We start from the raw sequence: 72,089 nt of genomic DNA on the forward strand, positions 1-72,089 counted from the left end.
AGTTAGGACTCCGAGTGTCGAGGGTGGTGAAAAGAACACTTTGGTCACAAGAGAAGAGTTTATTCCAACTCACGTGTACAATTCTTTGGTATGTCGAATCGCAGCGCGTCCTCACAATAGATTAGATGTAATTACTTGTCGTCCTCGGTTCGGAATACGGCCCCGAGGAGTTAATCAGGCGCGCTTATATTACCCGAAAGTAGGTTTTGTTTTTCGGTTAATGTGTCGCCTGTATGCAATCGGTTTTGCATCGTCTGCGTTTTACGATGTCGAATGTGTCGCGATGTCTTAACGCGTGTATGCAATCGGTTGCGTTTTTGATTTCGAGGCGCGCGCTATATCTTGTCAAATGCTGATTCTGCGTTCTTTTTTGTGGGTTTTTAGGTCGTGGTTGGGTCATAGTGTTTACGGTTACAACACCGCAACTGAACGGCTTTAGGCCCATCCTTGGTGAAGCAGATCGCCATTTCACCACGGGAGCTCGCTCCCAACTCCCGTGGAGGCCCGACGCTGGATGACGATGAGGGAGTTGCCGGGAATACAACTCCTCTCACCGGCCACTGCGGTATCCGACCCCGCTGTGACGGTAACCTTCTTCTCTTTCTGTGTGTCCGCTATGTTTGTAAAGAAAGAATTGGCTTTTTTCTCTGGGGATCCCACCCATAGGACGGTTGGGTACCAACCCTAAAGAGCCCGTCCTGCCCTCATTCATACATCCACACACGCACGCATGCCGCCTTTCCAAACAAGGAAAGGCCTTGTACCAAGAAAAATCTTGGTACTGGTCGCTCTTAGCACCCAGTACGACTGTGTACTGGGTGAGCCCTCTCACCACGACAAGATGGCGACCAACGAGAGGGACATTGTATAATCTGTCGACCAGATTTTCAGCATTGTCTAACGTTGCTAAGCATGTATGTATTTGTTTTTCAAAATAGAAAATATTTACAATAATATATTTACATTTTTCAGAATAAATATTTGTATTATTAATGTTTTGCATACGTATATACGAAATGTAATATACTCGTACATCGTTAACTTTGTCTTCGATTTTGTTATTAAATGATAATTGTTTTGGTTCGAAAGTTTTTATCATTTTCTAAACCTACATAGTAAATAAAAATAAATAATTTTGAAATCTTTTTATTTACGGGGACACCAATTATTTAAAATAAAAATTTTCAACTATTTTAGCCATTGTTTAACGAAAATTTGAGAAAACCAAAGTGTACATGGCTATAACTAAAAAAATAGGGCATAAATGTGATAGTTAACAATTTAACACATTTTTGGAAACTTCGAACCTTCCAACCTTCGAAGATTCCTTCGTTCCTTCGAAGTTTCGAAGCTTCGATCCTTCGAAAATTCGTACCTTCGAAGATTCCTTCGTTCCTTTGAAATCATTCGAACCTTCGAAGCTTCGAAGTTATCAAACTTCGAACAAAATTAATAGTCCTACTTGTAAGTGCGGATTTTTATCATGCATTAGAAAATGCATTCCGCAAAATTTGTGAATATGCTGTGCAATTGTGCGAACCGAGAAATTATGTTGGATTAGCTTTTCATTCATCGGATTTATCGCATTGGCCGACTAGTTTATCGTTTCGTCTGGTTCGCGACTTAACGATATTTGGCATCTTGTGGGGGAATTTGCTAGCGCAGAATGTCGGAAGAATATTGGTATCGCACAGCATTTTAATATACGCGTTTTTAACGTTGCTGTAGCTATAGTTAGCGATGGTATTGAATTAACATCCAAAGACGTTGCGAAGCGCTCGATTTTAGTAATTCGTAATAATGATAATTTATGTTTATCACGCTCTCTCGTAACAGCGAGAATTTATTGTGAACGCGGTAACTTGCGGGGAAGTTGCATGAAAAGTGGATTTCCGTTAACTTACCAGCACTCTGCGTTACAACGCGAGTTAGCTTAGTTATAGTTAACAAGAAATGCCGGTGTCGCGATACCTGATAAGGGTTGTGGAATTCGTGAAATCGACCTCTTACAGTGTCATTTATCTTACGAGAATATCGCGATTGTCGTTTACGATTTTAATACTTTCACTCGCGGCGGCAAACCACTAATAAAACAAAACTTATAAATATAATGTATTATGAGGGTTCGCGTCATTATAACCTGATTTTGAATTTAAAAGCTGCCTCGAGATATCGTAGTTATTGCGAACCGTGTTCTAAAGACTATCAAAATAGTCACCCATGCTCAAGTAAGTGTACGCGTTGTTTCGCTGTGCCGTGTAATCAGTCCGCGATGCAGAAATAATTAAATGCGTTGCGTGTAATTATATTTTTCACGGAGTCACGGAGTGCTTTGAACGTCATTGTGACGGTAAAATCGTACAATGATAAATTACGCACTAATATTTGTAGTGTCGTACAATTTTACGAAACCTACGGTCTCATCGTGAAGTCAGATGAACACAAATGCGGCGTTTCTTTTTGCAAATTTTGCTGCACTCAAATGGATAATAATCATTTGTGTCATATGCAACCTCTTCGTGATAATGGTACTTTTAGCTTTGAATCATTACCATCGACGTTGAGGACATCAATAACAATAGAGAACGATCATTCAATTTATCAACAAAGAGACGAAACGCGCATACACTCGCGGAAAGGGTGTCACGTCCGACCGCTATTTTTCATTTTCTTATGTTTCTCATACAAATATTATAATTCTAAGTCCCTTAAGCGCTGTTTGAAAAGCGCGCCAGCGACGGCCATGGTGCCTAACTCCGCCTAGTGCCTTAACGCAGTGATGCAAGATTTCACGCGCGACAGCCACTTCGCGACAGCCATCTTGCAGTGGAGGGGGTAGGTCGGCAGCGCAGAGCGCACCGAAAAGATGAGAATCCTTGTCCTTCGAACCAGTGATGCAAGATTTCACGCGCGACAGCCACTTCGCGACAGCCATCTTGCAGTGGAGGGGGTAGGTCGGCAGCACAGAGCGCACCGAAAAGATGAGAACCCTTGTCCTTCGAACATATGTAGAAGAGGACAGGTATATATCTTTTGTCCTTTATTTTATTTTGATAGAATAGAGCTACGAATTTCGAGCGAATCCGGAATACTGGCGATAGCGAGTAGGCGATGCGACCCAATATGCAAAAAGAAAATATAAAATATAATATAAAAAATATATTTAATATTATAAAATAATATTAATAAAATTAATATATTTTAAACATAAATTAAGTAACTTATATTTAAAATTTTAATTAAAAATAATTATTAATTAATAATAATTATAATTAATAATTATAAGTATATTTTATATATAAAAATCCACTCTTGGCCATTATATACGCCTTTCTATTAAAAAAGATTTTTTATCTTTAAAGAAATAATTGTAATAAAATAATATTTTAATTTATAAATATTGTTTAAGATTTTATTCTTTTTATTCCCTATTTATTTTGTACTAATGTACGACGTACATTGTTGCTCAACGGAAACCGCGAGAAGGTGGTGGTTTCTTCCGTCAAAAAATTTAAAATATTGTATATTGGGAAATGTCATTATTAAAAAAATATTAAAATTATAAAATAATAAAAATAAATAATTAAGTAATTAAAATAAAAAAAAATTAATAAAAAAATTAATAAAATAAATAAAAAAGAAATAAAAAGTCAATTATATATAATTAATTAATAAAAAGTGAATTGCATCCCAATATACTTCGTCATATAAATATATTATGTGTATGTGTGTGTGTATATATATACATATATGTTTACATTGTATGCATATATATATATATATATATATATTATATATTATATACATATATGCATATAATTGTATACGTATATATATATATGTATTTATTTATATATATATATTTATTATATATTTATATACACAATTTTCTTACATGCTTATAAGCATGACGTCTTTTAAATAAAATGTATTATTAGTAAGACGAGGGACCAGGTATATCGGCAACATCAGCGTCTGCAGCATGTAGCTTTAAAATATTTTTATTTTTTTACAGCAGTAGCATATAATTTGTCCGCCGACATAAGAAACAAATGTTTTTCATTAACTTGCATGTTTATAGCTGTTTCTCCCCTCGTCTTTAATGCAGATTTAAATACACAAATAGCATTAACAGAAGCCGACGAAAATTTATTACGTTTTTTTGTTTTTACATTATTTAAAAGAGAAAACATTCTCTCCGGATCGGCATTAGAATTTGGAAGCGATCTAATAGTATTTATAACATTTTTTAAATTAGGATATTTAGCATTATTATTGGTGTCTCGACGTTGTAAAATTTCTTTCCAAGCATTATCAAAATTTAATTTAGTGAGGCTTTGTTTTTCTTCCATTGTAAAATCTGATGCTAATGCAATCCATTCTTTTTTTAAAGCATCTTCATCAAAACCGCTAATAGTTTTAATGACGAAAGAAACGTTATTGAATGATGTTTCTCTATTATAAAATAAGCTTACAAATGGTTGATAAACTATTAATTGTGATAAAAATGTGTCATTTATTGGTAATCTTTTACGAATTTCTTCTGCAGCAGTCACATAAAATGTTAAACAATTTTCTCGAATAATTTTAACAATGTCTACGTGACCTTCCAGTAGTAATTCGTTAAGATATTCCTCACATTCTGAACCCAAAGTAACTTCATTAAGATCTTTTTGATTCTCCTTTAGAGAGAATGCAATATTTTCAGAAAATGATTGTAAATGCTCTTCTTTTAAAAAATTTTTGCAGATTTGGAAAATAAATTTTTTGGATTTTGGTTGTAATAAATGAATTCTGGTTTCTAATGCTTGAAAAAATGCATTAAATGCATTAAAGAAATTTAAAGTATATTTTAAAAAAAGAAAATAAGCTTTTAGTTCTACGTTGTTCATCATAGACTGTAGATATTCTCCAGAATTTTTTTTTTCCCTTACAACCATTTCGGTAAGAAAATATTTAATTGTATCCCAAGATTCAAGAAGTCGTTCGACACATAAATAATGAGACAGCCAGCGTGTATCACATAATTTTAATATTTTGCGATTTGTTTCTTGGAAACATTCACAAAATTCTCTGAAAATTGCTGTACGTTTTGGGCTGCTGTTCAAATAATTAGAAATTTTTTTAATAAATTCATTGCAATACGCAGGTATTTTATTACATGCAGTATGCGCTGCTAATGCAGCGGAGTGGCAAGGGCATGTTAAAGTTAGTAAACGTGGACATAGTTCTTCCAACTTTTTTTTGAACGATAAATATTTCCCTGTCATAACAGATGCGTTATCGCACAATAAGGCAACAATATTTGGAAATGGTATCTGCAGTTTCCACATTTCACATTTAAATGCCTGAAACAACTTTTCTGCGCTTGAATCTTTGGCATCAATATCGATTAATTTGACTAATTGCGAGCGAACATCTAATGTCTCCGAATCAACGTATCGGACAAAAAAAGTCATCCATTTATTATTAGATATGTCTGATGTTTCGTCAATAAAAACTGAAAACTTTGTATTTTGAATTTTATTGACGACACGATCCGTCTCAATCGGACACAAAACGTTTGTAATAATGCTTTTACATTTCGTTCGAATCATGCTCATGCTTTTCAATACGTCAGGATCTTCTCCTATTTGTTGAAAAAATGTAAGAATCTCTGTTGCATTTTGATGAGAAATGTTTTTATCAGCAATTAATGCTGCATATCTGATTTCCGCGGATTTTTTACGCTCATTAAATGGCAAAAGAGATTTATTTTGCATATTTAAATCTTCTAAATTTCATTGATTTTTTTCTAGATATTTTTTATATATATTTATATGTGTTTTGGATTCTGCATGACGATGGATTTGCGATAAACTACTAGCGATAGATTTATCGCAAATCAAACAAAAAAATAAACTTTCATCATGTGGCACTTCACGCAACCAAAGTTTAAATTCTTCAATATCTAACCATTCTTTTTTAAATATTGATTTACGCGATTTTTTTATTGGTATCTCAACATTATCATTACTATTATTATCAGATGATAATGTATTCTTTTAATATTATTTTGTTGATACGCGGAGTCAGCATGTCTTAATATGTATGTTGAATTGCACGAAAAAGTTTTATTGCATATACTGCAATAAAATAAAGACTACTATCAGATAATACTTTACATATCCAAGATTTGTATCGGTCGTCTGTAAGCCAAGCTTCTGCAAAACTTCGCTTACACGGGGCTTCGTCAATTCAACACACATTTTTCGTTACTTTATACTATTTGTTAAAGCGAAATATATATACTGATCAAGAGCTAATTGCTCGAAAACGAGAAATGTTTATAGTAAAACGGTCTACAGCTGACTCGACGAATTTCGAAGACATAAATGTCAAAAACCTGTCGCTAGATTGTTATTGTGTCAAACAGCTGATTGGAGAGCTGCTTGACAAGACGAGACGCGCGGTAAAACGATCAACACGCGCAAAAAAGGTAAACACGGCTCGTCGGGAAGCCGAATATAATGATTGAAATACATTTCCCAATATACAATATTTTAAATTTTTTGACGGAAGAAACCACCACCTTCTCGCGGTTTCCGTTGAGCAACAATATGTACGTCATACATTAGTACAAAATAAATAGGGAATAAAAAGAATAAAATCTTAAACAATATTTATAAATTAAAATATTATTTTATTACAATTATTTTTTTAAAGATAAAAAATCTTTTTTAATAGAAAGGCTTTTATATATTGGTCAAGAGTGGATTTTTATATATAAAATATACTTATAATTATTAATTATAATTATTATTAATTAATAATTATTTTTAATTAAAATTTTAAATATAAGTTACTTAATTTATGTTTAAAATATATTAATTTTATTAATATTATTTTATAATATTAAATATATTTTTTATATTATATTTTATATTTTCTTTTTGCATATTGGGTCGCATCGCCTACTCGCTATCGCCAGTATTCCGGATTCGCTCGAAATTCGTAGCTCTATTCTATCAAAAGAAAATAAAGGACAAAAGATATACCTGTCCTCTTCTACATATGTTCGAAGTTCGAACATATGTAGAAGAGGACAGGTATATCTTTTGTCCTTTATTTTCTTTTGATAGAATAGAGCGAATTCGGAATACTGGCGATAGCGAGTAGGCGATGCGACCCAATATGCAAAAGGAAAATATAAAATATAAAAAATATATTTAATATTATAAAATAATATTAATAAAATTAATATATGTAGAATCGGAGGATCTATATTTTAAGACCTTTTTTTGACTTTTATTATTTCCAGATTTGTCGTTGTAGCTACATTTTGTTCTATTGTCTTTTAACATATGAACTCGTATCAAAAAAAAAAAAGAAAAGAGAGAACGCCAACTACTAAGGGAAATTTACGACGTCCGCGTTTTTCATGCCTGGCCGTCATACAGAGGACTGACCGTCATATGGAGAACGCGAAGGGTTCGGTCTAGCCTGCGTAGACAATGCATATAATTGTATACGTATATATTTATTTATATATATATATTTATTATATATTTATATACACAATTTTCTTACATGCTTATAAGCATGACGTCTTTTAAATAAAATGTATTATTAATAAGACGAGGGACCAGGTATGTCGGCAACATCAGCGTCTGCAGCATGTAGCTTTAAAATATTTTTTTATTTTTTTTACAGTAGTAGCATATAATTTGTCCGCCGACATAAGAAACAAATGTTTTTCATTAACTTGCATGTTTATAGCTGTTTCTCCCCTCGTCTTTAATGCAGATTTAAATACACAAATAGCATTAACAGAAGCCGACGAAAATTTATTACGTTTTTTTGTTTTTACATTATTTAAAAGAGAAAACATTCTCTCCGGATCGGCATTAGAATTTGGAAGCGATCTAATAGTATTTATAACATTTTTTAAATTAGGATATTTAGCATTATTATTGGTGTCTCGACGTTGTAAAATTTCTTTCCAAGCATTATCAAAATTTAATTTAGTGAGGCTTTGTTTTTCTTCCATTGTAAAATCTAATGCTAATGCAATCCATTCTTTTTTTAAAGCATCTTCATCAAAACCGCTAATAGTTTTAATGACGAAAGAAACGTTATTGAATGATGTTTCTCTATTATAAAATAAGCTTACAAATGGTTGAAAAACTATTAATTGTGATAAAAATGTGTCATTTATTGGTAATCTTTTACGAATTTCTTCTGCAGCAGTCACATAAAATGTTAAACAATTTTCTCGAATAATTTTAACAATGTCTACGTGACCTTCCAGTAGTAATTCGTTAAGATATTCCTCACATTCTGAACCCAAAGTAACTTCATTAAGATCTTTTTGATTCTCCTTTAGAGAGAATGCAATATTTTCAGAAAATGGTTGTAAATGCTCTTCTTTTAAAAAATTTTTGCAGATTTGGAAAAAAAATTTTTTGGATTTTGGTTGTAATAAATGAATTCTGGTTTCTAATGCTTGAAAAAATGCATTAAATGCATTAAAGAAATTTAAAGTATATTTTAAAAAAAGAAAATAACCTTTTTTTCTACGTTGTTCATCATAGACAGTAGATATTCTCCAGAATTTTTTTTTTCCCTTACAACCATTTCGGTAAGAAAATATTTAATTGTATCCCAAGATTCAAAAAGTCGTTCGACACATAAATAATGAGACAGCCAGCGTGTATCACATAATTTTAATATTTTGCGATTTGTTTTTTGGAAACATTCACAAAATTCTCTGAAAATTGCTGTACGTTTTGGGCTGCTGTTCAAATAATTAGAAATTTTTTTTATAAATTCATTGCAATACGCAGGTATTTTATTACATGCAGTATGCGCTGCTAATGCAGCGGAGTGGCAAGGGCATGTTAAAGTTAGTAAACGTGGACATAGTTCTTCCAACTTTTTTTTGAACAATAAGTATTTCCCTATTATAACAGATGCGTTATCGCACGATAAGGCAACAATATTTGGAAATGGTATCTGCAGTTTCCACATTTCACATTTAAATGCCTGAAACAACTTTTCTGCGCTTGAATCTTTGGCATCAATATCGATTAATTTGACTAATTGCGAGCGAACATCTAATGTCTCCGAATCAACGTATCGGACAAAAAAGTCATCCATTTATTATTAGATATGTCTGATGTTTCGTCAATAAAAACTGATAACTTTGTATTTTGAATTTTATTGACGACACGATCCGTCTCAATCGGACACAAAACGTTTGTAATAATGCTTTTACATTTCGTTCGACTCATGCTCATGCTTTTCAATACGTCAGGATCTTCTCCTATTTGTTGAAAAAATGTAAGAATCTCTGTTGCATTTTGACGAGAAATGTTTTTATCAGCAATTAATGCTGCATATCTGATTTCCGCGGATTTTTTCGCTCATTAAATGGCAAAAGAGATTTATTTTGCATATTTAAATCTTCTAAATTTGATTGATTTTTTTCTAGATATTTTTTATATATATTTATATGTGTTTTGGATTCTGCATGACGATGGATTTGCGATAAACTACTAGCGATAGATTTATCGCAAATCAAACAAAAAAATAAACTTTCGTCATGTGGCACTTCACGCAACCAAAGTTTAAATTCTTCAATATCTAACCATTCTTTTTTAAATATTGATTTACGCGATTTTTTTATTGGTATCTCAACATTATCTTTACTATTATTATCAGATGATAATGTATTCTTTTTAATATTATTTTGATGATACGCAGAGTCAGCATGTCTTAATATGTATGTTGAATTGCACGAAAAAGTTTTACATATTGCATATACTGCTGTTACGTCCTGGCCTGCACGAAGGAAAGGCCGCTCGAAGGTCGTAACAGCGTTTTCCCGAAATCGGAGTGATTTCGGGTCGAACGGACTGTCTGGCCCTTTTGCAGATCAACGACTGGATAGTCGCTTTTACCTGGCTTATTTCAGGGGTCCGTTCGTCGGTCCTTTTCGATAAGGGAATTAAATCCCTTTTACGCGGGATAGGACCTTGTGCGATCTCGGGGGATATATGAAGGAACGCAGGGGTTTAAATAAGACTTTAAATTCGCGTAATGTAAATAATTATCATTCAAAAATTATTATTCAAAAAAAATAAAATCTTAATAATATTCGGAGAATTAGACATTTGAATTTGTGGACATGTATAAACAATTATATATGAGTGTGTGTGTAACGTTGATGTGCTATGAGGCGGTTGAGGATTCGCGTTGGCTTTTGATCGTCCCGTTTCAATCGGAGAGCGCGTTTCAATGCTCGACGGGCAGCGATTTCCACTACTTATTAAGTTTAGTCGCGATTCCGGGGATTTATTCACTTCCGTGATCGTAGAAGAATGAAAGTACGCACTGTTGGCTGTATATTATTTGGTGAGCGGGTTGGCAGCTATAGGTTGATCCTCAGGATCGATGGTTCCTTCGAGTGGTGTGGGCGAAGGTGTAGGTTGACTGGTAGCTGGTTGTTGAGCCCCGATGGTCACAATGTATGTTTAATGCGAGGATCCAGAAGTGTGTAACTGCCACGACGTAGGCGGAATTAATAGAGAGCGTTCTTGGAAGATTCGCTGCTTTTATACTATTCGTCAGTAGTAATACTATGCCGGTTCTAACCCATGGGGCTCCGAGGGGGGTGCGGGGCGCGGGGGTTCTCCGTGGCGAGGGGTATGACGTCACGCGGGGCGGGGGTATCTCGTAGGCGCGGGGGCTGACGTCACGCGGGTGGAGGGGGATGTTTCGACAAAGGAGGGGGAGTTTTCTGAGTGCAATATTTGTAGATGGTATCTTTACGACTTTTTTATGAGGGTTCTTAGACATTTTCCCCAAAAAGGTATAGAACAAGCGCCGATGATTGACAATTTTATACCCTCGTTAATATAATTTTATTATGGAAGCGCCGATGTCCGGCTGCTCGAACTTGTCAACGGAGCGTTCTAGAGTTCATTAAAACTATGTTTTTCATTTTATGGACATTTTATCATTAGGAAAGGAATGAAGATTTTAGGGCCGACGCTGCGACGAATATGTCTAAACGTGATTTAATAGGCCTCTACCTATTTGCGTTGACGTTCGGCAGCTTGTACCCTCGCGGAAAATCACCCATAAAAACGAGAGCGAAACATTTTTTCTTAATATTTTTAAGGAATAATGCAACGTATCGGCGCCAACGTTCGGCTGCTTTGTACCCTAGCAGAAAATCGGTCGTAAACAGATAGCGAAACATTTTTCTTAATATTTTTTAAGGAAGAATGCAACGTATCGGCGCCAACGTTCGGCAGCTTGTGTCCTTACTCCTCTATCCATAAAACCGATATCTCGGGAAACTATCTTTTGAGATACGCCAAATGTTAGAAAAGGAGATAGAATTAGGTGAAATATATATAAGGAGGATGAGAGCGCATCAAACCATAGTACGATTTGAAAGCGCATAGATGCAGCGGTGAAAAAAGTTTAGTGGTTACTTTCTTGTATTAGAAGTGTTAGTGGTATAATAGTGAATAAAAGAAATAATGGAAAACATCGAGCAGAACGAACGCGACTTGTTGGAGCGGTCCCGCCAAGTCACCACCTTGGGCGAATATTTTGAATGGGCGCTGCGCTGCGAGGAATTTATCAATTTGCTCGAAGAAAACAGCCGTAACAAGCGTCCGCGACTCTCGATTGGAAATAGACAATCTTTGGTGGCTAGAATCGCGCGACTCGAGGGTGCAAAGACTCGATTGCAGAGACAGTTTATACCCAGTGGTGGTAATTACAGTGGCGATAATAACACGGGAAGACTCGTTTGGCGAGAGATCGATACCGCGTTCGAAAATCGGATACTGACAGGTGCGGTGATTAACGCAGACTATATCGAACCGCGACAATTTTTGGAAGACGCTAGTAGTGTAGTACTCGAGCAAGTGCAAGATGTTATAAAAATACACAACTGTGCAAAAGTAAATACTGTGTTCAACGGTGAGTTTGTGACAGGTGATAAGCGCGCCAACAAAAGCATTAACACGCGAAATTATGAACTCTTTCGCACGTCTGATTTACACGAGTGGTATGAGCGGCATGTCATCGAATCCACATTGGCGTCTCTCGAAGAGTTTCAGGAACGTGATAGCGGATGGGCATTGTCACGAATCCTCGATCTTACGGTCAACGTCAACAAGTATAATTCAATGCGCGCGGGGTGTTATCTAAACTTGTCGCGAGAAATTGTGACAAAGAGAGCGGTGGTGAACGTGCGATCAACGGACAATGCATGTTTCGCATGGTCAGTGGTGGCCGCTCTGCATCCAGTTGCAAAATATAGTGAGAGAACATCGTCATATCCGCACTATACGACAGTGCTAAATTTACAAAACATTGAGTTTCCGATGACGTTAAACCAAATAAAAAAATTTGAACATATAAATAACATCTCAATCAACGTCTACGGCATCGAGAGGAAGAAGGAATTATCTATTCTTCCGATACAGCTCACTGATCGGAAGAGAGAAAAACATGTAAATATGCTGTATGTGGAGGAGGACGACAACGTTGGACATTTCGCGTATATAAAAAATCTATCCCGGCTTGTCAGCACGCAACTGAGCAAACATGACCACAAGAAATATATCTGCGATCGGTATGTATATTTATTGCAAATTATATAATAATTGTAAATAAAATTGTAAATAAAATTGTAATTTTTTTTTCTTTTACAGATGCTTGCACTTCTTTAATTTGAGCGAAAAATTGGAGGCTCACATTGCGGACTGTCGAGAAATGAACGACTGCGCTATCCGATTACCAAGCGATAAAGACAAGTGGCTCGACTTCGACAACTACAACAGAAAGGAGCGACTTCCCTTCGTGGTGTACGCCGACTTGGAGTGTGTGCTGAAGAAGACGCCGGAACATGCGTCATACTCCCAACATCACGAGGTATTTAGCGTTGGGTATTACGTGCAATGTTCGTACGACAACTCACTATCCGCGTATAATTCTCGCCGTAGTATCGATTGCGTTTCATGGTTCGCCGAAGAACTTAAAAATTTAGCGCATCGCGTAAAGGGTATTTTGTCTGATAATGTCCACATGACAAAATTAACGCAAGATGAATGGGAAAAATTTCATAGCGTCACGCAATGTCACATTTGCGAAAAACCGTTTGCGCCGGATGATACACGCGTACGCGATCATTGTCATCTGACCGGGCGATACAGGGGTCCCGCGCACTCAAACTGTAATCTAAACTACAAAGACTCTTATGTCATTCCTATAGTTTTCCATAATCTATCCGGCTATGACGCACATTTTATCATAAAAGAAATAGCTACCGCGTATGAAGGACGCGTAGATGTGCTTCCAATAACAAAAGAAAAATACATTTCATTTACGAAGACTGTCAATAGTACCGACGACGATAAAGATCGGAAAGCTTGCATGAAATTACGATTCATCGATTCATACAAATTTCTCAATGCTAGTCTTGACAAATTGGCATCTTTTTTGAATAAAGATAAGTTAAAAATTTTGCGTTCCAATTTTTCCGCATTATCCGCTAACAATTTTGAATTATTAACGCGAAAAGGTGTCTTTCCGTACGAGTACATTGACTGCGTGGACAGGCTGCAGGACACGCGTTTACCACCACGCGAATCGTTTTACAGTTCTTTAACCAGTGACACTGTATCCGAGAGCGACTACGCACACGCCGTCAACGTGTGGCAGCAGTTCTCCATTCAAACCTTGGGTGAATACAGCGATTTGTACTTAAAAACTGATGTCTTGTTGTTGGCAGATATATTTGAAAACTTTCGCGACACTTGCATCGCGAGTTACGGACTCGACCCTACGTATTATTATACTCTTCCTGGGTATACATGGGACGCCATGTTAAAACATACACGCGTAAATTTCGAACTGCTTACCGATATCGATATGGTTATGTTTATTGAACGGGGTATACGCGGCGGTCTAAGTCAATGTTCAGGAAGATACGCGCATGCTAATAACAAGTACATGCAGTCGTATGATCCATCGAAACCATCATCATATTTAATGTATTTAGATGTAAATAATTTGTATGGATGGGCAATGTGTCAACCACTGCCTTATGCCGATTTTCGATGGGTCGACGATGTATCTAACTTTGACATCTCGTCAATAGCGCTCGATTCACCTACAGGCTATATCCTCGAAGTAGATTTAGAGTATCCACAACATCTTCACGACACGCACACTGACCTACCGTTTTGCCCGACACGTGACAAACCGCCCGGCAAGCGGGAAGATAAGCTTCTCGCAACGTTATATGATAAGAAGCGTTACGTCATACACTACCGCAACCTGCAGCAGTGCACGCGTCACGGCCTTCGCGTTACAAAAATACATCGCGTATTACAATTCACTCAATCCGCATGGCTCCGCGATTACATTGAACTAAATACAAAATTTAGAACACAAGCGAAAAATGATTTTGAGAAAAATTTGTACAAATTGATGAACAACGCGGTATTTGGCAAAACGATGGAAAATGTGCGTAATCATGTAGATGTAAAATTATTGACAAAGTGGGACGGACGATACGGAGCAGAGGCGATGATAGCGAAACCAAATTTCCATAGCAGTAGCGTCTTTTCAGAAAATTTAATTGCCGTAGAATTACGTAAACTAGAAGTAAAATTTAACAAACCAATCTATGTTGGTATGTGTATACTCGACATATCGAAAGTGTGTCTGTACGAATTTCATCACGAGTACATGTCACCGCTCTATCGTGACAGATGTCGGGTAATGTACACCGATACAGATAGTTTAATATATCATATTAAATGCGAAGACGTGTATGAAAATATGAAACGCGATATCGCTAGATTCGATACGAGCGATTATCCAATTGACAACGCGTACAGTATACCGCTTGTGAATAAAAAGGTGCCAGGTCTAATGAAGGATGAAAATAATGGCGCGATAATGACTGAATTTGTAGGACTTAGAGCAAAAATGTACGCTTTGCGAGTAGATGGTAAGAAAGATACAAAAAAGGTTAAAGGTGTCAAAAGTAACGTTGTCGCGAGAACGATAACATTCGACGATTATACGCGGTGCCTGAACGACGAGATTGAAATGACACGTAGTCAGTCATGTATTAGGTCGAAATTGCATGAAGTATACACCATCTGCGAGACAAAAATTGCTCTAAGTCCATACGACGATAAGCGGTATATCATACCTGATTCGACCGACACATTACCATGGGGACATTATCAGATACCCTTATAAAATATAATGTAATATAATGTATGTACGATATGTTATGTAACATATGTGTATGTATTTCATATATTGGAACGGAAAGGATGTATTAATAAAGATTTTGTATTTCACATATTTCATGTATATTGTAATATTTCAAATACTTTTATTTGTTGTACACATTATATATTTTTTAATTTTTGAGTAATTAATAAATACAATTTGTATGAATTAAATTGCATTGTCCTTATGTATCCAAGAGTTGTGCGAATTGTCAAATCCCAGCCATTTTACGTAAACCTCGTCATTTTACGTAAACACCCCTCCTGCGCAGTACTTTCTCTACGAGATATACGTCCGGATAATTCGCGCTATGCAACTCGTGCTCGTAAAACGCTCCAGCGACAGATGTTTTGCGATAGTCCTCGAGTAGATAGGTTACGGGATTAGTATGCTGCACTTTAACAATTTTAAACACTTCGGTTGTCCAATTTGGTGTGTAACCCTTCTCAAAAAGTTTCTTGTACTTGCTAACGCGTACCGGGTCACCTACTTTGAACTTTGCCGGAGCGGCAATCTTTATGTTACTATATACCGTTTTTAAAAGTTTATCAGCGATCGCGGGGGTGACGTCGACGGGTCGCATGCCGATCGTTCGATGCTTGCACGCGTTGTAATCCGATATGAGTTCCGCCAACGCGTCGATCCACTTGTAAGTTCCGTTCAGCGTAAACATCTTCCACATGTCGTTCTTCAGCGTGCGATTGAATCGCTCCACAACCGATGCCTTCAATACCGAATATGTAGAATAGTGATTGATGTTATGTTTCCGTATAAGCCGTTGCACGTCGGCGTTATAAAATTCTTTCCCCATATCGGTTTGCATGTTTCTCGGGCATCTCTTGCTATCTCGAATTATCTCGGCGATAGCGTCAGCCGTCTCGCTTCCACCTTTACTCTTGAGTGGTATGGCCCACGCGTACTTGCTCAACACATCGATGACGGTGAGTATGTAGTGGTAACCTCTGTTGAAACGGACGCATCTCGACGATGTCAGCTTGCCACAGGTCATCGTATCCCCGCACTATGACGTGTCTTCGGGGAAAATTTTTCCTTGCCGGCGCGTGCAGTTCGTTCACCAACTGCCGTTTCTCCAAACTATGTTGTTTCATCGCTTCGTCGGTTTTTCTCGATCGCCGTTTGTCGCTCGTTTTATGATTCATTTTCGTTTGTCGTTCTTCAATAGCCGTTCGTAGCCGTTCCTGACCCGTTCTTGAGCCGTTCGTAGCCGTTCCTAACCCGTTCTTGAGCCGTTCCTGACCCGTTCGTAGCCGTTCCTGACCCGTTCGTAGCCGTTCCTGACCCGTTCGTAGCCGTTCCTGACCCGTTCGTAGCCGTTCTTGACCCGTTCGTAGCCGTTCCTGACCCGTTCGTAGCCGTTCTTGACCCGTTCGTAGCCGTTCCTGACCCGTTCTTGAGCCGTTCCTGACCCGTTCTTGAGCCGTTCTTGAGCCGTTCTTGTGTTGTTTACTTCCGTTCTTGACCCATTCGAAAATCGTTCTTGATTCGTTCGCTGCCTTGTTCATAGTCGTTTCTAACCCGTTCGTAGCCTTTCCTGACCCGTTCACAGCCGTTACTGACCCGTTCGCAGCCCTGCTTGAGTTGTTTGTAGCCTTGCATGTAGCCTTTAAAGACTTGTTCGTAGCCTCGTTCGCAGCCCTGCTTGAGTTGTTGGTAGCCTCGTTCGCTGTTGCTAGGCCGTTCATAGCCTCGTTCGCAGCTGTTGCTAGGCCGTTCACTACCACTCATTGTAGTTAGATAGTAGTTCGATAATCCTTCGTAGCTGTTCGATAATTGTTCGTAGCCGTTCGATAACCCTTCGTAGATGTTCGATAACCGCTCGATAGCCGCTCCTAACCCGTTCACTGCTGCTCATTCAGGTTGATAGCCGTTTCTGAGTTAGCGTTAGCCGCGCGTTGAAGTTCGTTTATCACAATCTGTATTGCCCGCACATCCTTCTCGAACGAAGTCAGCTTCTCATCTGATTCTTTCTGTTGATTCATCAATCTTTTAACGCAGGATTCCACATACAGTTTGTTGACGGCATCGGTGTCAGCCTCAGGTTGCGCTACACGACGAATCTTCCTCGACCTTGCGTCATAGTCCGTAACGACGCGACACAGAGCGTTTTCGTGCACATAACTTTTCACCAATCTATCCCAAGAACCGCTTGTGCCGGTTGCATCATTTCTTGGTTCGAATAATCCAAATTTGTTGATAGGCATTTTTTTCCACCGATGAGTGACGCTGATCGACTGATTAGATTTGTCGAGACACCATTCAATTTATAATAATGCCTGCTTCGCGAAGTTCCTCGATGATCGACAGGATCTCATTGTCGTGAGCGTTGTGGCCAGCTCGGCGCGAAGCGTCCAGCAATCGTACCCGATCCACTAGCTCGTTGGGGTCATCCCAGTGTATGTAATCGATCTTATTGTCGGTTAGCGCCATCGCGTGAGGCATGAATATTCCCTTTCCAGATTTTTTCTTTTCAATCGATATCAATGGTGCGATTATATGTTTGTACTTGTATCCCCTGTTGCTTCGTAATTGGCCTTGTGTGTCATAATTGCGTTTATGCGCGTTCGTCGCCAATAATATACTCTTGTATTTACGCATATCATCCTCCGTGTAAATGTCATCATCGGGAATTCTCTTGAAGATCAATTCGTATAATCCTGGTGTACCAATGTACCTCACTTCATCTATAATTATAGAGTCATATTTGTCAATGTCGAATCGTTTGTTACCGAGACGCATTTCATCCTTGTCGAAATAGACACCGTACACGTGATCGATTTTCCTTTCTTTGTCGCCACCGAGGAGAGTGCTCATGTATTCTTGTCCCAGTGATCCCAAGTGCTTTCGCAACATTTCTTGACCTTCCAGCGTTTGTAATGTGTTTCGAACAAACGATGTTTCGAGCGTGCTGCCCGAGGTTTCGAAAACATTTTCGTTTGCGAGTGTTTCGGGTATCATAGGTTGTATGATTCTCGTTGTCGCGAACGGTGTAGAGCTTATCATCGGTTCATCCAATAAAGCATTCGATGTACGCGGTGTCGATGAGCGATTCGGGTTTGACCGTTTCCTCTTTTTCGGTGTCGCATCATCCTTCTCCTCTTCCTCCTCTTCCTCCTCCTCCTCCTTGTACCGCTTGATGGGTAAGATTTTAATCTTTGCGGTACTTTCCGGCTCGTTTTTCACCGCGATCGAGTTGTCGACAATCTTTTGTAGCGGCTCAATAATAGGTCTAAAATGGGTCTTGACCGCGATATCGTCATCGATCTTACCGGTCTTCAAAGCGCGATGTTTCTTGCGGATTGCTTCACTCGTTTTCGCAATCTCCTTCGCTATCTTTTCACGTTCGCGAATATTATCGTTCTCAGCCATGTCGGTAGAGTGTCGAACGCTCGTGTTTCACCTCTCTCGACAGAACATCGGCAACGACTAATTGTTTTGCGGTATCGCGAACACGTTAAATCCGTTTCTGTATCGGCCGTTCGTAAGCGAGCTATCCTTATCTATCACTAGAAATCCATACTTTTGCTGCCAACAAGTACGACATAATTCACTGAAATCCTCGTATGACATGTCAGTATTCACGTGATCATTGTACACATGTTTCAAGTTGGTACCGTCCTGTTTAAACAAGATTAGCAGGTTTGCGTTGTCGCGTATAAGATGTTTCGGTATTCTTGCGTATGTCTGACAGAGATAGAAGCAGTCGACGTTCGAGTGGCGTCCCATTGAAAAGTATTCTCTTATCGTATTTTGTTTGTCACACGCCACGTCATCGAAAACGAAAATCGAGTTTGGACATGCTTCGCTCGGTGGAATGACGTCACTGTTATTGGAGAATGTAAAATAGCCGATTTCATCGATCGACGTCAACAAATTCTCCAGATACTGATATTTTGGCTGTTGCAGTGACTTTGAGTACACGTACACGTTTTCAAAGCGGACGCCGTGCGGGCTTTCTATCAAACTAATCAACACGTTAGTTTTACCGCAATTCGAGGGGCCGCAAACGATCGCGCGTATAGTAGTCGGCAGTATCGTACCGTGTCTACGCATCTCCGCGTTGTCCCCCATCGATCGTAATCTGGCGTCGTAATTCGTCACGCGTATCGCGAAAGGTTGTCGCACGAATCTCATTTTCCCACTCCCCGATTGAATCGAACGCTTGCTTATTTATAGCTGCGCGGAACCACGAATCGCTCAGTAACGAAAAAATGTTTGTCTTGCTATCAAGTCCTTACGATATTTGTAATTTGAGCGCCGAACAGCTACAATTTGTGTCGAAAACAGTTTTATTGCGAATGTGTGGCAATTACGTCCACTGCGTGTGGGACAAGCTTCCGGAACATATAAAGGCGGATTTGGAGGTTCAAACTTATCGCCGCTGTTTCGAACATTACAATCGACCGTGGCAGCAGACGCACATCGACGGTCCAGCGCCGATGATAAAGGATTGCAGCGAATGTCAACGAAAATAGGTAGAGGCCTATTAAATCTCGCGATAAACGCACTTCCGATCGAATTCCATATCCCCGGCTATCAGTTTTGCGGTCCGGGCACGCGACTACAAAAGCGATTAGCCAGAGGCGATCGAGGTATCAACCCATTGGACGCAGCGTGCCGTGAACACGATATAGCGTACTCTCGAAGCAACGATCTCATCGAGAGACACGCGGCAGATAGGATACTCGCCAAGGAAGCGCAAACTCGCATCGTTGCGAGAGATTCGACTCTCGGTGAGAGAGCCGCCGCCACAGCTGTCTGGGCAGCGATGAAAGCCAAGACGAAGTTCGGTATGGGCCTGAAGACGACAAAGACGAAGACGAAGAAAAAGATGGCGAAGAAGCGAATACTTCCGGTAGCGAAACGTGGGGGTGTATTGCCGATTCTACCAATGTTGGGCGCGCTCGGATCTCTGGTCGGTGGAGCGGCTGGTGTAGCAAAGATGGTGAACGACGGAAAAGCCGCACAACGTCAGTTGCAAGAGATGCTACGTCACAATCGCGCCATGGAAGGTCACGGATTGTATCTCGCTCCATACAAACGCGGACGAGGAGTTTCAACGAGAAAAAAGGGGAAAAAAAAACGTCAAAGAGACGCTAAAAATGCCACAGGGCGTAACTACCAACATACAATTGCTACAACTGGCAAAACGTATGCACATTTCGTATTTTAGAGGTGTTTTCATGCGTGATTCATTACCGATCGGTGGTATATATCGAAACGAGAGCGGCATCGTAAATTTGGATAACGCTAAAGGATCGGGTACTCATTGGGTAGCGTATGCAAAGAGGGGGAATCGCGCTATATATTTTGACAGTTTCGGCAATCTTCGACCGCCGAATGAATTGGTGCGATATTTAAATGTGACAAAGATACAATACAATTACGCACCTGTTCAAACTTACAATCAAAGCATCTGTGGACAATTGTGCTTACAGTTTCTCCGAGCGGTCGATGCATGTGAATTTAAAGACTGACATCGCGCTATTTAACTCAGTATTCGTTAAACAGTTTTGCCGATATGTCTATGACATTCACACTGACCGGGAAGAGTAGTGTTCTCGCGGCAAACTACTTTCCCATCGTAGATTTGAGCGACGATGAATACGAGCTAGGTCTAGCGGATTTTGAGACTTATCACACGATATCGAACGTGAATTCCTCGAATAATAAATTTTACTTTGGCAAAGATGACGCGGAAATTACGATTCCCGAGGGATCGTACGAGCTGCAAACGATACATGAGTTTTTGAAACATGCAATTTTACGAAAACGTCCGCGACACGCTGTTCATGACGATGATAAAAAACACGCTGACACCACGCATATTCGGACGAATGACGACGGTGACTTTGAAGATGGAGAATATCCAATAGTGCTCCGCGCTAATTATAATACGATGAGGAGCGAGATCAAATGCGCCTACAGAATGAATTTTAGCAAGCCTAACAACATTGGATCGCTGCTGGGATTCTCGAACCGTATACTGCAGCCGCGAAAATGGTATAAGTCGGACATGCCGATTAATATTATCAACGTGAACATTATCCGCGTAGAATGTAATGTGACCGCGGGCGCGTACAGCAACGGCAAACTCGTTCATACGATACATGAATTTTCACCGAGGGTACCACCAGGATATAAGATATCGGAAACACCTGCGCACATCATTTACTTGCCGATCATCGTGCGGAGCATTACGGATTTAATGTTACGCGTTGTCGACCAGGACAGACGATTGCTCGATTTTCGAGGAGAAGAGATCACCATTAGATTGCACGTACGACGACGACAGCGATAACGTACGTGTGTGGCGTATGAGATGCTCGTGTTGAACAGATCGAAAGATACGAGAGATAACACAATCTTTACGGAGCCAGCAACAACAACAACAACGTCGACATTCACTAATATCCAATCATCCGGTTGCAGTAAGAAAAAGAAACTGAACGCATCAAACGTTGCGTTTTTACAATCTTTGGGATTCGCGGTGCGAAACATCTGAACAATGACCGACATCCTCAACATTGGAGACGAGCCAATCTTCGACGATCGCATCGTCAAGATCGAGACTCACACGTACAACCCGTTCGCTAACACAACATTCGGACACAGTGATGAGATAAGAATACCCATACAACAACAGGATCTGTATACGTTGCCGTATGAAAGTTTCCTATACATCGAGGGAGAACTAAAGATAAATAAACCAGCCGAAGGATCTGCTGTGATACTGGGAAATAATTGTGTCGCATTCATGTTCGATGAGATTCGATACGAACTCGATGGCGTGGAGATTGATCGCAATAGAAACGTGGGAATAACAAGTTTGCTCAAAAACTATGTAACGATATCATCCGATAGAAGCGTGATTATGAGAAACGCCGGCTGGACTGATCCGACTACTGCGAATGGAAACTTCAATTTTTGCGTACCGCTCTACATGTTATTGGGATTTTGCGAGGATTACAGACGAGTGGTGATGAACGCTCGTCATGAGTTAATCTTAATACGATCGCGCAACGACAACAATTGTCTGATTGGAGATTCGACGCTGGAGCCTGTGATCAACATATTCAAGATACAATGGCGAATGCCGCATGTGTTGTTGAGCGAGATTAAGAAGCTGTCGATGCTGCGCGCTCTGGAAAGCGGACATTACCTCAGCATGGGTTTTCGCTCGTGGGATCTGTATGAGTATCCGCTATTGCAGCGTACAACCAAGCATTCATGGGCCATTAAGACAGCGACTCAGCTGGAGAAGCCACGATATGTTATCTTCGCTCTGCAGACAGGTCGGAAAAACATCATATCTGAGGATATGAGTCGATTCGACGATTGCAAGATGACCAATGTGAAACTCTATCTGAACTCGGAATGTTATCCGTACGACGATATGAATCTGGATTTCGATAAAAACAGATGGTCGATTCTGTACGATACATATGCGCGTTTCTGCAAGAATTATTATGGATACGAGTATCTCGAGCCGAGTCTCACCGTCTCAATGTTTCTACGTAACGGTCCGTTCGTGATCATCGATTGTTCTCGACAAAACGAATCGGTCAAGAGCGCAACCGTGGATGTGAGATTGGAATTCGAGTGTAAGGAGAATGTGCCGAATACCACTGCGTACTGTCTCATCATACATGATCGCGTGATCCAGTACAACCCGTTGACCAACGTTGTGCGCAAAATCACCTAAACACACCAACAATTTAAAGAGAGGGGGAAGCATAGCAGAATATAAATCAAAGTGTTATGAGATAGTTGCCATTCTTCTTTTTAACTGATACATCGAAGAGAGAGAGAGAGATCTCGTCATGTCCGTACCAACGTTTGTGGATCTACAGGGATTTATCCTCAATAAACAATTCATTGTAAAGGAAGCGGCAATCCTGAGAAGAGGATTTATTTTGTCACATTATTTTTTCGCATGTCCTGTACCATGGAGTGTACTCATAAAATCGGAGAGACACCAAGCCTCATGGTTGACTCGAAATCATCATGGATTGCAATGGGAAGATGGAAACGTTCCATACAGCATGGCTCAGCGTTTGATTACAACAGCTATCATTGGTGGACCACATGAAGAAGAAGAAGAATCCATTCTCGTATATGTAAAAGGACTTGAGAAGTGAGAATGGTTAGCCGATATATTGGATGATGCGGGAAACGGTTTCATTATTGAGACCTTGGATGCTGATTACGACGATATCGAGTCTCTAAATAATCTAGATGTTAAAAACACTATGCGATGTGGAAAACATGTTAAGAATTGCGCATTACAAAATGTATTCAAAATATTTAACTGGTGGTCGCAACGCCAGAAAGAATTGCAAGATTTGGAAAAATAAAATATTTAAACATTAATGTGTTTTATCTCTTATTCCCCTTCCCCAATCCTTTCCTCACAAATCGTTTCTAAGAATTCTTTTTATCCGAGTGCCGTTTCCCCTTCTCCTAAATTTCATAGCGCCAATAGTATTCTAGAATCTCCCACCACATTTACCCCACTACTTTTAAAAATAAGCGTCACGTATATTCTTAATTTTATACGATCAGTGTAGCGTTAACCGTTCATACTGGTGGTTCACTTTTAAAATCTGGAAATATGTACTACGCTAAAAGAAGCAGTGGCTCCGGCAGACCTATGAATAATTACGTCCCGAGTCGTGATGACACTCCATCGTTTGAGAATAAATGTGACGAGTAAGTTTAACTTCTTTCTATCTTTATATTTTTTTTTTTTTTTACAAATTGTATTATTTTCAAACTAATTTCATTTTTACAGCATTTCATTGGAGCGTCGTGCGGTTCGTATACTAGGCAGACGATACGCATTGACAGCTACGGAATTTAAATTCCTCGAAATTGGTATCAAAGTGGATCCACCGAGTTACGTGGAAATCGCCATAGGAGATCATCGAGGAAAGGAACTGATACTATCTCTCGAAGCGTGGAAAGGACTCTACGAGCAACGTCACAATATTCAGAATCTGCTTCGAAACGATTTTAAAGATGCCTACAGTTTTATAAGCGTTGGACCGGTAACAGTGCGAGTTCGTACGATTAACGATGCCAAGTTAATAAGTCTTGAATCTTCAAATGTATGCATGATGATGATCGAATCGACGTTACACCGTATGTTCGATCTCGATCCTTGCATTGATGTAACTTTTGACCGATTGGTTAAAATTACCAATACAGTCGATATCAAGTTTACGCAATTTTCAAATATCGCGTCCAATGTAACGAATCCTAAAGAAGTGTCAAATGTAATACGCGCTAGCGACGCCTTCAACAAGCATCAGCTCATCGATTGCGAGCTGGCAGCTTTAGTTTTTAGTCCATAATATGTAAGAAAAAAATATTTAAAAGAAGAATAAAGAGTTTTTAAATCTAAATTATGATGTAATTTCTTTGCATGCATTTCCATTCTCCATCTTTCTCCCACCCATAACCAGTCCCAGCTCTCATACGTAGCTCGTTGCACGGTCTTTGTGGGGGATGACGTCATGCGGGGAAGGGGGAACGTGACGCTAGAGACTGAGAGGCTAGGGATCGCGAGACTAGGGACTGAGAGGCTAGGGATCGCGAGGCTAGGGACCGAGAGGCTAGGGACTGCGAGAGAGGTAGCGCTTAGGAGAGAAAGAGAGAGCGCGAGGTGAACGCGAGAGAAAGAGAGGGTGTGAGGCGAACGTGAAGGAGAGATATGTTGCGGCGAGGAGAGAGAGAGAGAGAGAGAGAGAGAGAGAGAGAGAGAGAGATGACGCGAGGTTAGGGACTGCTAGAGATAGCGCTTAGGAGAGAAAGAGAGAGCGCGAGGTGAACGCGAGAGACAGAGATAGCGAGAGGCGCATGCGAGAGATGACGCAGTGAAGGAAAAGAAGAGGAATTTTTAAAATGAATATATTAATTTAATATTAATTATTTTTAATTATGAATAAATGTGTATTATACATTTGTGTGTGTGTGTGTGTGTGTGTGTGTGTGTGTGTGTGTTTAAAAGAATATAAATGGATATAAATGTATATAAATGTGAATATATAAATGTGAATATAAAATGGATATAAAATTTTAAAAAATATATATAAATGAATATAAAGATAAGAATATAAAGATGAAAATATAAAGATGAAAATATAAATGAATATCATAATATATAAAAATTGTCGGTGATGGAGGTGGCTATGGTAAAGCCGACGATTGTGGATGCGAGGCGGTGAAGCAGCTGAATGCTAGGTGCTGTGAGAAGCGGAGGCGACGGCTGGGCGGGGACTCCTGCATAACAGAAAATTTTTATTAATTATTTTAATAATTTATAATTAAAAAGAAATACTTACTAGTTCCAATTTTCCACCACAGGTTCTGGTGGATATGGCTCTAGGCCAAACAGTTCCCGAAGAGCATACATGTTCTCCCATAGCCAACTGTTATTGGCATCCATTTCCCGCGCCTCTGCAGTTTCGCACCACATTTCTGCAAACATTTGTCGATGTTCCCACCTCAGCATTCTCACCCACTCTCGTTCAGTTAAACCTTGCTCCACCACATGTTGCGACCGTAAATTTTGCACAATGTTATAGATCATCTGAAAAATATGAATATTTAATATATATCTAAACATATCGCAATATTCTGTACAATAGTTTTAAATAAATTGTACAACTTACTATTTCGGGGAGCGTACGGCGCAGAAAACCTCCAGTCATTTTTTTCACTATTTTTTACACTCACTTCGCTCGGCGACTGTTCGAGACTTTTTGATGTGGAGACAGACTCTCTCTCCATAAGCTTCAACCCCACCCCTCTCAAAATTATCGCAATTCTTCCTTAAAAGATATTTAGAAAAATGTTTCGCTCTCGTTTACGACCGATTTTCCGCGAGGGTACAAAGCTGCCGAACGTCAACGCTTTTACATTTGCACCCCTATAAATAACGTTTGACATGTTCGTCGCAGCGTCGGCCCTAAAATCTTCATTCCTTTCCTAATGATAAAATGTCCATAAAATGAAAAACAGTTTTATGGCTTCGGGTAGCCATAAATCACAAAGATAATCAGTTGCCGAGCATGCTTAGACCCCCCCCCTCCTTTGTCGAAACATCCCCCCCCACCCGCGTGACGTCAGCCCCCGCGCCCCCGAGATACCCCCGCCCCGCGTGACGTCATACCCCTCGCCGCGGAGAACCCCCGCGCCCCGCACCCCCCTCGGAGCCCCATGGGTTAGAACCGGCATAGTATTACTACTGACGATAACAAAACTTGTTTACAGAATTAAAATTTCTTAAAAAATGACACTATTAGCTGTAACATCAATTAACAAAATTCGGTATATTTACACCTATAAAGATACAAACAAAACTGATAGCGGTACAAACGTCTGCAGGCAATTACAAAACAGCACCCGTATACAAAATTGAAATATCCCAAAAATGACATTATTATCTCTAATATCAATTTTGAACATTCGGTATATTTATACCTGTAAAGGTACAAACAAAACGGAAAACAATACAAACGTCTGCAGACGATAATAAAACAGCACTTGTTTACAGAATTAAAATTTCTTAAAAAATGACACTATTAGCTGTAACATCAATTTTTAAAACTCGGTGTATTTACACCTGTAGGGGTACAAACAAGACGTAAAGCAATACAAACGTCTGCAGACGGTAACAAAACAGCACCCGTTTACAGAATTAAAATATCTTAAAAAATGACACTATTAGCTGTAACATCAATTTTTAAAACTCGGTGTATTTACACCTGTAGGGGTATAAACAAAACGGAAAGCAATACAAACGTCTGCAGACGGTAACAAAACAGCGTTTACAGAATTAAAATTTTTCATAAAATGACACTATTATCTGTAACATCAATTTTTAAAACTCGGTGTATTTACACCTGTAGGGGTACAAACGAAACGGAAAGCAGTACAAACGTCTGCAGGCAATTACAAAACAGCACCCGTATACAAAATTGAAATATCCCAAAAATGACATTATTAGCTCTAATATCAATTTTGAACATTCGGTATATTTACACCTGTAAAGGTACAAATAAAACGGAAAGCAATACAAAAAAACGTCTGCAGACGGTAACAAAACAGCACCCGTTTACAGAATTAAAATATCTTAAAAAATGACACTGTTACGTCCTGGCCTGCACGAAGGAAAGGCCGCTCGAAGGTCGTAACAGCGTTTTCCCGAAAATCGGAGTGATTTCGGGTCGAACGGACTGTCTGGCCCTTTTGCAGGTCAACGACTGGATAGTCGCTTTTACCTGGCTTATTTCAGGGGTTCGTTCGTCGGTCCTTTTCGGTAAGGGAATTAAATCCCTTTTACGCGGGATAGGACCTTGTGCGATCTCGGGGGATATATGAAGGAACGCAGGGGTTTAAATAAGACTTTAAATTCGCGTAATGTAAATAATTATCATTTATTCAAAAAAAAAATAATAAAATCTTAATAATATTCGGAGAATTAGACATTTGAATTTGTGGACATGTATAAACAATTATATATGAGTGTGTGTGTAACGTTGATGTGCTATGAGGCGGTTGAGGATTCGCGTTGGCTTTTGATCGTCCCGTTTCAATCGGAGAGCGCGTTTCAATGCTCGACGGGCAGCGATTTCCACTACTTATTAAGTTTAGTCGCGATTCCGGGGATTTATTCACTTCCGTGATCGTAGAAGGATGAAAGTACTCACTGTTGGCTGTATATTATTTGGTGAGCGGGTTGGCGGCTATACGTTGATCCTCAGGATCGCTGGTTCCTTCGAGTGGTGTGGGCGAAGGTGTAGGTTGACTGGTAGCTGGTTGTTGAGCTCCGACGGTCACAATATATGTTTAATGCGAGGATCCAGAAGTGTGTAACTGCCACGACGTAGGCGGAATTAATAGAGCGTTCTTGGAAGATTCGCTTTTATACTATTCGTCTGCCCTTCCTATAGGGCAAAGAGCGTCTTCTTTTCTTGTGACTCATAGTCATACGTTCGGTGTTTAATCCCCTTTGCGCAACGTATTGCTTCCTTGTATGAAGAGTTCTTTCCTAATTCCGATCTTTGGTCTACTGATAGCGTGTGTCGATCGTGATATTTCAACATTACCTATGACTTATTGATCAAAGTGTAGGTTTCGTAATCTCACCGATCGAGTTGTTTCACAATCACTGTCTTTCTCCGTTTAATTCTTATAACTAATTTCGGTCTTATAATTAATATGTTCGCGGAACGCGAATCTGCGTAAATCGGGGAGGAGAAAAGAATCGTGCAGTCCACAGGACGTAACAACACTATTAGCTGTAACATCAATTTTTAAAACTCGGTGTATTTACTCCTGTAGGGGTACAAACAAAACGGAAAGCAGTACAAACGTCTGCAGGCAATTACAAAACAGCACCCGTATACAAAATTGAAATATCCCAAAAATGACATTATTAGTTCTAATATCAATTTTGAACATTCGGTATATTTACACCTGTAAGGGTACAAACAAAACGGAAAGCAATACAAACGTCTGCAGACGGTAACAAAACAGCGTTTACAGAATTAAAATTTCTCATAAAATGACATTATTAGCTGTAACATCAATTTTAATAATTCTGTATAATTACACCTGTATAGATACGAACAAAATGGAAAGCGGTACAAATGTCTGCAGGCAATTACAAAACAGCACCCGTATGCAGAATTGAAATATCCCAAAATTGACATTATCAGTGGCACTGTTTGCTCTTAGCATCCTTCGCAAAACCTTGCGAAGGGTGAGACCCCTCACCACGTCAAGATGGCGGACAACGAGGGGGGGTTTCTGCGACCTAGGTTTGATATATTTTTATCTGTAGGGATACAAACATAATAAAAAGCGGTACAAACGTCTGCAAACGATTACAAAACAACATTCGTTTACAGAATTAAAAAATGACACTATTAGCTGTAACATCAATATTTAAAACTCGGTGTATTTACACCTGTAGGGGTACAAACGAAACGGAAAGCGGTACAAACGTCTACAAACAATTACAAAACATCACCCGTTTACAGATTTATAATATCTCAAGGAATGACAATGTTAGCTCTAATCTCAAAATAGAACATTCGGTATATTTTTTTTTAGGGGTACAAACGGAAAACTTATGTTGTTGTTTTCTACGATGTACGTTTGCAACGTTTTCATGAATTTACTTTACAACATTTACCTCACATGAAGATAGGATTAGGATGAACGGCGGACTTCGAATACTTGATTTGTTGGCTTCTACGGCCTAGATTTGTTATGTTTCCATGATTTCAACGTGCCGTATGCACTTTTGATGAAGATAGGATCAGGATGTACGCCGGATTTCGAAAACTGGAACCGCTGGCTTCTACGACGTAGGTTTGCCTAGTTCTCATGATTTCAACGTACCGCATGCACGAATGATGAAGATAGGATTAGGATGAACGGCGGATTTCGGAAACTCGATTCATTGGCTTCTGCGACCTAGGTTTGCCTCTCTCTGTCAATATCTTTGTCAGAGTTCAGCAAGAGCATCTCAAATATGGCACAATTGGAAGCAAGTTTGTTGGAGCAAGCCACAAGGGTGAATTCGGTGGAAGAATATATTGTGTGGGAGCAGCAATGTGACGAATACATCGAATCACTGGAAGAACAAAGTCGAATAAAACGACCACGATTACCGATCGGAGTTCGACAATCGCTTGTCTCCCAAATGGCGCGTCTCGAAGGGTTGAAGAATTCGGTACGCAGACGTTTTGTACATGCAGGTGCTGGAAGCAGTTCGCGAGACATCGGACTCATATGGCGAGAGATTGATACGGCGTTCGAGAGCCGCATCTTGACTGGTGCGGTGATAAACAGCAATCACATTGAACCTCGTCAATTTCTAGAGGAGGCCAAAGACATTGTGATCAGATACGTGCAAAAAGTGTTGCAAAAACACACTAGTGTGAAAGTGAACACTATATTTAATGGCGAGTTCATGTCGGGCGATAAGCGTGCTAATAAAAGTATGAATACGAAAAACTTTGAAATCTTTCGCACCTCCGATTTACATGATTGGTATAAACGCCGCGTCGACCCCACACTAGCATCGCTAGAATAGTTTCAAGAACGCGATAGTGGTTGGGCATTGTCGCGAATAATCAATTTAATTGTAAATATAAACAAGTATAATCCAATGCGTGCGGGATGCCACATTAAATTACCGCGAGAAATAATGAACAAAAGAGCAGTGGTTAATGTGCAATCAAAAGACTATGCATGTTTTATTATAATGCGCGTATTATTATACTCTCCCCGTGGGACGCCATGTTAAAGCATACACAAATTACGTTCGAATTACTTACAGACGTTGACATGATAATGTTTATCGAACGGGGTATACGCGGCGGTCTGAGTCAATGTTCAAACAGATATGCACACGCTAATAACAAGTACATGCAGTCGTACGATCCATTGAAACCATCTTCGTATCTAATGTATTTCGATGTAAATAATTTGTATGGATGGGCAATGTGTCAACCATTGCCTTATGCTGATTTTCAATGGGTCGACGATGTATCTAATTTCGACACATCATATATCGCGCTCGATTCACCCACAGGCTACATCCTCGAGGTAGATTTAGAATATCCACGACATATTCACGACACGCACACTGACCTACCGTTTTGCCCGACACGCGACAAGCCGTTAGGCAAGCGGGAAGATAAGCTTCTCGCAACGCTATATGATAAGAAGCGATATGTGATACACTACCGCAACCTGCAGCAATGTACGCGTCACGGCCTTCGCGTTGCAAAAATACATCGCATATTACAATTCGCGCAATCTCCATGGCATATATTTACAATTAAATTGATTATTCGCGACAATGCCCAATCACTATCGCGTTCTTGAAACTCTCCTAGCGATGCTAGTGTGGGGTCGATAACGCGACGTTTGTGCCAATCATGTAAATCGGAGGTGCGAAAGATTTCAAAGTTTTTCGTATTGATACTTTTATTAGCACGCTTATCGCCCGACATGAACTTGCCATTAAATATAGTGTTCACTTTCACACTAGTGTGTTTTTGCTGTTACGTCCGGAGCGCAGTCGCGGCGTGAAATTCGCGAGAAATAATTATCGCGGTCCACGTGCTCGGATTATCGCGCTGAACAACGTCGTATTTCGGAAAACCTTTCCGGGGATACTCACGACGAAGGGTGTTCTGCCAAGGCTACACGCAACGGTTCAATGTCTTGGGGAGTGGAGGGTGTCGCCTTAAGATTCGTACGAGGGAGTTGCAAATGTTACTCAGGAGTATGGGGATATTATCGAATATAATCCTGAAAACATTCGAGGGAATCATCGACGGAGTGGAAAATTGTAATCACGATGTTACCATCGGTGTCGATACGAAAGGTTTCTTCGCCGTTGATGTACCGTAGGTAAGCGATCTGACAACGGTAACAGTGGAGATGAAGGTCGCGAGTTACCGACAGTCGATGGAAGTTACACGCTGAGCAAAGTATTCCGGTTGGTAAGTTACCGATTACGAGCAAATGTTTGGCAATGTTCAACCATTCGTTTCGAGCAGTACCGCGTAAATGGCAGTCTACACAAAGGGCGGCATTTGTTTCTTTATTAATAAACCCGACTGATATTTGGCAGTAAGGGGTTCCCTGTTCAATCTTCTTCCTCTTCGGGAAGAGGCAAGATGTACGGGGCGGTGAGGTACTGAGGCCTTATTGGGCACATGGGTGAATTATTTAAATAAATGGAATTAAATAAATGAATAAAACGTTCGCGTTATTTTATTCGGAATTCTAGAATATTCATTGAGTGTGCTACGTTAGCTTAGTTTGCAAAAGAGAAATCGTCGAGACCCCTTTTTTTATCAAGGGTCTAAGGGTCAGTTTTATGACTCTAGGCAAAAAACAGAGTTTCACTTTTATGGCCCTTGGAAAACGCAGTTTTCCAAGAGTCTTTACGAATATTCTAGAGACCACGTGTAAAATTATATTTCAAATTTCGTAGAAAATATTAATTTTAAATATGTTTAAACAATAATTATACACGCACGTGTTTGAAATTATTTCGATAATTTGGCTATTTGTGACGGCAAATAGTCTTATTCTTTAGTACTAGAATCTTAGCGTTGAATTTTATTATTTATTTCAATTGTTTATAATAGTTGAGACTTACCTTAGTGGATCTCTGGGGGGTGGACAGTGGTTCCCCGATGCTCTGGAATAGGCGCGTCGTAATGGGTGTGCAGATGTCCGCCCTGATTTGCAAATACCGGGTGCGACGAGGATCGTTGTCCGGGATGTCGTCTCTCGGAATACGAGGGTTCTCGATTTCGATTGGAGTCAATTGCACTGGCCACTTTCTCAGTTTAACGTCTTTATTATTAACAGCGAACGGCGCGGTTCCGTCAAATAAATTATCGTACTCTGAGTCGTTATGATAGTAGGTGCCGATGAGATTTGAATATTCACTCGATGATGCCGGATAATAGAGTCGCGCGGTTAAACGGCGAAGTTGGTTTTTCCTGCCTGCACGGCGTGTCTTAGGCATAATGATTTATAATATAAAACATTATGAATATTGCGTCACTTTTACAATAAGTCGACGTGCGGCGGTCCTCACTGTCGGTTATTGTTCCAGTGCGTAACTACGAGCGGTTCGTCCTCTCGAAGTAGTCAGAACAGAATTCAGAAATTATAAGAAAAGTGAAATCGTGCGGCAGCGACGAGCGGTTCGTCCTCTCTAAGTCGCAGCTTGGATTACACTAAGAAAATTATTTATATAATAGATTTTCACTACACGTGCAGATTGGAAGAACTCGTTTTAGAATATTTTAGAAATACTAAAATCGTAATATTAGAATAGTAATAATATTAAAGCAAAATATTATATTGGAAACGCGTGAAATTGGAATTGGAATTGTTTAAAATAAATGTGGAGAATTATTATAAATGAAACACACACTTTTATTCTAAATTAACACTGCACGATACAAAGTTAACTAAAGTTAAAGTTTTAATACTAGAGTTAGGACTTATAATATTAGAGTTAGAATGTTAGAATTGAATTAGATTTAGAATTAGGAGAGCGTTCAAGGTATGACTGCTCTAGTCGGAGTCGCGATGTGATCTGCCGGATTTTGGGACCGCTCTGAGGTCCTTCGTTTTCGGTGGCTCGGCGCTGCGGCGGCCCGAGAGTGGGAGACGCTCGGTGTGGCGGGGGCGTTTCCCCGTAGTGGAAAGTTCCTAGACGTTACGCAGCGCCTCTCCTAGTCACTAGGCTGAGTTAGGCATCATGGCCGGCACTGACGCGCTTTTCAAACAGCGCTTAGAGGACTTAGAATTTATTTCATGTGAAAGTAAAAATTTTATGTGACCGGACGTGACACCTCCCCCCTTAAGAGAAAATGTTGGACCATGTTCCAATGCTCCTCTGGCAATCGTGTTGAGCATAGAGGGCTTTTCCATGGGAAACATGATATGATCGCGGAGGCGATCAAGGTCCTCGCTGGTGTAGATGCCGCTAGAGGCGAGTGAGTCGGGACTCACGTATTTCCATGATGGTTTGGTTAGCGGTTTGATCGTTGACGGCGCCATTGATTCCACGAGTTTTGGCGTCAGTCGATACCAGGTGCTGCGGATTTGATACAACGCTGGTAGAAGTCCGTTGCAGTCCCTGAGTGTTCCAGATTTTGTGATTGTATTTTTGATCTGGGTAATAGGAAAAGGGATTTATTCTGGTGGGTGACGGGAAGCTCGTTGTAGCAATTGTACGTAGACCTCTTCCTTCTTTGGCTCGATGTCGTCGACTTTGCATTCTTCTATGTCCAATAGGGAGAGCGTAGTGATATTTAAACCGCGGCCACCGCAATCATAGCCTATTAGCCCGTTTGAGGCTGAGGCTAACAGTACGGTTATAGCTAAGATGGTTACGTATGTCTTCATTCTACTGGGGTTTGTCGACTACTGGCCGGTCCTCCGCTGGGGCATCCAAGATATAGTCGTCTGGTTCGGAGTGGGGGTCTTCCTCGGTGGGTGCCCGATGCGGCGAGGCTTTTAATTTATCTTCGTGTACAATTCTTGTTTTAGTTCTACTTATAGCTAACTTAACATTATGATTTCCTAAAAGATTAATTATTTTATAAGGACCCGTGTATTGGTCGCCCAATTTTCCTTTGCTCGGTTCTTTCAACAAATATACATAGTCTCCTGCTCTGAATTGTCGAGTATTAACTCTACGGTCATAATAAATTTTTGATCTTTGTTTAGCGGCAATTAGGTTTTCGCGGGCGATAGCCTGAATGTCTGTTAATTTGTTAAAAAGAGTTGTGAGATAGTTAGCATAGCTTTCGTCCGCGACGTCGGCGACGTCAGGATTGCTGGAAGGTGCCCTGGCTATCCTCCCGAAGACTAACTCGTGAGGGGTGTATCGCGTCCCCTCATGTACGCTCGTATTATAGGAGAATGATGCTAATTTTAGGTATATGTATATCCCACTCGTTATTTTTATCTACGTACTGTTTTAGGTATTCCCACAAAACGTGGTGGGAGCGCTCTATTGAGCCATTAGATTGCGGCCTATAGGCCGTAGTTTTAAAGAGTTTAATTCTAAATTTCTTCGCTATATTACGCATTAGGCTATTTAGAAAATGCGATCCCTGGTCCGTTAATATAGCTTTCGGTGCTCCGAAAACGCATATTAATTCATTCGTGAATGCGTCTGCTACATTAATCGCGTTTGCAAAGGGATCGTTAAAGAATACTTAGTTAGGAGGTCTTGTACAGTGAGTATATACATGTTGTTAGTTCGCGTAACGGGTAATGGACCCATGATGTCCATCGAGACCTTGTCGAAGGCCGCGTCAGGTGTATCTGTCAATATCATGGGTTGTCTGGTTTTTACGCGGACCAGTTTCTTTAGTTGGCAAGGGCGGCAATTTTTGATGAACGTTTGGATATCGGTTTTCACGCCGTTCCATTGGTAGCGCTTTTTCATACGTTGGTATGTTTTGGAAATACCTTTATGGCCGCCAATCGCCGAGTTGTGGTTTTCGGCAATAATATTTTCTCTCTCGTCCTCCGGTGGGACGGAGATTTCATTCCTACAAATAAATATTTTTACATTGGTTTCGCTTAAGACGCGCGTTAGCAATGAGTATACGATATCCCAAGGGACATTATCGATGTCGCCTCTGATTATCGAGATAGACGACAGCTCCGTTTCCCTGACGACGTCTAAAAGCGATCGAAATGATTCTTTTAGTATCTCTCTTTCCGTAGCTCCCGATTCGCGTTCTTCAATGACAAGCGATATAATTTGGCCATTTCCGTCGCAGTTTATTCTTGCCCTGGATAGAGCTGCTCCTCTAATCATAGGCAAGGATTTACTTTCTCGGAGTATGTGAGCTCCGCGGTCGACTGGTACGCCTTGTTGTGTGACGAAGATAACAAGGTTATCTTTTCGCGTAGAGAAGTTATCTGGAATAGGTACCACTTGTGGTCCCATTCTAGTTCCTTGGACGAATGGTTCGTTTATGTTGTCGAAAATCGGGGCGTTGTCGCTAAGGTCGGAACTGTTGTCGTTCTCGGTCTCGCTTGTTTCACCCGATTCGTCATTAGCTTCGGTTTCGCTAGAAGATCGCGGGTTCGGCGGATCATCTATATTATCGTTTTCCGCTCGTTGCGGGGTTTCCTCGGTTTCTCGAGGCGCTTCTTCGGTTTTCTTTCTTTTAGCATTGAATAATGACTCTTCTGAGCTGGAGAGCTCTCGAGTCTGTTCGAGGGGTAGAATTTGTTCTATTTCGTTTAGCTAAAGAGTTAGATGGAATAGGGTTTCTGGAGAGTGCGTCGGCGTTATCGTTAATTTTACCTGGCTTATACACTACGTTATATTCGTATTCCGCGAGTTTAAGGCGCCATCGGATGAGTCGTGAGGTGGGATCTGTTACGGAGTGCATCCATACCAGCGGTCTGTGATCCGTGACTAGCGTGAACTCCGTCCATTGTAACGTGGTCGTCACGACGCGCGTCCGCCCCAGTCTAATCGCGGAAGCTTCTCCTTCCATCTGTCAACCGCGCGCTGCCGGGCCCTCGCCCTCTCCACTTCCGCCGCTCTTTGTGTCAGGGCCAGTCCCCGCTCGCGGAGGTCCCTCTTCTGATTGTACAGTTCTTTGTACACCTCCGCTAGCAGAGACCATGGTATCGATCCTGACACCACACACGCTGCTTCTACGGGGACGGTGCGATAGGCTCGGACAAGCCTGACAGCCAGCTGCCGCTGCAATTCATGCAGCGACTTTACGCTGGCGACTGTCAGGCTGCCCGACCACACCGGAGCCCCGTAGAGCGCAATGGACCCGACCACCCCCATGTAGAGGCGGCGGGTCCTCTCCTGGGCCCCCCGATGTTGGGCAGCAGTCGGCCAATACTGTTGACCGCCGCCCTAATTCGAGGGGCCAAGCGACGAAAGTGATCCTTCCAGTCCCAACGGCTATCAAGTGTTAGTCCCAGATATTTCATCTGGGGCTTTACTTCCATTCGGACCCCTTCTACCGAGATATGGGACCAGGGTGGTCCTCCCCTTCGTTCCCCGGAGAAGAACATGATCTCTGTTTTTTGGAGGGCCACCCTTAGTCCCAATGCGCGAATCCGGCGAACGACGAGAGTCACCCCCGCGCGCGATCTGCGTGCGGCTTCGTCCCAATTATCCCCACGGGCCAGCACCAGCGTGTCATCGGCATAACACACCAGGTGCAGGCCCGCGAGGAGGGCGCCCCGCAGCACCCAGTTGTATCCAAGGTTCCACAGGATTGGTCCAAGGACCGAACCCCACAGTATACTTCCCTTGTGTGCAGCTGTTTGTACCGTCCCCTGTATGTGATGCACCTATCACTAAGATAGTTTCCGATCACCTCCTGAATATAAAGAGGCACTTCGTGATAGCGAAGCGCCTCTCGTATATATCTCCAGGGCAACGTATTGAAGGCGTTCGATATATCAAGGCTCGTCGCCAACAACACGTCGCCCCGGCGGACCGCCTCATCCGAGAAGGCCTTCACGCGCAGTACCGCATCTATCGTAGATCGACCTTCTCGGAATCCGTACTGACAGTCCGCCAGATCGGGCCCTACCCGCGACAGGTGCAGTCTGAGGCGGGCCGCAATAATACGCTCAAAGAGCTTGCCCGCCTCGTCCAACAAACAGATGGGACGGTACGCCGCGGGAGAGTCCGCGGGGCGCCCCTCTTTTCTTAGCAGAACGAGTCCCGCCTCCTTCCATATGCGGGGGAAACGTCCCGTTTTGAGGCAGTTGTCAAACAACTGCCTCATCCGGCCTCCGAGAGCGCTCAGCGCGATGGGATCCCAGGCCTTTCCTGGGATCCCATCAGGCCCCGGGGCGGTATTTTTTGCCCGAAGCCTGCGGATTACCCAGGTGAGCTCCTCCCCCGTTATTTGCAAGTCCTCGGTCCAGTTAGTTTGGACCTCAGGACCTGCTGGTCCTTCCCCACCCTCCTCTCCGCTGTCACAGGGGAAGAGAGTGGAGACGACCTCCTCCAAGAATCGAGGGTGGAGACCCTCCGTGATCGGCGGACCCCCTGATCGCAGTTTCTTTCTAACGATCAGATAAGGGCGCCCCCACGGGTCCCTATCAAGGGTCTGCAGGAGCTCGTCCCATGCCTGAGCTTTCGCCTCCTTGATGGCTCGCTGAAGGGATTTCTTTGCAGTTTGATATCCCTCCAACAGCTCGGCCGCCTCTGCTTCTTCATGGCGCCTGCGACGACAACGGGTGTACCTGCGCCTTGTCCGGATACATATGGCTCGGAGCCTCGCTATATCCGCGGACCACCAGTACACTCTCCTCCTTTTATTGTCGGCCTGGCACCGCGGCATGGCCGTATCACATATATCGGTCATGGCCGCTCGAAACCAGGCCGCCTCTTCATCCACGTCACAGGCACCAGGCGCGGGAGTTTCCTCCATCGCCTTTGCAATAGCGGCCACCCTCAAGGCGTCCCTGTCGAGATGCTTGAGCGCCCATCGGGGGGGCAGTGGTCTACCCCCGCCTGGAGAGCGCGGCTGACTGCCCAAGGAGGGGTCCGAGACCTCCATCCGTATGTATCTGTGATCAGAGAGGGTCTCAGACCCCCCCATCACACGCCAGCCGGTCACCATGCGCGCAGCTCTGGGAGATCCCCATGTCACATCGACAATTGATCCCCCGTTCTGCCGCACACAGGTGTGAGTCGATCCTTTGTTTAAGACTAAGAGATCGAGCTCCGCCCCCCATTCACCAAGGACATCGCCCCTTGCATTGATCACGGGAGAACCCCACTCGCCAGATTTGACATTGAGGTCCCCCATGACCAATACCAAGCCGGGCAGGAAACGGTTAATCTTCGCCCCCACCCGTTCCAGATATGCCTCGAATTGGGCAAGGTCCCTGTTTGGCGAGAAGTAGACCCCCACCACGACGATCTCCCCCCATTTTGCGATCACATATCCCTCACCGCTCCCCTCAATGGAGAGCGGGAGGGAATTTGACCCCCTGTCCCCAATAATGGCGACGGAGCCCACTGTGTCCCCTAACCAATTTGTTCTTGGGAGGACCTGATATGGCTCCGCCACCACCGCCAAGTCAATATTCCACTCCGCCATGTGCTGCAATAATAGGTCCTGCGCCCTGGCGGAGTGATTAATATTTGTTTGGAGAAGGCGGCTATTGTGCAACATTTATGTTTGCACAGCCGCCTCCTCCTGGCAATTCTCCCTAGGGGCCACTTGGGCCGCATCCTTGGGGGGGGAGGGGAGTTGTCTCTCCTTCTTCTTTCTCCTTCCCCTTATCTTTGCTTAACTCTTTTGAGTTTTTGACCCCCCCTTTCTTTCCGGCACGGGAGTAGGAGCATCCCCCTCCCCCGTACAGGTGATCAGCCTTGCGCCCATTGTCACGGCAGAACGGGCAGCAAGGCCGGTCTGTGCAGCCGGCAGCTGTATGGCCGGGCTTTCCGCAGCGGTAACATAGTCCGCTGCGGTCCACCTCGGCCGTACACGTGGCCCTGGTGTGGCCCGCTCCCATGCATCTGTAGCACTGCAGTGGACGAGCCGCCAGGGCTTCTACTCTTGCCGTGATCCATCCTATTTGTATTGGACCCGAGCGCAGGATCTTGCTGGCTGCAAGAGCCGGGCATTGCACCCAGCAACTCCCCAGATCGCCCCTAGGGGATCTGGTGATTTTACCCACCTTGATGTTCCCCTCAGGACAGGCCCCCAGTTGAGGCCAAGGCCTCGACTATTCCCTCTGGGGATGCCGAGTCGTCTAGGCCAAAAACCCTGAGCTCGGCCATCTTTACGGGTACGGAGACCCTCACTCCTTTCGGCTCCAGAGCCGCCCTGAGGGTCTCCGCAAGTTTCTGCGCTTTGTCTGCGCTCCCCTCTCCTACTACTTCGTAGAGGATGCCGCCAGTAGCAGCCCTTCTCGGCTTGAGAGTGGGGATCCCGAAGTCCTTGAGACGAACATCTTTTTGGACCCCCGCTACAAGCTCCCCGAGTTGCCTATTAACAGGTTGCCCGGCGGAATCCGTCACCTCCATAGCGTCCCCCCCCTGAACGGCCATACTAATCAGTATAGCCGCTCTCTTGGGGGGGTGGACTTTGGTTTTCTTCTTCGCCTGAGGCTGAGGGGTATCCCCAGCCTTCAGGCGCACTGCTTCCTCTTTATTAGGAGTCCCCTTCTTCTTCTCGGCGTTGCCCCCTTTAGGCAAACTTCCTTTTGGGGGCTGCGCCTTTTCTACGGAAGGCTTATTGGCCTTCCTTTTGCTCCTCCTTGATTCCACTTTGGTGAAGCTGCCCTTTTCCACAGCTATCTTAGTCTGCTGCGGTGTGTCGGACTTCCTTAGTGGAGCTGCTGGGGCTTTGGAAGGCTACGCTGTCGCAGCGCCCTTAGCTTTTTTCCGCCCCTCTCGGGATGTGGAAGTTTTAGAGGGATTAGCCCTCTCGAGCATCTCCTCCCGGACCCTCCCCCCGGACTTCAACGCTGCTGCGTATGATGTCGGGGGGGCGGCCCCAGGCGGTTCCCTCTTTTTAGAGAAGGAATTCCCGAGCTCGGGGCGGAAGTCTTTATCCGCCGGAAGCCTCTCCTCGACCACCGCCAAACGGGCCGAGACCATCTCCATAATCCGTTTAGAGATGTTGGCCTCCATGGCGATGAAATTGGGATTTCCCCCCAGGGTGGTGGTGGGGGGCTTACTACCTCCCTCCCCTATCCTCATAGCAGCTCCTTCTCCCTTTCGGGAAGACTGGGTGGAGATTTCCATGGGGGAGGGGGTACAGGCAAGGAAAGCCTCCCTTCGTTGAAGGGAAGCGATTTCTCCCCTCAGTACCTGGACCTCCCCTAAGATTTTTTCCATATTTTGCCTCGTTAAGGCTAGTTCCTCCTTAAGCCTGTTATTTTCTTCTAACAGCCTCCTAGACTCGCCGCTTTGTGTCCGGCGGCATAATTCCATCACTGCCGAGGTAAAAACCTCGGCAGTTTCCCTGAGAGTTTTACGAGAGGTACCCTTGTAGCCTTTCGTAAAAGTGGATATTTTCTTAATCGCCCCCACACTCTTCATTGTCTCTGCAACGATCTCTGTGGCAGTGAGATCCCTGAGCCCGCGTTGGTCCTCCATCCTCTCCTCAGAGGGGCATCCCAGAAGGACCTGCATGGAGCGGGTGCTACACCCCTCCAGCCAATTTTCTCTAAGCTCTCTATCCGCTTGGAGGTAGGTATCTTCTTCCTCCTCCTTCTTCATTTGGCGGCGAACTGCTTGCACGCCGATTTTCAGCCCTGTGCTATAAGGCATTCCCTTCCTTATTTTTTGGACGTCATCGGGAGTAGTCCCCATGATGTCCATTTCCTCCTGCTCCGAACCAGAGTTGAGGGAGGACCTATCTCTACTCCGGTTCTCCTCCGCATCCCCCTCATCGTCGCTATTTAACGCCGCAGACAAAGGGGTCAAGGATGTCCCTAACGTCCTCTTCTTTGAATAGCCTTCCGTCCTTACGTTCTTCCGGCATTTGTCCCTCATGAGTCTCTCCCGCTTTTTATAGTCTGTTGGAGGGACAAACGTTCCCCCAACAGCCTCCTCTGTTCCCATTTGCACGCGGTCCAGAACCACTCTGGGAGAAGCATCCCCTATAAGACTCCTGACCCGTTCCTGAGTCAAGGCCCCCTCAGTTGTAGTGGAGACAGGGGTGTTGGGAGCCGAGCTTGCTCCGTTCCTCGTCGCCCTCCTGTTCTCTCCTTCTTCTCCGTTCTCCCCCGCTGTAAACGAGGGGTTACTGCCCGTATTTATTTTTTTTGTTGTAATTAGATCCGTCATTTTTAGTTAATCCCACTACCCCCAGCGGCTCGGTGGGCCGGCGTATCTCCCACCGACCGACGAAGTGCCCGAAACGTGACCGGCACACTCCGCCGGCCGGGCCCGATGGACTCACCGGGAGCCCACCTATGCCGAAACCAGAGGGGATAAAGACCCCCCCTGGCCCGGCTCCAGCCCCTTACTCCCCCGTGTGAAGCTTTGACACCGCACACGGGTTTTTCGGGGGTCCCGCGCCTCCGACAGCGCGGGCACCGCTGGGGTGGCGCCACCCAGGGGGCCCCACGGACGGTTGGGGTGAGGACGCCGCTCCCCGTCCACACCTTGCCCGCCGTGGCGACCAGCACGTCCCCCCGCCGGGAATCACGTCCAGCGGAAGGGACTACGCCTCTCCTGACCGGCCGGTTCGGAAGGGGAAACGGTCCCGACCGGCCAGGAGTACCTGCTCTCGCCGCCGAGCCCTGCCTCGGAATAAGTCCGAGCGGCCTCGGCGGCAGGTCCGCGTGGCACCCTCCGGGCTATGCCCCTTGGGTAACCCCTCCGGGCAAAGCCCCTCGGGTAACCGCGCGTGACCTCCGCGCCGCGCCCGACCCGAGCTCGGAATACGTCCGAGTGGCCCGGGCTCGGCTACCCCCCAGGGACGCTGGGACGGAGACCCAGGCTACCCAGCCTGGGAACTCCCAACCAGCACCCTGGGGTACTTCTTGTCGCCGGGCCCCGCTTCGGAATACGTCCGAGCGGCCCCGGCGACTGACCGCTGTGATCCCCTCCGGGCGCCGCCCCTCGGGTTAAACCCTCCGGGCAAGGCCCCTCGGGTGATCACAGCTGGTCCCCTCCCCCGCGGCCCAAGCCGCATGAAATCCCCACCCCGAGACCCCGGGGGGAATACCCCCGGGAGAAAAACCCCCGAAAACACCCCCCCGGGAAAACAGAGCAAGAACCCCGCGGCCCGGGCCGCAAAATGCATGGCGGTAGGGCAAGCGCCGAAGCGCCGTGCAATGCCCTCTCCTAACGGTGCCATGCCACCGGGCGTTTGTATTCAAGGTCGCCATCCTCTACCACATACGAGCCGAAGCTCTGTAGGGGAAGTGGGCCCCCTCCTCCCAAAGGGAGGGCTCCCCGGGACTGGGGAAAACTCCCAGACTCGGGGAGTTGATGTACCCGACGTTACTCGGGTACGGGATGCTGTTAGCACCCCTTGCAAGACTATCCTCTTGCAAGGGGTGAGCCCTCTCGCCACGGCAAGGCCGCATCCCACGAGAGAGATATAGGCTAAACCTTTTTTTTTTTTTTTTTTGATTCGTAGTGGAAATCCTCATGGATACCCCCGCCTCCGGGTAGAGGACGGGTGGTTATGTGGGACTCCTTGCCCCCCTTGGCCGATCCACGTATGAATCGGTCAGGGGGCGCAAGACCTACCCACTAAAACCACTACGGATACCTTCTCGGGCGTTAATGGGGGACGGCCAGGATGCTGGAATCCCATGCCGTCTGGCCGCCCCCCCGCCTTTATCCCTCCTAAGGAAAGTGCCGCAGAAGGCGACACTTTCCCCCCGTAAGCGCGGGTTCTCGCGGTTGCGGCGCAGGGCGGTATCAACCCCACGCCGCGCCCTCCCATAAGTTTGGGGGGCGGGGTCACGGCTCGAGTGTGCCCGCTCGGAGCCCTGGGACCTAAACGTCCCCAGCCCCCACCCGCAGACCTCATCCCGCGTCATAGTGTGACGCGGGTATGTGTTGGGCGGACCCTCCCCGATCCCCGCCACCACAGACGAGCAAGCTCGCCGATGGCGGGGAAAGAGAGGGCCCTCCCCCGTCCTCCGCGCTTTCATCACCTATTCTCCTCCTTTTTCTGAGGGCGTACCCCCCCCGATCCCCGCCGCCACAAGTGGGCAAGCCCAGCAACGGCGGGGATGGAGGGGGCACGCCCCCCTTCTCCTCGCTACTCCTTCTTCTTACACTGGGGGCGCGCCCCCCCCCGATTCCCGCCACCACAAACGAGCAAGCTCGCCGATGGCGGGAAAAGAGGGGGCCCGTCCCCGTCTTCCATCTCCTCCTGTTCATCCTTCTCTTCTTCTTCTTCTGAGGGCCAGGTATTTCTCCCGGCCCTTTCCCTCTCTCTTTCCGCTTCCTCCTTCGAGTACTCTCGCAGAAGGAGGAAAAAGCTCCCCACCTTTCTTTCGCACCGACTATTGCGGATACTACCATTGGCAGGGACAGGTCGCGCCCCACTGCGGCCACCAGGTCAGCCCTCTCGCCCACCCACGCAGGACAATCCGCGAGGGTGTGCTGGGCGTCATCCCTTGGATGGTCGCAGTGGTGGCAGCTTGTTGTCCTCTCCCTGCCTATGCGACCCAGATACTCACCGAAGCATCCATGCCCGGTGAGCACCTGGGTCATCCTGTACGTGACACCCCCATGTTCCCTGCCGAGCCACTGGTTCAGGCAGGGAAGGACAGCCTCGACGGTCCTGCGGCCCGGCAGCCTCGGGTCTTGGAGGCGGCCGGTCCATCTCTCTATCAGGACCCGTCGCTGTTGGACTCTTATGGCACAACGAGTACGGTCCGTTATGACAATCCCCTCCATTTGTAGCCCGCGTGTACACCTATAAACTTCGGCGTACATGCGGGCTAACAAGTCTGCAGGGGGTACTCCAGAGAGCACCCCCACTGCTACACCGCTTACTGTACGGTAGCCCCGACAGATTCTACACGCCACCCGCCTCTGGACTCTGAGGATCGAGTCCCTCAGTTTGCGGGTGGCGCACACCTTCTCCGCCCATACCGGGGCCCCGTACAGCAGCATTGAATGGACCGTACTCGCGTATAATCGACGAACACTCCCACCCGGTCCCCCGAGGTTTGGAAGTAGACGACATAGCGCCATCGCTGTTTTTTCCACCCTCGGGGTCAATTGGCGGAAGTGCTCGCCAAAAGTCCAACGGCTGTCCAGGTGGAGACCCAGGTACTTGATATGGGTCCCCACCTTTATGGGGGTGCCTTCCACCACGAGAGAGAACCTAACCTAACCTTTTTTTTTTTTTTTTTTTTTCGTGTGGAAATGCGCGACCGCATACCCTCACACCTCGGGGGAGGTGAGAGGGTTATGTGGGGCTGGGATCAACGCCCACCGGGACTCAAATGCGTCCCGGGGACTCCCCCGACCCACTAAAACCACACGGTGGCCCTCTGAGCGCTTGTGCAGCGGCCCCGGGAATCGCTTTCGCATACGCCGGAGTCGCTGCACGCTGAGCTTGCGCTCCAAACCTTGATAAAAGGACCGGGTTTTACCCCGGTCCTGGAAGGAAGAGAATGGGGCCACCCATTCTCTTCCCCCTCGTGAGAGCCCGCGTGCAGTGGATCTCCGAAGCCCCCGCTCCAAAGATCCTGCGAGCCCTCCGCCCCCCCGTGTCACGGCTCCCTCCGCCCCCGGAGGGGGTTAGGATTCGGCCGTGACACGGGGGGGGCACCTCTCGGAAGACCCCCTCGAGAGAGGGAGTATCCCTAAGCGGGAGGGAGGGGCCCGTGAACCTCGTCCCGTGGGGCGAGGATCGTGTCCCCTCCATTCCGCCTCTCTTTTGGTTTTCTTCCGGGGATCGGGCTCCCTCCGCCCCCAGAGGGGGTTGGGATTCGGCCACGGTCCCCGAGAGAACCTCCTCGCGAGGGGAAGAGCCGTCCCCCTAGAGGAACGACTCTCCCCCCCCTCCGAGGCGGGATCTGGGGAACACTGTTCTCCCGATCCCGCCTTCTTCGCACAACTCCTTCCCGCTATCCTCTCGCCGCGGCTGCGGCGAATCTCCTTCTCCGGACGCCAGCCCTCTTGCGACGCATCGGGTCGGCGTCCGGGTCTTCCTCTCTCTCCCTTTCCGCCACCTCCTTCCGCGTTAGGACGTCCTCGTAGAAGGAGGCGACGGCGCTCCACTTTTCTTTGCTCTCCAGCATGGCCTTGACCATGCTGGAGAGCTGCAAATCTCCCCCTATTGCATCGGTCAGGGCACGGCGCTGTTCCGCCCATGCTGGGCAGAATTCCACTGTGTGTTGCGCCGTGTCCCTGACCTCCGTACAGTGGTGGCACTTCGTCGTTGGCTCCCTCCGCGCCTTACTCACGAAGCACCCGTGCCCGGTGAGCACCTGCACAACCCTATAAGAGAGTCCGAAATCTCTCGACAGCCAATCCGATAGAACCGGCTGAATTGCTTGGACAGCGCGCAGACCGGCCCTCGGTCGGAGTAGTTCCTCCGACCATCGTTCCACTGCGCGCTGTCTTGCCCTTTGCCGGGCCACTTCTGCCGCTTTCGGTGTCAGGGCCAGGCCCCGCTGGCGAAGGTCCCTCCTCTGCTCGTACAGTTCCTTGTACACCTCCGCCAGCAGGGTCCAGGGTATCGACCCCGACACCAGGCATGCCGCTTCCACGGGGACCGTGCGATAACCGCGGACGATTCTGATGGCCAGCCTTCGCTGCAGACCTAGCAGCAGTCTTTGACTGGGTACCATCAGGTCGCCCGCCCACACAGGTGCCCCGTAGAGCGCCATGGATCCGATCGCCCCCATGTAGAGGCGACGGATCTTCTCCCTCGGCCCCCCGATGTTGGGCAGCAAGCAACCAATACTGTTGACCGCTGCCCTTATCCGGGGGGCTAAGCGACAGAAGTGTTCCCGCCAGTTCCATCGGCTGTCGAGCGTGAGTCCCAAATATTTCAAATGGGGCTTCACCTCCATTCGGACTCCCTCTACCTCTATATGGGACCGAGGTGGTCCCCTCCTTGGACCGTTGAAGTGAATAACTTCGGTCTTTTGGAGGGCCACCTTCAGTCCCAAAGCGCGGATCCGTCCAACAACGAGTGCCAGACCCACCGATGCAAGTCGGCGGGCCCCCTCCCAATTGTCGCCCCGGGCAAGCACCAGCGTATCGTCAGCGTAACACACTAGGTGCATGCCCGGGAGAAGTGCGCCCCGCAACACCCAATCGTATCCGAGGTTCCACAGGAGTGGTCCTAAGACCGACCCCTGCGGAACCCCCCGACTCATCCTCCTGCGATGCGGCGTTTGGTACCGCCCCGTGTAGGATATCCACCTATCGCTGAAGTAGTCCCCGACCACATCCTGAATGTACCGAGGCACCCGGTGGTACCGGAGTGCCTCGCGGATGCATTCCCAGGGCAGCGTGTTGAACGCGTTCGAGATATCTAAACTCGTCCCGATCAACACGCCGCCCCTTGCCCTTGCTTCATCCGAGAGGGCCTTGACGCGCATAATAGCGTCGATCGTCGATCTGCCCTCTCGGAATCCGTATTGGCATTCCGCCAGGTCGGGTCCTACCCGCGATAGGTGGTCCCTGAGGCGGGCAGCTACTATTCTTTCGAATAGCTTGCCCGCCTCATCCAATAAGCAAATGGGGCGGTACGCCGCAGGTGAGTCTACGGGGCGCCCCTCTTTCCTAAGGAGAACCAGTTTGGCCTCCTTCCAAATATTGGGAAACCGTCCCGTCTTGAGGCAACTGTCAAACAACTGTCTCAGACGGCCCCCGAGGACGCCTAGGGCCATGGCCCAGGCCTTGCCCGGTATTCCGTCCGGCCCCGGAGCAGTGTTCTTAGCCCGGAGCCGCTTAACCGCTTGGACGAGCTCCTTCCCGGTGACCCTTAGGTCCTCCGTCCATTGATTTTGGACTATTGGACCCAAGGGTCTGTCCCCGCCCTCTTCCTCCGCGTCCGGAGGAAAGAGAGTGGTGACCACCTCCTCTAACACGTCGGGTTGGAGACCCTCTGTGATCGGGGGTCCACCGGACTGCAGCTTCTTCCTTACAATCCGGTATGGACGCCCCCACGGATCCTTATTGAGGGTTTCCAGGAGCTCGTCCCAGGCCCGGGCCTTGGCCTCCTTAATGGCTCGTTGGAGGGATCTCTTCGCCTCTTTATATACCTCCAACAATTCGGCCGCCTCGTCAGCAGTGTGACGCCTGCGTCGACAGTGGGTGTACCGGTGTCTCGAACGGATACACGTCGCGCGTAGTCGCGATACTTCCTGAGACCACCAGTACACTCCCCTCTTCTTATGATTGGCCTGGCTCCTCGGCATGGCGGAATCGCAAATCTCCGTCATTGCCGATCGGAACCAGGCCGCCTCCTCGTTTGCGTCGCAGGCGTCAGGCGCGGGAGGTTCTTCCCACGCCTTGGCTGTGGCTGCCGCCATTAAGGCGTCCTCATCAAGGCGCTTGAGCGCCCATTGGGGTGGCAGAGGTGCACCGCGTCTTTCCTCTCGGGGGCGTGGCCGGCGTCCTAAGGAGGGGTCAGAGACCTCCATCCTTATATTTCTATGATCCGATAGGGTCTCCGACCCCACCATCACACGCCAGCCACTTACCATACGTGCGGCTTGAGGGGATCCCCATGTGACATCTACGATGGATCCCCCGTTGTCCCGCACGCAGGTAAACTCCGACCCTCTGTTGATGACCAGAAGGTCGAGTTGTGCCCCCCACTCTTCCAGGATCTCACCCCTTGCATTGGTCACGGGGGAACCCCACGCGTCCGATTTGGCGTTTAGGTCCCCCATGACCAAGACTCGGCCCGGGAGGTGGCGGCTTATTTCGTCCGCCAACCTACCCAGGTACTCCTCGAACTGGGTGAGATCCCTATTGGGAGAGTAGTACACCCCTACCACGACGGTTTCCCCCCATCTTCCGGACACAAAGCCCTCCCCTTTCCCCATTAGGGATAATGGTAGGGCTTCCCTTTCTCCTTTTCCAACAATGGCAACGGAGCCCAAAGTGTCCCCCAGCCAGTTTCCCTGCTGTGGGATCTGGTACGGCTCCGCCACTACCGCCAGGTCGATGCCCCACTCAGCCAGGTGTTGCATGAGCAGGTCTTGTGCCCTGGCCGAGTGGTTAATATTAACCTGGAGGAGATGAGCATTGTCACGAGGCATAATTACACCTTGCTCACCTCCTCCAGGCCAGCCTCCCCAACATCAGCAGTTACTTGAGCTGGCTTCTCGGATACTTGCTTTCCCTTAACCCCCCTTCTTCTTTTTTCTTCGGCTGCTCCTGCTTGCTTCCGTTCCCTCCCCTTTTTATTTTCGCATAGGCACAGGCCCTCCCCCCGTACCTGTGGTCGGCCTTGCGCCCGTGATCTTTACAATACGGGCAGCAAGGCCGCTCTGTGCATCCACCCGCCTTGTGCCCATCTTTACCGCAGCGGTAACAAAGACCGCTGCGGTCTGTCTCAGCCTTACATGTGGCGCGAGTATGACCCGCGCCCATGCACCTGAAGCACTGTAGCGGGCGGGCCTCCAGTACTTCCACTTTCACTGTGGTCCAACCAACCATCAGTGGGCTAGCCTTCGCTATCTTACTGGCCGCTATAGACGGGACTTGCGCCCAGCAAGAACTCAGGCCGTCCCGGGGGGACCTGGATATTTTCCCGATCCTGATATCCTCCTCGAGACAGCCTCCTGCCCCAGCCAATGAGGCCAAGACGCCTTCTGCTGTCGCAGAGTCGTCCAGGCCGGAGATACGCATCTCCGACCTCTTTACAGGGACGGAGACCCTGATTCCCTTGGGTTCAAGGGACTTCTTCAAGGCCTCCGCCAACAGTTTCGCCTTTTCGGCATTCCCCTCCCCGGCCACTTCGTACAATAGGCCCCCAGTGGCGGCCCTCTTTGGTTTCAACGACGAAATGCCGAAATCCTGCAGACGAATCTCCTTCTGGATTCCGGCCATCGCTTCGCCCAAAGACCGTTGGGTCGCCACTCCGTCGGCGTCCGTGGTCTCCATCTCGTTTCCCCCATGAGATGGCATGCTAATTAGGATTGCCGCTCTCCTGGGGGGGCGGATGTTGACCTTTGGTTGGATCCTTTTTCAGCCGCTCCACTGGTCTCCTTTGCCGCTGTACCCTTTTTCGCTGCTGCTCCCCGATTCGCTGCCGCTACTATCGGTAGAGCTCTTGCCTCCTTCCTGATAGGCTGAGGAGGATTCTCGGAGTTCTTCGTCCCCTTCTTCTTCTTGCTCCCCTTCTTCCTCGCCTCCGCCACCATCCACTCCTGCTCCTCTTTCCTGTTATGAGGAGCAGAGAGTATTTTGACGTCAGTGCAGACCTCTTGGATTGAAGTAATCCTCGGTTTCTGCACTGCCGTCACGCCAACTTTTGGCCCGCTCTTTGTTGGAGCGGAGTTCTTTGGGGGTTGCGGAGGTTGACAAGTCTTGCTCCTCAGCACCCTCTTCTCCTTGGGCTCGTCCCCGGATTTTGCAGCCGCTGCTGCAGCATATGTTTTTGGAGCCTTCGCCCCTACCGGTACTGTCTTATTGGCAGAAGCTCCCACCGGAGGTCGAAAGCTCCTTTCCGGTGGGAGCCTCTCCTCGACCGCCGCGAATCTTGCATTGATCATCTCACCTACTTGTTTGATGATCGAGGCCTCTATGTTGCCTATTGCAAGTTCGCTCTCCTGTTGACAGGATCTCGGTGCAACGCCCTTGTCGCTGCACTTTCCCTTCGTTTTGAGGTTGGCTAGAGACGTGTCCTCCTTGGCGGCCAGATTGTCACCCCCTTTTCCGGAGGTGACAAATTCCTCCCTCAGATTCCGAATTTCCACCCGAAATCCTTGAACCGTCCGCTTCATGGAGGCTATTTCCGCTTTCAATTGGCGGTTTTCCTCCCTCAGCTTGAGGTTCTCCTCATTTGCCGTCCGGCGACATAATTCTTTAGTAGCCGTTGTGACCACCTCTGCCGCTTCCTTGAGGACTTTGCGGGAGGTCCCCTTGTACCCTTTGGTGAAAGAGGAAATTTTCCTAATCACCTGGACAACTTTGTTGACCTCGGAGGCGGGGAGATCAGGGATTTCCCGTTTCTCCACCTCCGCCTCTTCACCGTCCTCGATGATCTCACCCTTGAGAACCTTCATCGACCGAGTCTTGGCCGCTTCGGTCCACTCCTCCTCTAGTTCCCTCTCGGCTTGGAGGTATTCCTCCTCCTTCGCCTTAGCGCGTCCTATGTATAGGCCGTACCCTTCCTTGGGAGGCCATCCCCTTCCTCTCTTGGGAACATCTATCGGCCCCTTAGCCGTCTCTACGGCTTCCTCCACGTCCTCTACTTCCACTTCCACCTCCTCTGTCTCCGTAGAGGAATACTGAGCAGGTGACCTGATTCTCCTTCTCTTCTTTCCCTTGCCGCTCTTCATTCTTCCCTTCGCTCCACTGATCCGGATAACTTCTTCCATCCGGAAGTCCGCGTCCGGGGGAAGAGGAGTCGATGCAGCAGCATCCTTCAGCTCCGTGCTGAACTTCATCGCCTCCTTGGCCCCAACCCTGGAGCGTATTTCCTCGACTTTACCCGAGGACTTCATGCTCGCGGAAGACGGGCGTCTCTCCTCCTTACCGATAGCCGGTGTATCCCGACCCGAGCCATGGTCACTCTCCGTGTCCATCTTCTCGGTGTCGTGTCCCGACTCATCCCTTTTGCTGTTAGGGATTTCCGCCTCCCTCTTTGTATTCGTACTTTTAGTTTTATTGTTAAACCTAACCTAACCTAACCTAACCTTTTTTTTTTTTTTTTTTTTTTTTGCGTCAGGAATGTGTTAAACACATACCTTCCACCTCGGGGGAGGCTTCGGGTTATGCGGGGATGGGAAAGGGCGGAAGGCCCATTTCCCGACCCGCTAAACCTGACGGTGGTCCTCCTGGCGCTACTCGGAGGCCCCGGGAATCGCTTTCGCATGCACACGGGGCCTCCGAAGCGCCGTGACGCACCACTTTCTGGTGCGTCCCCTCCGTTTGATAGGACAATGTCCTATCAGGCAGAGAGGAGTGGGGACCACCACCACTCCTCTCCCCTCCGTGGGGAGGCGGCGTGCAATGGGACCCGGGAGCCCCCGCTCCTAAGTCCCTGCCGCCCCCCCCGGTCCCCAATGTTGCCGCTCCCTCCGCCCCCAAAGGGGGGTTGGATTTGGCGACAACAAAGGAGGCCCCCTCTCTCGACGGCGGCCGCTCCCTCCCCCCGGGAGAACCCCTAGGGGGTATACTCCCGGTGGAAGGGCCACAAACCACCGCCTACCTCGCAGGGGGGGAACCGCGTGCAATGGGGATCAAGCCGGAGCTTGGACCCCCTGCGGCACCCTCCCACTGCCAGACGCCATGACTCCCCCCCTCCCCAAAGGGGTTAGGAGTTCGGCCAGTGGCGTCCGGCACTAACGCCGAGGCCTCTCCGAGGAGACGCCCCGGCTGGACGGGGACGCAGGGCCGCCCGCCATCCCACCGGCCAACTCTTACGAGCCGCCGGCGGGCGGGCAAGCGGCCAAGCGCCCCCGTCCCTCCTTCTACTCACTATGAACTCACAGCGCTCCTCCCTCCTCCCCCCACTCCCCCTTTAATGGGGGAGACAGTCAGGCCCACGCGCCCGGGGGGCCTCCACCTCGGCTGTTTCGCCGAGGGGACCCCCCCGAGCCCGCGGCCGGGTTCTCTCCTCATTCCCCCCGGGATGCGCGAGGGCGCCGCCCTAGCGCATCCCGGCCCCCCAAGTTGGTGCGCAGACGATCGTCGGAGGTCCACACACAGTGGACACCGAGGGCCGCCCACGCACTCCGACGCCCTGTGGCCAGGGGCGGCGCAGCGATAACACCGTCCGCCCCTGTCCACCAACGAGGTGCACCGGTACCGCACGTGCCCAGGGCACAGGCACCGGTAGCACCTCGCCGTCCCCATTGCATTGGCGGCCGTGGCCCCGCCGAGGGACACGGCCCCCGCAACACCCTTAACCCTAACTCCATCTCCATTACTACCCCTGACACCAGCGCCAACGCCGACGCCAACGCCAACCCCCGCTCCCACAATCCCCACAACCCTTCTCCTCTTTTTTCCACCACCTCGCCCCACAACCTCCACCCATTCCCCCTTATCTCCCCCATCAGAGGACGAACCGGACAAGTCCGGCTCCTTCCTCTCCATCCTCTCTTTCTTCCTCCTCGCACCCGTCTTGTTCTCAGCGATCCCCTTCTCGAGCAAGGCGAGCCTTTCCGTGTTGGAATCCAGTCTGGACATTATGTCGTCCAGCCTGGACTCCAGCCCATCCTTCATTTTGTCCCGAGGCGGAGTCTCCGGTGACGCGGCCCGACCGATGACTTCTTCCGTCATCGTGGCCGCATCACAAACCCTCACCTCGGGCCGACGCTTGAGCCGCTCGCATTCGCTCTCAAACAAGCATGCCCTGCGAGCCAGCTCCATCGTCCCCTCTGTTATGTCATTGATTTTATCCGTCAATGCGTCCAGTATTTTACCTTGGTCCACCGTAATGTCCATATTTTCCACGAGCTTGTGGATTAATTCCTCCGCATCACATCGGTCATCGACACATCTCGCGGTAATATCGCGCGAAGGACGATCGGCCAGAGACTCCTCGTACCAAGTACCCATTTCTGGTCCAAAGAGCTCCTCCATCTGAAGGGCCCCAAGCTGTTCCCTCTTTTTTGCCTCTTGCTGCCCGTCGTTCGATGACGACAGGGTAGAGGCCGGGACTATACCCCCCTCCCTGCCGGGCCCTGAAGCATCCGAGTTCTTCTGGGCCGGTACTACCTTCTTTGTCTTTTTGCCTCCCATATTTGTGTTTTTATTTCGGGGTGAGCTCCCCTAGGGCGGTGGGCCTAGGCTCTTAGGCAGCCGCCCACTGCCATCATACACTCATTCATACATAGCCCCCATGTTTGTCTACTCCCCCGACGGCCCGTCCGGCATGGGTGGCCCTACCGGGGCGAACCCCGCCGGCATGGCCCGTCAGGATCATCGTTAGACAATCATGAGAACTTCACGCATACCGCCTTTCCAGGCATGGAAAGGCCTTGTACCAAGAATTCTTGGTACTGGTCGCTCTTAGCATCCAGTACGACAGTGTACTGGGTGAGCCCTCTCACCACGACAAGGTGGCGACCGACGAGAGGGGACGGGAGAGAACCTAACCTAACCTAACCTAACCTAACCTAACCTTTTTTTTTTTTTTTTTTTTTTTTTTTTTAATTTAGCGATACGGCGCTGGGCAGGGGAATCCATTACGGATACCCATGGGGCCGGCCCCATGGGTTATGTGGGACTCCTCCGGTCGCGGCTCCACGTCTCAAGTGGTCGATCGGGGTTAATCCCCAATCCCCCACGAGGGACAACAAGCCACGGTCGGCCCTACCCACTAAACCCCTGCCCGTGACCGGAAGGCATTCCTCCTTCCTGGTCAATGTTGGGCCCAGGAGAACTGCTGTCGGCATTACGTTCCCAGACCCAACCCAGCTTCGCGTTTCACTGCGAAACCCTCCTCACGGTAATCTCCTTAAAATACATATATACACACACATATTTACATACACATATGCATACACATATCCTCGTTATACATACACACACACATACACTACACTCATACACACTCAGAGCTAAGTTAAATACATAGCTATACGGTACATAGAGTATAGCTCCCAATAATACATATATATACATAACGTATTTACATATATCTGCAAACCTATATACACATTGCACACATACCAAGCAGTATTGCGCACATCCCTATATGCTTAGTTCTAATTAGAGCTAAACCAATCCAGTCCAACTATTAGCTAGACTAAGCCATCCCTATGTAGATTATTCTAGTATATATATATATCGATATACACATACGCGCATGATCTTTCCTCTCTTATTTACACCTAAACTATATACAGATTAGATCATCACTATTCGACACTTCCTTATTGTGACGAATCACTTGTGGAAGTGTCAGACTCCTCTTCATCGCTGGACTCGGGTGGGATCAGTGCCTCGCGCGCTTGTCTCTCCCTTTCCCGATTTTCCTTATTGAGCATAACTGACTCAGCAAATTGAGTCAGCGCTCTCCAGGCTGTCTCCTCCAAGGTGATAGCCTTCACCACCGTTTCCAGTTTCAAGTCGTTCCCAATAACAGACTTCAGGACATCTCTATCCACGTTCCACCTCACGCACTCCTATAAGGTGTGTTCAGCTGTGTCCACCTTGTTCTCGTCACAGTGTTCACACATTAGCGATCCCATTTTACCTATTCTATACAAATAGGAGGCAAAACAACCATGTCCCGTCATCAGTTGGGTCAGATGGAAGGCCATTCTCCCATGTTTCCTGTCTAACCAAGCTGAGAAGTTAGGCAGGACGGCGTCCCTGGTGCGGATTCCAGCAATCATAGGTCTTCGGAGATAAATCTCCCATTGTCGCCTTGTCAGCAGAGCCTCGGAAACTCTGATCTCCTCTGCTGCCTTCGGAGACCAGTCATTTTGCCGTCTCAGATCGACCGTCCTCGCATATACTCGTTTCCTCATTGCTGCCATCAGGTGGAGCGGTGGCATTCTCGCCAAGATTGACGCCGCGTCGAGAGAGACTGTCCGGTATGCCGATATCACCCTCAAATTGGTGATTTTTATCAGCCGATCGAGCCTCTCGCGATTACGTCTCGCCGTTGTCAGGGCGTCGCACCAAATTGGCGCGGCATATAACACAATTGATATCACAACATTGGCGTAGAGTCTTCTTTTAGCTTCTCTGGGGCCCCTTAGGTTGGGCATGAGCCTGCCTAATGCTCGAGTTACTTTGGAGACTTTGGTCTCTACGTACTCAAAGTGGTCTTTGAACATCATTCTGTTGTCCAAGATAACTCCAAGATACTTCATCGACGTTCCGGTTGGGATTAGTTCGTCACCGATAACAACGCTCGGATGTTGATCTGGCTTCCTCCGTCCATGAAACAATACCGCTTCGGTTTTGCTAGCTGAGACCGATAAACCCAATCTTTTTATTCTGTTAAGAATAAGAGCCGTCTGTGTATTGGCCCTCGCTGTGGCCGTAGCAATCGTGTCGGCAGTCGCCAGGATAAGAGTGTCGTCCGCGTAACAAATGGTCCGACACCCATACTCACAGCCGTCCTGAAGCACGCTGTCGTACCCAATGTTCCATAGGGTCGGGCCGAGGACCGATCCCTGAGGTACTCCGGCAGTCATTGGCCTGGTAATAATATCGCCCTGTTTATCTACATATTCGACAGTTCTCTGATGTAAATAACTGTCAATGACTCTTCGTAAGTACTCGGGAAAGCCTTTCTGTTCGAGTGCCTTCCTAATAACAGGCCACGGGAGTGAATTAAACGCATTGCTAATGTCGATGCTTATCGCAATTACCACACCGTCCTGCTGAATCGCTTCCTCTATTGCGGTCTGAACCTGTGCAAGGGCGTCGCAAGTTGACCTCTCCTCTCTGAAGCCAAATTGGTCCTCCGAGAGCTGGAACCTTGGGTTTTCCTTCATCCATTTGTTAAGCCGATCTACAATGGTCTTTTCAAAAACCTTGCCCAGTTCATCGAGGAGACATATCGGGCGGACTTTCGGCATTTCCTCGATTGAGTTGTCCCCGCCTTTGGGTATTAGAACCAGCATAGCTCTTTTCCATCGCACGGGGAAAGTGCCTTCCTTAAGACATGTATTGAAACATTCGGCAATGTCGAGGATCATTTCTCCTGGCAGTTTCCCAAGGATTTTAGCCTTGATCCCGTCAGGTCCTGGCGCGGTATTGCCACCAGCTTTACGCTTGATGACTTCGAAAACTTCCCGACCAGTTATGAGGTTGACCTCTTCTTCCTCCTCGTTCCATCGCCAATCTATCCATGCCTCCGCTGGGTTAGATTCTCTGCCACTGGGAAATAGAGACTCCAAAAGGGTCTCAACTATATCCTCATTTAAGGTCTCGGTGAGACTTGGAGATGACCTCCTTAATCTCTTCAGAACGATTTTATAGGGTAACCCCCAGGGATCATCCTCAATCGTCTGAATGAGTTCTTGCCAAGCTTGAAATTTGGCCTTATCGATCTCATGTTTCAGAACCCTTCTGGCGTCTATATACTCATTTCTGAGTTGTTTTGTCATTTCCGGGCGTCTGCCTCTTTGCTTGGCTTTAGACCAAGCTCTTCTTTTCATTATCGAGATCTTTCTAAATCTCTCGATTTCCGAGCTCCACCAATACGTTTGCTCTTTCAATGGATGCTTCTTTATCCTGTTTGCTCCTGCATCGCAGGCTTGATGGATAGCTTGCTCGATCCGTTTAGCCATTTGTTCGGCCGTTTCTTCGGCATCCAGTTCACTGGCGTTTGCACAGTTCCAGGACACAACTGCTCGAAATTTGTGTTCGTCCAGTTTCTTAACATTCCACCTCGGGTATATTAGTCTTCTATGATCTTTGTTCTTTATACTCGAACATTTGTCATCTTGACCGATCAACATTTGTATGTATTCGTGATCCGATAAAGATTCGATATCACGCATAACTTTCCATTCACTAATGATACTGCGGATATCCGCAGTTGACCATGTGAGGTCGATTATCGACCATCCTTGTGGTCTGATGCAAGTCGGAAGGGTACCTGAATTTACTAGTCGCAAATCATGTTCCGCGGCCCACTCGTCAACCAACTCGCCTCGATGATCGGTGCGCTTTGACCCCCAATGTGAGGACTTTGCATTAAAGTCCCCACATATGAGGGTCCTTCCACTCAAAATTCTGATTGCCACGCTCAGCTCATCAAGGAACGCAAGGAATTCTTCCCTGGAGCTGTTTGGTGATATGTAGCACGATATAATGTTGATGCCACCGTGTTCCACTACGACGAAATCCCGAGCTTTGTAGACTAAGGAGCAGGCTTGAAAAGCCCCCACAGGTCTCCAATGTATGGCTGCTAACTTGTTGCAGCTTCCATACCAGAAGATATTGTCCGGTATATTGCGTGGTTCAGATACCGCGCAAATGGCGACATTTAACTCCGCCATGTATTGATCCAGCAGATTCTGGGCTTGCCAGCCTCTGCCCAGATTACATTGGAGGATTTTCCGTTTCATCCTCGATCTCCATCGCTACCGGCCTCCGATCCGGTCTCTTTTCCAAACCAGCAACGGGCTTTGTTTTAAAGTCTGCCTTGCATTGGTTTGAACCCACTCTGTGGTTGGGATCTTTCCCTTGTTCTACACAGAGGATGCATCTGACTGGGTTCTGACACGCCAGTGCAGAATGGTTCATCTCGCCACATCTGAAACAGGTCTTGCTTCTATCCACAGTGGCGGTGCACTTTCCTCTCAGGTGTCCGTGTCCCCAGCACTTGTAGCACTGGGTCGGTCTGGCTTTAAGAAGTTCTATTCTGGCTACTGTCCAGCCAATCTTTATTTTTCCCTGTTGGGTTGCTTTAATCGCAGCCGCTAAGGGACATTGAGCCCAGACCGTGAACAAACCATTGGACATGGGTCTTATTATGCCAACTTTCACCTCCTCGGATTTGCATTCTCCCGCAATAGCGATGACGTCCGCAACTTCATCCGTGACGACCGAGTCGTCTATTCCAATTAGTCTAACTTCACCCTTGACTACGGGTCTTGTGACTATTGCCGTTTCACCTAATACGCCGGCAACTTTCTCTTTTAAGGCCTCAGCCTTAAGAGCCTTATCTTTGCCAGGTACCTCGATCACAATGCCACCATTGGCCGAGTGCCTTATGGATGGCTTGTCTATCTGTAGGTCACTGAGCGAAATTTCCTCTCTCAGTTTTTTCAGGGCAGCAGCGTAGGAGAAGCCATCTGCTACTCCTCTTATTGCGACTGCAGCTGTTCTGGGAGGTCTCCTCCTCTTAGCTTCACCGCTATTGGCTCCTTTCGGTTTTTCAGTGCCGGACTTTTGGCTATCCAAGACAGCCTGTTTAGCCTTCTTCCTTCTTTGTCGCTTGTCTTTTTTCGACTCTACCTGTTGCCAGGCTTCGTCCTTTTTACTGTTTACAACCATTGAATCACTTGATTGTGTCTCGAGTAAAGTCTGTGTCACTTTTCCCTTGGGGGCAACAACTTGAACGTTGCTAATTATCTTAGGTCTGTTCGCTGCAGCCACTTGTGCAACTTGAGCAGGAACAGCTCCTGGAGCGGAGTTCTGACCATGTTCCTTAAGGGATTGCCTCAGCTCTTTTCTTTGTGAGGTTAACTCTACAATGCGGCGTGATAGTTCTGCATCAACGTCTTGATACGCTTTCAGCGTACTCCTCTCAACTGCTGGGATCGGCACAGAGATACCTTTTAACGGGGGTCTCATGACCACATCTGTAAGTTGCATATTAGCCACATTTACACTAGGACTTGCAGATATGTCCTTTCTTTCCTTAGATTTAGATTTGGATTTAGAACCCTTATTGGGGATCTCGATCGGGGAGGTTGCTTTTTCTGATTTTTCAGTAAATCGACCTCCGTCTACAGCCTTTTTTAGATCTCCTACTATCTTTTGGAGATCTTGCACGTCCCGTCTCAGCTTGGCGGTCTCCCTTTTCGATAAGGCGAGTTCCGCAGCTAACTCTGTGTTCCGTCTCCTTAAATAACCAGGATCACCGGAATCTTCAATTTTCTCACCAAAGACTCTTAAGATTTCCTTGATGACACTGACTCTCTTTCTTATTTGGCCACTCAGGTAACCCTGATAGCTACTATTAACCCTAATCGTTTCAATGTCATCGAGCCATTCAATGGCCGACGCTCTTATCTGTGAGACGGGGGTGATGCCCAATTCCTCAATGTTTTGCGGGAGTGGGCGGAGCCTCTGCTCAATTGTCGGCTCATCAACGCTCCTCTTCCTTCTTCCAGGTTTCTTAGGAGGTTTCCTGGCACCTCTACCCTCTGCCTCGGAACACGATTGTGATTGCGGTTCAGAGTCCGTATTCACATTGATATGCGTACTCCGAGTGATCGCATTTGTACCACGCGTGATCCTCTTACTGGAAGTTTCTTCGTCCGTGGCAACGCATGGGACTTTGCTCGTTCTCGAACTCCTCCTGATTTGTGGAGTCGGATCGTCCGTATCACTATCCCGATCCGGTTTCTTCCTTTTCCCCAGAACTTGAGCTGAGGATGATGCCACTGAGGCATTGTCTATTTCAAACTCCATCTCTTGCGATGGATTATAGCTAACTTCAGATCCAGTAACCTGATTGTTTACACTAAGGTTACCTAACTCTCCCTTGCTCAGAAGAAAATGCTGAGGGAAGACATCGATTACACTTTGTTCCGGTGCATCGATTGTCACCGCATCACCATTGTTGTTATTAACCACAGAAGATTGTGGTTCTTCCATAGGCTCTGTGTCTGAGCGTGTATCCCGTTCCGATTGATTATGGACCGGTGATTGACTCAATCTTCGCTGAAGATTCACCAAGGATCGAATCAGGGAGGCATCCTCCCCGTCGGTTTTTTTCCCGGCCTTCGCCACTATGTTGGCGGGCAATGTCTCCCATGGTTCACCGTCCGACAACCAATCTTGCAGAACCTGCTGCACCGTCGTTCTTGCAGGAGCAAGGCTGTCGCTCACTGCTTGCGCATCTTCTTGCGCATCCTCCCTCACCTCCTCATTCTCCCCAATTTTGATTGTAGATTTGTTGATGCTCATTGTAATGTATCCCACTCCTTGCCGCGGCTCGACCGGCCGGCGAATCTCCCGCCGGCCGGGGAGACGACCCGAAGCGTGACCCGAAACGTGACCGGAATCACGACGGAGTCGCCCCCCACAACCCCGGGACTCCCGGGGGGCCGGCTTATGCCTCTGGCCGGGGGGAATACGCGCACCCCGGCACAGGACTCCGAGCCCCTTACCGGCCCACAGGAATTTTAACGTTCCTGTGGGTTTTCAGGGGTCCCCCTCCTCCGACAGAGGGGGCACCGCGGCAAGTGGCGCCACCCGGGGGGCCCCACGGACGGTTGGGGTGAGGACGCCGCTCCCCGTCCACACCTTGCCCGCCGTGGCGACCAGCCGTCCCCCCACCGGTAATCACATCCAGTGGAAGGGACCCCACCTCTCCCGGCCGGCCGGTTCGGAACGGGAAACGGTCCCGACCGGCCAGGAGTACAAACTCTCGCCGCCAAGCCCCGCCTCGGAATAAGTCCGAGCGGCCCCAGCGGCAGGCCCGCGTGGTACCCTCCGGGCGATGGCCCGGGCGCGGCCGACCCCAGGGACGCTGGGACGGGGACCCAGGCTACCCAGCCTGGAGACCCCCAACTAGCACCCTGAGGCCGCACTTGTCGCCGGGCCCCGCCTCGGAATACGTCCGAGCGGCCCCGGCGACCGACCACCATGACTCCCTCCGGGCGATGTCCCTCGGGTAAACCCTCCGGGCAAAGCCCCTCGGGTAGTCACGGATGGTCACCCACCCCCGCGGCCCCAGCCGCACGAGACCCCACCCCGAGACCCCGGGGGGAACACCCCCGGGAGAAAACCCCCGAAAACATCCCCCCCGAGAAAACGACGCAAGAACCCCGCGGCCCGGGCCGCAAATACATGGCGGGAGGGCAAGCGCCAAAGCGCCGTGCAATGCCCAATCCTAACGGTGCCATGCCACCGGGCGTTTGAATTCAAGGTCGCCATCCTCTACCACATACGAGCCGAAGCTCTATAGGGGAAGTGGGCCCCCTCCTCCCACAGGGAGGGCTCCCCAGGACTGGGGAAACTCCCCAGACTCGGGGAGTTGATGTACCCGACGTTACTCGGGTACGGGATGCTGTTAGCACCCCTTTTTTTTTTTTTTTTTTTTTTTTACGTCTGGAAAATGCGCAACCGCATACCCACCCGCCTCGGGGGAGGCAAGGTGGGTTATGTGGGGCTGGGGGTGTAAGCGACCCCCGACCCACTAAAAACCAGACGGCGACACTCGGCCTTGCGAGATGCTCTCGGGAACCGCTAAAGCATGACATCCGAGAGCATCTCAGGCTGCGCGTTGACTCGCGCCCTTCTCGCGAGGAGGGAGACGTTTGTCTCACTCCTCATGAGGAGAGGTGGGTGTCGCGCCACACTCTCCTCCTCACGGGGGACTACGTGCAATGACCCACAAGTCCCCCGACTTGTGGATCTGCAGTCCCCGTAAACCCCCCTTGACTGGGGGATTTACTCCATCCTCCGAATTGAGGATGGTGGTCTGCGAGGCCGACTAAGTGTCGGTCTCCATCTCCTCTTCCTCCCTACAACTGGCCGGTTTCTGTCGGCCAGAGGACGATGCTGTTGGTGGCCCGGCAGGGACTCGCTTCGCCGCGAGTGTACCGGGCTTTTTCGCCTTCGTCAACGACGCTTGCTTCGAGGAAGCTGTAGCTACCCTCTCGGCGAGCGGCATGTCCTCCTTCCGCCTCGAGGGAGGCCTGGGTCTACACCCTTTGCCTCCCAATCGGTGCGCGGCTGGCAAACCCAGGTCGGCGCAAGCCAGGCATTTGGGCTGCGCCGTGCACCCCTTGGCACTGTGGCCCAGCTCCCCGCACCGGTAACAGGCGGTGCTGCGGTCCACTGCCGCTTTGCACCGGGCCCGGACGTGACCGTGTCCGAGGCACCGGAAACAAAATACGGGTCGAGCCTTTAGTGTCTCCACCCTGACACTGCTCCACCCGACTTGCAGCTTACCTGCTCTGACCAGCTTACTGGCCACCGAGATCGGGCAGCAGACCCAGACTGAGCCTGGGCCAACGTCCGAGCTGCGCCGGATTTCCCCCACTCGAATGTGCTCCTCCAGGCACCCCGTCTCCGCGGCGATAGCCAGGGAGACATCTTTGGAGGTGGAGGCCACGTCGAGACCCCGGACCCTAAGCTCCGCGGTCTTCTGGGGCTGCGTGACCTTCACCTCCTCCTTCTCCTTGAACACATCCTTCATCCGCTCGGCCAACTGCCGAGCTTTGGACAGGCGGTCCTTTCCGGGGATCTCTATAACAAGGCCCCCCATCATTGATGGCCTGAGCCTCGACCCCGAGATGCCGAGGTCTTGGAGGGAGATCTTCTCCCTCGCCTCGCCCATCACCCGGGCATAGGTCAGACCACTGCCCGCATTGTCCGCAATCGTGACCGTTACGGCCGCTGTTGCGGGCGCTCGCGGGCCCCTCTTCTTTTTCCTCCGCGATGTTTTGCGGCGCCCCTTATCTGGCTTCGCCGCTTGACCCACTCCTGTCTGCTCCCCGGCTAGCGGAGCCACAGACCCCTTGGAAGCCCGCGGTAGGCGCTTATCAGCGCTCGCGGACTTCCTTCCTACGACCTTCGACCATAGTTCGTTCGTGTTCCCCCCCGAGCCAATACAGTCCCTCACCCCAGAAGATCCCCCCCCCTTCCCAGAAGACGACGGACCCCCCGTAGTTTTAACCCCCCGCGGAACCCCGGCTGATGGAGGTTTATTCCTCCCTCGGAGTTCTAGTTGCCCACGCAGCTCTCTATTCTCATCCCGACATTTCTGCATTGCCGAGATGGAGGAGTCCAGGACTTCCGCCATCTCGGCCCGCGTGTTGTCGACTTCCTGCTTTAATTCTGTGATCCTGCACAGAAGAGCCTCAACCTCTTGTGGGCTAAGCCCACTAGAGGCCGCGTTGTCCTCCACTACGGTTGGGCAGGGGGAGGTCCCCCTGTCCACTGTTCTCAGAGCAGAGCTTGGTGCCGGAATGTTCGGGCACCACTCCGAATCCCGTGCAGGCGGGTCGGACTCCTCCTCCTTCTCCATGTCGACGTCCCTGTTTCTGAGCTTCCGCTTCAGAGCAGGGGGTCGGCGCGACGGAGAGACGGATGCCCTCGCAGTGGCCAGCTCTGCTTTGGCTGCCGCGAGTGACCTCTTGAGATCATCGATCTCGGCATCCGCCTTCTCCTTACCACTCTTAAGCGTCTGAACGTACGCTTTCAGGGCGCTCAGCTCCTGGGAGGGGACCGGTTCCTCCGAGGCGCTGCGCGCTCTCTCCATCAGGACGCCCAGCGCGACCTGGACCTCCCGCGCCGCTCTCCTTAGCGCCGTGCTAAGGGTCGACTGCAGCCCCTTTGAAACGTCGGAGGTCTTGTCGACAGCCATAAGATGCCGACAAGCCTTCGCGTAAATCTCCGATGTTTTCTGTGTTGAGAGCACAGTTCTCATCTCCTCCTCGGTGGGAAGGCTGTCCCTTCCCCTGGTGCGCTTTGGAGGGGCGTTCGCGTCAAGGACGTAGAGCGCCTCCTTCAGGCGGACCTCCTTCTCTAATATGGCAAGGCGGTCGGCGCGGGCCGCCGTCATGCCAGTATATTCTTGGGTAGTTGGGGGCCGACCTCGGCCTCTCTCCACCGCCTCCGTAGCCTTCCTCTGATCGCTGTGGACCTCCTCCACGTCCACATCCATGTCCTCCTCCTCATCAGAAGACGAGGAGGAGGAGGAGGAATGTTCCCACTGGGGGTCCGGGGAGACATGCGCCTGCCTCATCGTCCCAGTGGTGGCTTTACTTCCGCTCTCCCTTTTGGTTAAGGGAGCGGTGCTTGCGGAAATCTTTCCGCCTCGGTCCACTCTTGTAAGCCGTACGGTTGGCTGAGAGGTGCCAGCCTTAGGACTAGCCTTAGGCTTCCCCCGCACTTGCACGGCCTTAAGCCCACCCTTGGTGAAGCGGATAGCCAATTCACCACGGGAGCTCGCTTCCAACTCCCGTGGAGGCCCGACGTACGATGACGATGAGGAGGCTGCCGGGACAATACAGCCTCTCCCACCGGCCGCTGCGGTATCCGATCCCGCTGCGACAGTAATGATCGTCTCGTTCTTAGTGTCCATCATGAGTAGTGTAAAAGAAGTTGGCTTTATTCTCTGGGGATCCCACCCATAGGACGGTTGGGTACCAACCCTATAGAGCCCGTCCTGCCCTCATTCATTCATCCACACACACACGCATACCGCCTTTCCAATCAAGGAAAGGCCTTGTACCAGGAAATCCTGGTACTGGTCGCTCTTGGCACCCAGTACGACAGTGTACTGGGTGAGCCCTCCCACCACGACAAGGTGGCGACCGACGGGAGAGTGCCACCCAGGAGGGTGCGATAGATTTCGGGTCCCCGCAGAGACCGTCCACCCCAAAATGTCCCTCTGCCCGGACATACCTCTCGTTTGGGGGAGGAGCCTGTACACCTGCTAGACAGACACCCCCCCCCGATCGCGTGTCACTCGCCGAATGTTTATAGTGGACCGAGTGATCCCCACTAGACAGACGTCTGTATTGGCAGGGAGTCGCCTCTCCTGCGAAACCCCTCTTGGCACCTAGCCTCTGACAGAAGAGGGGAGGTGGGCCGCTCCAAGTGTCATATGGGGTGAGGGGGCTCACCAGGGACCCACCCCGACACAAGGAACAACCGAAATCGCAGGAGCACGTGCCCGTCCACCGGTCAGACCATGCCATTTAACCAGGATGTTTCCATTTCGAATACATCCCAGCACCGGCCGCCTTCGCGTTTTTATACGAGGGGAAAGGCGGACCCCTGTTTGTATGATGCATTGCCCTCTGAGTAAAGACCCAGAGAACCATCATCATCTCTACCCGTGTCCCCGCCTCCGAGTTTTTATACGAGGGGGAGGCGGACCCCTGTTGCTGGCGATGTCAGGCTCCGGGATCCCCCTTCACTTGACATCACCGCGCCCCGGTGGGCATCCGTGTCTCGACATAAGTGACTCGATGTAAGTGTGCTTCCGTATTTCCGGAGGGTGAAGCACAACCCTCATCACCCACTCTACTTGGGTCTCTTTCGAGCCCCATGCGGAGCGGGTAACGCGTGCAGACCTCAGGCGATCCGCGAATCCCAGCCAACAGATCACCCCGGCACGGCCAAAGCCCACCGGTACATCACCGTCAGCCAGGACGCGCAGTGAGGCCGCTCCTGCCCGAGCATCTCCGACCCCGGAGGCGCAACCTACTAGCGGAGAGGATGGCTGTTCCCAGTAGGCTCGTCGAGGCGTGCCTCGCCTCCCACCAAGCCGCCACCTCTCCGTGAGCACCCCGCAAGCAAGGCACCCGAGCCGGTTCTCCCTCAGATTCGGAAACAAGCCAAGCTATATTTCCTTCCTCCTCAGGTCGGCCATCCCGCGGAACAAGCTTCCTCGAGATTGCGCCTAATGCGCCGCGATGACACCTTTGCGATCACCCGACATCCCCTGCCACGGCTTAAGGATAATTACCCCCAGCCTATCGACCGGGCATTCGCCCAGTTTTCGGCTGTGACCGCAGCATTCGAAGGGATATCAAGCGATCACGCCAGTGTCCAGAGACACATAGCGATATATGCGCTCTGCCCGAAGCCAGTGACCCGTTAGCCGCCGAGGGGGTACCTCGACGTTTCCAACTCTCACCACGTGGAGGAGGGTTTGGCACATGGACCGTCGTCCTTTGAGAGTCAGTTAGCACCCCTTGCAAGACTATCCTCTTGCAAGGGGTGAGCCCTCTCGCCACGGCAAGGCCACATCCCACGAGAGGGAACCTAACCTAACCTAACCTAACCTTTTTTTTTTTTTTTTTTAACGTCTGGAAAATGCGCAACCGCATACCCACCCGCCTCGGGGGAGGCAAGGTGGGTTATGTGGGGCTGGGGGTATATAAACGACCCCCGACCCACTAAAAACCAGACGGCGACACTCGGCCTTACGAGATGTTCTCGGGAACCGCTAAAGCATGACGTCCAAGAACATCTCAGGCTGCGCGTTAACTCGCGCCCTTCTCGCGAGGAGGGAGACGTTTGTCTCACTCCTCATGAGGAGAGGTGGGTGTCGCGCCACACTCTCCTCCTCACGGGGGACTGCGTGCAATGACCCACAAGTCCCCCGACTTGTGGATCTGCAGTCCCCGTAAATCCCACTTGACTGTGGGATTTACTCCATCCTCCGAACTGAGGATGGTGGTCTACGAGGCCGACTAAGTGTCGGTCTCCATCGCCTCCGCCTCCCTACTACTGGCCGGTTTCTGCCGGCCAGAGGACGATGCTGTTGTTGGCCCGGCAGGGACTCGCTTCGCCGCGAGTGTACCGGGCTTTTTCGCCTTTGTCGACGCTTGCTTCGAGGAAGCCGTGGCTATCCTCTCCGCAAGCGGCACGTCCTCTTTTCTTCTCGAGGGAGGTTTGGGTTTACACCCTCTACCTCCCATTCGGTGCGCAGCTGGCAAACCCAGGTCGGCGCAAGCCAGGCACCTGGGTTGCGCCGTGCACCCCTTCGCACTATGACCGAGATCACCGCAGCGGTAGCATGCGGTGCTTCGGTCAACCGCTGCCTTGCACCGGGCCCGGACATGGCCATGTCCGAGACACCGGAAACAAAACACAGGTCGAGCCTTTAGAGTCTCCACCCTGACTCTGTTCCACCCGATCTGCAGCTTTCCTTCTCTGGCCAGTTTGCTGGCCGCCGAGACCGGGCAGCAGACCCAGGCTGAGCCTGGGCCGTTGTCGGTGCTGCGCTGTATCTCCCCCACTCTGATGAGCTCCTCTAGGCATCCCGTCTCCGCGGCGATTGCCAAGGAGACATCCTTAGAGGTGGAGGCCACGTCGAGGCCCCGGACCCTCAACTCCGCGGTCTTCTGGGGCTGCGTGACCTTCACCTCCTCTTTCTCTTTGAGAACCTCCCTCATCCGCTCAGCCAGCTGCCGAGCTTTAGAGAGCCGGTCCCTACCGGGGATCTCAATGACCAGTCCCCCCATCATTGATGGCCTGATCCTCGACCCTACGATGCCGAGGTCCTGGAGGGAGATCTTCTCCCTCGCCTCGCTCATCACCTGGGCGTAGGTCAGACCACTGCCCTCTTTCTCCGCGATGGTGACTGTAACAGCCGCGGTCGCCGGAGCTCTCGGGCCCTTCTTCCTTTTCTTCTTTGTTGTCTTGCGGCGCTTTCTGTCTGGCTTTGCCGCTTGACCAGAGCCTGTCTGCTCCCCGGCTGTCGGAGCCGCAGACCCCTTGGAAGCCCGCGATTGCCGCTTATCGGCGTTCGCGGACTTCCTACCTACAACCTTAGACCACAGGTCCTTAGTGTCCCCCCCAGAATTAGGAATATTCCCCGTCACATGAGATCCCCCCCCCCTTCTCTCGTACAGCATCGAAGAAAAGAACATTGTCTCGATACGTCTCAGTGAGCAGAAGAAAGACAGACACGTCAACTTGCTGTACGTGGAAGACAGCAACAACATTGGACATTTCGCATGGATCAAGAATCTCTTCCGGCTCGTGAGCTCGCAATTGAGCAAAAATAATGACAGAAAATATATCTGCGATCGGTACGTATATTTAATTAAAAACGCAATATATATATACATATATACATATAATATAAAAATGTAATATACAGGGTGTCCTATAATTCGCGAACCACCCGTCAGTTGCAGGTAGAGCACGTTGAACTGAATAGAAAAGTCCTCTACCATTTTGCGATTTTCGCAATAATTAATGAGAAATAAATTAAAGAAGATCAGCCAATTCGCGTGACGACGGCGAGAAAAGACAGCCCAGTTTCACATCGTTACTAAGCATGCGGCGAAAAGAAACAGTATAATGTTACACGGTTGCTAGGCGCGCGATGAAGCGGGGAGGAGCGCTTTACAAAAGACAGTAACTACATACGAGTAGCGCTAACTCTGGACCCCCGAGTGGGCTGTCTCTTCTCGCTGCACGCTTATCATCGCTTGAATTGGCTGATTTTCTTTAATTTATTTCTCATTAATTATTGAGAAAATCGCAAAATGGTAGAGGACTTTTTGACTCAGTTTAACCTACTCTACCTACAACTGACGGGTGGTTCGCGAATTATGGGACACCCTATATAAGTTATATATGGGAAAAAAACTAATTATTTGTTTTTACAGATGCTTGCATTATTTCGGTTCGGAAGACAAATTGCAGTCACATACAAAGTCACCGAAAAACTTTTAAATACGATATACAGTAACGTAAAAATTGCTGCTCCGGCAAGATTCAAAGTAGGCTGTCAGGTACGCGTGAGTAAATTCAAGACCATCTTCGAAAAAGGTTTTACACCAAATTGGATTACCGAAAATATTTAAAATTATCAAAGTGCAGAAAACTAATCCTGCGACATATATACTTGAAGATTCGCGCGGAAATTCCGTCGCCGGAGGATTCTACGAGTACGAGTTACATCATGTTGCAAATCCCGATGTATATCGCGTGGTAAAGGTTTTGCGGAAAAGAGGTGATGATGTTTATGTGAAATGGTTGGGACTGGATAAATCTCACAACTCATGGATTCATAAAAATAATATATTATAAACATTTACTTAAAATATATGTACACTCTTTATTTTACAATATATTTATCTAATAATTTTATAAATACAAATATACATATAATATACATATTTATACAAAATATTTTACAACAAATATTATTTACAAAGATATTTTATAATGTCTCCATGGCAATGTATCAGTGGTTTCAGGTATGATATACCGCTTGTCATCGTGAGGACTTAGAGCAATTTTTGTCTCGCGAATGGTGTATACTTCATGCAATTTCGATCTTATACATGACTGACTACGTGTCATTTCAATCTCTTCATTCAAACACCGCGTATAATCATCAAACGTTATCGTTCTCGCGACAACGTTACTCTTGACTCCTTTTACTTTTTTCGTATCTTTCTTGCCATCCACTCGCATACATTTTTGCTCTAAGCCCTACAAATTCGGTCATATCACACCGTTATTTTTATCTTTCATTAGACCAGGTACTTTTTTATTCACGAGCGGTATACCGTACACATTGTCCGCAGCGTAATCGCTCGTATCAAATTTGTCGAGGTTGCGCTTTATATTCTCGTACACATCTTCACATTCGAAGTGGTATATTAGGCTGTCTGTGTCGGTGTACATTACCCTGCATCTGTCACGATACAGCGGTGACATGTACTCATGATGAAATTCGTATAAACATGTTTTGGAGATGTCGAGTATGCACATGCCGACATAGATTGATTTGTAAAATTTTACTTCGAGTTTACGTAATTCTACAGCAATAAGATTTTCCGAAAAGATGCTTCTACTGTGGAAATTTGGTTTCGCAATCATTGCCTCTGCACCGTATCTTCTTTCCCAATGTGTGATAAGTTTTACAATCCGATTACGCACATTTTCCATCGTTTTGCCGAATACTGCATTATTCATCATTTTATATAAATTTTTTTCAAAATTATTTTTCGCGTGTGTTCTAAATTGCGTATTAAGTTCGATATAATTTCGAAGCCAGGGAGATTGCGCGAATTGTAATATGCGATGTATTTTTGCAACGCGAAGGCCGTGACGCGTACATTGCTGCAGGTTGCGGTAGTGTATGTAGTGCAAAACGGTAGGTCAGTGTGCGTGTCGTGAAGATGTCGTGGATATTCTAAATCTATCTCGAGGATGTAGCCTGTGGGTGAATCGAGCGCGATATATGATGTGTCGAAATTAGATACATCGTCGACCCATTGAAAATCAGCATAAGGCAATGGTTGACACATTGCCCATCCATATAAATTATTTACATCGAAATACATTAGATACGAAGATGGTTTCAATGAATCGTACGACTGCATGTACTTGTTATTAGCGTGTGCATATCTGTTTGAACGTTGACTCAGACCGCCGCGTATACCCCGTTCGATAAACATTACCATATCAACGTCTGTAAGTAATTCGAACGTAATTTTTGTATGCTTTAACATGGCGTCCCACGTATACCCGGGGAGAGTATAATAATACGCGGGGTCGAGCCCATAACTCACGATACATTTATCCCGGAAATTTTCAAAAATGTCAGCTAATAACAAGACATCAGTTTTTAAATATAAGTCGCTATATTCGCCCAGCGTTTGAATGGAGAACCGCTCCCATACGTTTTCGGCGTGCGCGTAATCGCTCTCGGATACTGTGTCGCCGGTCAAGGATCTGTAGAATGATTCGCGGGGCGGTAAACACGTATCTTGCAACCTTTCAAAACAGTTGATATATTCGTATGGAAAGACGCCCTTCCGTGTTAATAGATTGAAATTTTCGGTTGATAAATTTTGAAATTCCGAATGTAAAATTTTGAGTTTTTCTTTACTTAGAAATGATGCCAATTTGTCGAGACTAGTATTGAGATATTTATATAAATCGATAAAATCATAATTTTATGCAAGCTTTCCAATCTTTGTCATCGTTGGTACTATTGACAGTTTTTGTAAATGATATATATTTTTCCTTAGTTATTGGAAGTAAATCGATTCCCCCTTCGAAAGCTGTAGCTATTTCCTTAATTATGAAATGTGAGTCGTAACCGGATAAATTATGAAATACTATTGGAATACAAAAAGAGTTTTTATAATTTAAGTTGCAATTTGAGTGTGCTGGACCTCTGTACCGCCCGGTCAGCTGGCAATGATCGCGTACGCGTGTATCGTCATCTTGCGTGAATGGTTTCTCACATATATGACAATGTGTCGCGCTATGAAATTTTTCCCACTCGTCTGATGTTAAATTTACCATGAGGACGTTAGTTGCCAAAATATTCTTTACGCGTATCGCTAAATTTTGTAGTTGTTTGGAAAACCACGCAACGCAATCTACACTACGACGAGAATAAAATGCAATAAAGTAATAGTAACAATCAAACCGGCGATAAACTGCAGGGACTGCATAGAAGAATATCTATACGTTGACCAGACATACTAGGCCGAAGGTTGGGGTCAAGCTGTGATCCCCAGAGGGATAGAAGAGCAATAAAAGGAAGGGACCTGCTACTTGACACCAGAGACTACTGACGAAAATCAGGCAGATAAAAACGTGCCTAGTTCTTTTCTTTTTCTTTATATATAACATATATATATTTTATGTTCTAGATGTCGGCATGAAAAATATATATATATTTTCTTATATATATATATATGTTATGTATCCCTCTATTTTCATTAGAATTTTTATACGATAGAAAAAGGGCTCCACACCTGCGTTACATGTATTAGCGGTAATAAATTTAAATAAATAAGTACAATTAAAAATAAGCTATGAGTAAAGAATAAAACGACACAAGAAGGACGAAAGAACAAAGGAAGGGGTTTTGGAGGTCGCCTTGTCTTTCCTCCTTCTCTACACAATTAAGAAGACAATTAATAATTCAAGGTAATACATTTAATAAAATAAAAATTAAATGTGAGCCCTTCCAATCAACAAGTCGTGATTCCTCCGAAAGAAAAGAATCGGATTATTCCATATAATTCTCTTTGCAAATGTCGTGTTTTACACCCCAACATTTATCTAAGGCGGGGGGTGTTACGTCCTGTGGACTCCACGATTCTTTTCTTTCAAAGAATGCAAGGCGATGATTGAAAAATCACAGGCGTGGGAATAAGACTATGATTTGGCAGGCGAAGCAGCTGACCGGAGACGGTTAATCGTAAAAATAAAAATAAAAAAAAGGGAGAGATACATACCAGATGTAACTCGCGGTGTCTGAAATTCTCGCTTTGACTAGTTGACAACTCGCGCTTGAAAAGCAATAAAAATCTTTCTTTTAAAGGAAAATTTTACTTAAAAGGTAATAAAAACTTTTTAGAAGGAAATCTCCACTTGAAAATCAATAAAAATT

The sequence above is a fragment of the Prenolepis imparis genome, unplaced genomic scaffold (genome assembly GCF_030444845.1).
Source record: "Prenolepis imparis isolate NDT839.2.m4 unplaced genomic scaffold, iyPreImpa1.0 SCAF_45, whole genome shotgun sequence".
Taxonomy (NCBI): Eukaryota; Metazoa; Arthropoda; class Insecta; order Hymenoptera; family Formicidae; genus Prenolepis; species Prenolepis imparis.